The 72,089-nt window shown below is 40.8% G+C and overlaps 1 protein-coding gene across 1 annotated transcript; it reads right to left on the bottom strand.

Moving 5' to 3' along the window:
• Positions 1-17,307: 17,307 nt before the first annotated feature.
• Acer2 (alkaline ceramidase 2) lies at positions 17,308-56,134 on the bottom strand. The gene is made up of 6 exons (XM_015502567.2): positions 55,918-56,134; positions 46,014-46,128; positions 45,150-45,291; positions 37,409-37,546; positions 26,562-26,699; positions 17,308-21,557 (listed from the first exon to the last, which is right to left on the bottom strand). The coding sequence occupies exons 1-6, from the start codon at positions 56,023-56,025 to the stop codon at positions 21,371-21,373; spliced, it is 828 nt and encodes a 275-aa protein (XP_015358053.1). The 5' UTR covers positions 56,026-56,134; the 3' UTR covers positions 17,308-21,370.
• Positions 56,135-72,089: the final 15,955 nt, after the last annotated feature.

Here is a 72,089-nt window from a genome sequence, read left to right on the forward strand (position 1 = left end):
GAGAACATGGCCACTACACAGCAGGCAACTCCAGGAACTGGCCAGTTCCAGATTCCCAGGACAGAATGCTGATAGGCCCAACATGGGTCAGGATAATTCCTGATCCAGTCAGCCAGGGACATGGAGATGGACTATGGTGAAATGGCTGCTGAGCCTGAGAGTTGCTGTGTGTGAAGGGAACAGTTGAGAGAGGGATCATTTTAAGCTTCAAGAGACACTCCAAAAAGTGCTCAGAACAAGTTTTCAAGATATCACCTGGCCTTCATGTCTCCCTCTATACTGCTCCTTTCCTTCATCCCCATTCCATGTGCACAGATGAGAAAGGTCCCCATCAGGTAACACTCCTGAAGTCACTTTCCTGAAGGTTCTAGATAAGCAATGAGTTTCCCAACTTGGCAGCCAGAGCAGACTCATGTGACTGTATTGGAACTGATATAACCAGGCATAGTTGAGACTTTTAAAATAGATGGTGACTGACTCTCCACCACAGTGAGCCATGAGAATCACCTGAGATGCAACCACAGCCTTCCTAAGAGGTTTCAAAGAGAAGGAATCCGGAGAAGGGCAACCTAGGTATTGATGAAGCGTGCCCTGAAGAAGATGGCAGAATTCTGGTCATTGCTCATTACCAGCACTAGCTCAATGGCACCTGAAGAAGTTTTCCTCCAGCCCTATCACCATGGGAGGAGACTAGGACTGCTCTCCTGGATAGAAAGCAGAGAAACTGTCTCAACCTGCAGACCCCAAGGAAACACCGTCCTGAAAACAAAAGGGAAATCTCCTCTTTTTGCCTTTTTCATTCTGATAGCTCCTTTCAATAACTTTGAAGTTAGAATGCACTTCAGCTGATGGAGTACCTCTGAAAGGGAACATATTGGGAGACTCTAGGGGTCCCTGAATTCTAACCTGAAAACATGGACGTAACCAGAACATTCTGTCTGCCTGAAGGAGGCATTCTTAGAGACCCAAATATCTGTTCTCTTCTTAAAACACAATTGCTGCTGTATATTTGTAGGGGAAATAGAGGTGATTACCTGTGGAATGATAGGTCAGGGTCAGTTCTCCTCCCATTTAGGTTGGGCAATGAGACAGAGCAGAATGGTGGTTCTGAAACTGGATGCATCAGAATCCCCTACTGGGGACTCTGAGTTAAAACTCAGATTGGATTGCAGCGTCATATTTCTGGAAACTCCAGTTCATCTTCAGCAAATGTGGGCCATGGGATGAGGATGGGGAGCAATAATTTGAATCCTAATGAGTTTTCAGATAATGTTGATGCTGCTGGAGCCTCTGATGATGCTGACAGCCTCTGAAGCAGCAGACAATGCTAGTTGTTTTCCATTTCTGAAGCATGAAATGTTAGCAGTTTTTAGGTAGCAAGGCTAAAGCAACTAGATAACAAGACATTCTATCTGCTGTCTTTTGATATTTCCATCCTTTAGATATATATAGTCCTTTGGATTTCCATTCCTTTAACTTGATTCCAATGATCAATTGAACCTCATTTACCTTGACCAAAAAAAAACAAAAAAACAGGGGGCCTATAAGTCTAAAAGAAAAAGACAAATGGCCTAATAGAAAACCATGTAAAAAAAAATACAGGCAAGCTCTCCACAACAGAGGAAGCAGAAAGGACCAGCAACTTCTGAAAAGAGGTTCAGTCTCACTGGTGATCAGGAAGATGCAGATGAAGGGGAGTCTCTGAACTCGCCTTCCTTCACCCACAAAGATGACATCTGACTGTACTCTCATCTTGAGGAATGGGTGCCTGTCCTCTGTACTCTCACCCATTCCTAGGCTCCTCTGGAACTCTGAAGACAATAAAAAGATTAGTGATTGCAGGAGTTAGAGAGGAGGGAGGAATGAATAAGCAGAGGATCTTTAGGACTGTGAAACTACTATGTTAAAATGGTGTCGCATATTGTCATACATTTATCGAAACCCAGAGAATGTACAACAGCTAGAGTAAACACTAAAGCAAATGGCGGCCTGTGGTGGATAGTGATGTCCCACTGCTGGTTCATCCACTGTAACAAACACACCACTCCTAGTGGGGGAACCCCAACAATGGGGAGCCTCTGCGTATATATGGATGCATCTGGGATGTCTGTACCCTCAACTCAATCTTGCTGTGAAACTGAATCATCTCTAAAAAACAAAGTCCATTTAAGACAAAAACAGGTGGTAGTTTTCCAATATAGCTGGCCAATTCCTGCTCCAGAGTCACCTAAGGAAAGATTCCAATTGCCCTGCCAATTTAAGTCAAAATCTCTGAGGGTTGAAACAAAGCATCATTACTTTCTTTTCAAACCTCCTCCGAAATGTCTAAGATGTTCTAGGACGGAGAATTTTTGGACTGGGGTAAAATAAAAATGCAGGTTAACTGAGGGCTGACTGTTCTCACCCTTATTCTACACAGTCACCCACTTAAATTTCTTGGCTTGATGGGGTGAGTGCAAATCTCTCCATTTCACAGATGTGAACACTGAAACACATGGAGGTTTAAGTCCAAGGAGAGTCTACAGACGTGATGTAGGTCTTAGAGAATGCAGGAACTTCAGGTTAGGAACTTCAGGGCAGGACAGGAGAGGACAGCAGGTACAGTGGCCAGTGCTAACACTTGGTAGGGTATGACCCAAGGTGGTAAAGGGACTCTGGGGACACTCAGATGATTTCACCCTGGAGAGGTCAGGCAGCCTCGACGTGAGACCCCGTGAGGCAACCATGTGGGCAACTGAGAACAGGGAGTGAGGAAGTTGAGCTATTTTTAACTATAGCTGCAATGAAGAATTTAGGTTGGTAGAAACTACAAACCAGGGTTGGGCTCAGATGGCAGAGCTGATGTCCCAAGGAGAAAATTTGGGAGACTTGAAAGAACAGCAACAGCTAATAGGCTTTGGTGTTCTGGGCCATTCACAGAAAGAAACTCCTGGCCCTTCTCACGACTTTGAAACCTGTCCACTGAAAAGGGCTAGATACCAAGATGAGTCAGTCCAGTAGCAGTGAGTGTCCCTACGCCCAGACTTATACAATTTCTCACTAAAATAAAAAATAAACATACAAAAGGCCAATATGGAGACATGGCTGAGTCTAGATCTGGGCAAGAAATGGTGAGTCTGGAACACATGTCCTACCAAATTGCAAGAAGACTATTGAAAATAATTAGGATCACATCAGAAGGATCCCAGAACCAACAACTTGAAAAGACATCACCTTTTATTGGTTGCATGTGACCTCTGAAATTCATATGTTGAGGCCCTAACTCCTAGTTCTTCCAAAGATCATTGAAGATGTAATTAGTTACAATAAGGTCATACCAGAGTAGGGTTGACCCCTAATCCAATATGATTAGTGTCCTAATGAGAGGGAGAAATTTGGGCACAGATATGAAAATGAAAATAGAGATCAGGTGATGCTTCTATGTCCCAAGGGATGACATAGATTTCCAGCAACCATCCAACACAGGGAAAGGCACAGAAAAGAGTCTTCTTTACAGACATCAGAGGGAACCAGCCTTGCTAACACCCCAATCTTAAGACTTCTGACCCCCAGAACTGTAAGACAATCCATTTCTGCTATTGAAACCACCCAGCTGTGGTACTTATTACAACAACCCTAGGAAACAAACGGCACCCAAGATTTCTATCCCTGGACATCCACATTTTGTATGAGCCCCTCGGTCAGAACTTGTGAATGTGATGGATGTCACTCCTCAGCTGTGATGCTATATGGCAGAAAGGATTTTACAGATGCAATTAAGGTCCCTAATCAGTGGACTAATCACTCTTGGATAAAAAGGGATGATTGTCCTGGATTGACCTGACTGCCTCAGATGAGCCCTTGAAAAAGATTGACCCTTCCCTAAGAGATAAAGCATGAGAGAACAAGAGACTGTGGTGAAGGCCATGTGGCAAAGGTCAGAAAGTGACCTCCAAGTGAGAACGGTCCCTCAGTGACAGCCTGTGAGAAAACAGGAGCCTCAGTCCCACAACCATGAGAAACTGAGTCCTTCCAATAATGCTAATGTTCCTGGAAAGGAGCACAGAGCTCTGGGTGAGGAAGCAGCCTGTCCACACCTTGTTGGTGTCCTAAGGCCTAAGTAGAGGATCCAGCTGCACCCTGCCCAGACTTCTGACTACAGAAGTAGAAGATAATAAATAAGTGTTGCTTTATAGCCAGACATGGTAGCACATGCCTTCAATCCCAACAGCTCAGGAGGCTGACACGGGAGGATCGTGAGTTCAAAACCATCCTCAGCAACTTGGTGAGGCCCTAAGCAACTTAACGAGAACCTGTCTCAAAATAAAAAATATCAAAAATGGCTGGGGATGTGGCTCAGATGTTAAGTGCCCCTGGGTTTAATCCCTGGTACCAAATATTTATTTATACTATTTATTATAGGTGTCGTTTTAAATGGCTAGCTCATGGTATTTTGCTATGCTGCAATCGAAAGCTAATACATAAGCCAAGCTCCAAGCTGTGAGAATAATAATAAAGGTATTTTAAAATGACCTAAATGCAATATTGTGAGCTTTTTATTATAATGTTAATTATAAATAGGGGGAAAAGTCAACAGTAGCTAAGCACTCTAGCTTTCCAAAGTGCTGTAGGAACAAGAAAGTTTTCAAATATGCTAAAAATAATTCTACTAATTGCTATCAGTTGGTAAGAAGTACTCAGTTGAAAAGAGGACTCAAGTATCTGAAGAAATATAATGAATCCACCCCCACATCTTTCAGGCTCCAAATACATGAGTGGCTTAATAGAGACTGCTGATGAGAACAGGAGGAAGGAACTGTCTCCTTCTTCCCACTCTTACCCACCCAGAAACAATTAGTGACAGGGAACAAAGAAAGCCACATGCCTCTTGTTCCAAGGCTCAGGAGACTAGAGCCAGGTGAGGAAGAGAGGTGGCAAGTGTTTGCATCACAGGAATAATCTGACAGAAGTCAGGCAGTTCAAAGTGGGAAATATTGGCAGACTGACCAATGGATCTCCAGTTCCAGTTCTCCTTAGGTGTCTATTCAAAGCATGACCAAGAGACTTGGAAAGCTGGAGAACAAAGCAGCATTTATTGAACACTTACTAGAGACTTTTATACTGAACTTTCAGTTGATCCTATGGCCATCTGTATCAGTCAGGATTGTCCAGAGAAACAGAATCAATAGGGTTCATATGGAGAGAAAGATTATGAAGAATTGGCTCACATGGTTATGCAAGCTGGCAAGTCCGAAATCTGCAGTGTGGTCCAACAGGCTGGGGACCCAGAAGGGCCAATGTATGGTCATGGCCTATAGACTGGGTGCCCAGGAAAACTGGCATTTCAATGCAAGTACAAAGGCCTTCTGCTGGTATTACAAATGAAGCCTAAAGGCAGTCTGCTGGAGAATGTCTCTTGTCAGGAAAGGCCAGGATTTTGTTCTGTTTAGATCTTCAACTTATTGGACAAAGTCAGCCAACATCATGGAGGGGAATCTGCTTTCCTCAGAGTCCACAGATTTAAACATTGATCTCATCCAAACATCCCTTTACCTCACAGAAACACCCAGAATAATGTTTGATCAAATATCTGGGCATCTCTGGTCCAGCCAAGATAACATAAAATTAACTATCACCCACCTGGAAAGTAGATATTGTCTTAATTTTACATATGAGGAGATAGAGAGCAGAAGAAATCCTCATATCCAATTCAGCCTCTGATTGGAGGTCAGGCTACAATCAAACCAGAGTCTTTCTGACTCCAGAAAGTTGGGGGTGGGGCCAGTATCATTGAATCTCACTGGAAAGAAATCCAGTTCTCGCCTACCCACATTAATAACCCAAAATAGGTGTTGGATCAACTAGCAAGTATTTGAGCCCCTGCTATTCACTGAGCTGTCAGGGAACTAAACATCTCATCTTGGTCTCAAAAGCAAAAAATTGCAAAAATGTATAGGAGGCCTCTTTTTCTGTCCGGTAAGGTTTTTGGGTGAAGGTTGAGTCCCACAAGAAGTAGGTAGCAGTGCCAGGACGAGGACCCAGACCCTCTGCTTCTGCTTTGAGTTTGCTTTCCCTTCTCAGATGACCCGAAGTGACCACAGAGAAGATTAAGTGCTCAGACTCTGGGCTGTGTACTGACCTCAAATGATCTCCTTTCTTAGGAGGATTGCCACCAAGGTCCACTGAGGCAAGAGCGCTACTTCTTTCAGCAGGAGGTAAGTAGAAGTATTCTGCTGGACAAGCCAACAGGGAACATAGAAAAGTCACAGGGCGAAGGTCTCAGAGCCCCATCCTGCTTTCTCCTGCACATTCCCCACACAGAGCACTTAACCCAGTGCCTCTAATACAGTTTTGAGTCTGAGTGCCACCTCTCAGGAGGCAGACCACCCCTTCCACCCCCATCCCCCAGCTTTGTCCCTTGACCTGGACCTGATGGCTGCCTCTCACCTCCAGGGACTATGGGATCACTGGTGACACCTAGTAGTCAAGGCAGCTGCAGCAGGTGAAAGCCAGGATTTCTGGTTTCCTCTCCTGGAAGCAGAGTAAAGCACACTGACCTTGAACCCAGGGAGCACACAGAGAGCCTTTGAGATTTCCCAGGAGGGGCCCTGTGGGCCATTGAAGAGAGAGGCGGATAAGGGCACCAGGAACCCTCAAGTCTTATGGTTTGAATATCCAAAAACAGTGCCTCATTTGTCACTCTAAACTGTCGAAGGGCATCTATGATGAAAAGCATAGACAGACCTGCAGCCTTTTCATGATTCCAGCCAGGAAAAGGGCCACGGGGTTGGACCTTGTCTGGGGCCCCTTGACATCCACCTCCCTTGGCCATGTCTGTCACACTATCTGCTGTCTGCTGCATGCTATCACCACCAGTCAGGTGTAACTACTTAAATTAAAATCACACTAAAAACTCGGTTTTTCAGTTGTACCAGAGCTTAGGAGCCACTTGTGACCAGCAGTTTGTGGCAGGTCACAGAACTATTCCTCATTACAGAAAGTCACAGTGGACAGTGCTGAGTTATGAACTAGAAATTTTTTCATCTGGATATTAAAAACTCTTTTTAAAAAAAAAAATCAAGGTTTTGTTTGGATAGAAGAAAAAGCAGAAAACCAAATGGACCTGTCATCTTGTTAAACTTCATTAGCAAGGAAACAGACTGACATAAGTTTGGCTTGAACTGGGGTTTTCCAGATGCCACCTCATGGGGCCTCTCTCCCAGGAACACAAGCCCCATGGGCATGCGTGTGTTGGGGCCCCAAAGGCACTGGAAGTTCAGGCAAGTCATTCTTTCCCTTCTTGCTTTCTCTTCACAAGAAATAACTTTCCTTAAACAACAAAGAGATACTTGGCATAAACTCCTAGAACTCTGATTTGGGCTGTGAGAATGCAAGTTTGAGACACAAACTAGCCTAATTTTAAATTATGAAGTCCTGAGCCAGGGAGTCATTGGACAGGCCACCAAGATCTAATTATCCCATGGGGTCTTCAAATGCCCCTCATGTGCCAGGACTATTCTAAGCTAGAGGGAGAAGCTATGAGCCAAGGACCTTCCCTCAGTGCCTACATGGAAGGACCTGACCCACAGGGCAAATAATAATGTCCCTTCAGTATCCTAGATCCAAGGCAGCCATATAACGATAATTCATCGGCCAATCTCTTTTCCAATTCTGTAATCCCACCCACCCCTAAGTTCTCTGCTGTCAGTATATCCCAGTGACCACCACGGCAACCATATTAGATCTCAGATGTTGTCATTCTCTCTTCCATATGTGCAAACATTCTCAGAGAAGTAAAGCAAGTGGCACAAAATCATGCCACCGGTAGAGGATGAGCCAGCCTTCCAACCCTAGCATCATAGTCCATACGACGGGGGAAAGCACATGCTGTCAAATGTCCAGTGGTTCTAGGATTTTAGTGAGGACCTATAGCTCTGCAGATAGAGAAATGAACAAGACATAGACTCCTCCCCGTCGTAAAGACAAGTGCAGTTCAGTGTGCCCCATGGTGGGAAAATAGAATTTTCTATAGAAACATAGGAAGAGCACATGATGTGACTGTGGTGGTATCAGGGACAGCTTCCTGGAGGAAGTGATATGTGTTTGAAGTCCTGCATATTGAGTAGAAGTAATGGTGTTGACAATGGGGGTGAGGAGCCCTTCAGGATGCAGCTGAGTGGTATAGTACCCCTGGGTTCAATCCCAGTACCAAAAAAAAAAAAAAAAAAGCCCAGAGGCCTGGCTACTTGTCAAGTAACAATAATAATAACCAGAACTTTAAAACAAAGAATTAAGAGGAAAATTGCAATAAATACTATATTCAAAAGGCTAACTTCCTTATCAAAAGTTCTCCTAATGTAGGGGATGATAAAAACAGGACAAGACAGTAGAATGAATCAGACATCACTTTCCTATGTTCACAAATTAATATCTGATGAGAATAACTCCATATTATACACAACCACAAAAATGAGAAGTTATATTCCATGTATGTATGATATGTCACAATACATTCTGCTGTCATGTATAACTAAAAAGAAGAATGAAAGAAAAATTGTTAAGAAAATTAAAAAAAAAAAAAAAAAAAAGCAGGACAAGGGTGTACTCAGTGGCGAACGCCTGCCTGAGGCCCTGGACTCAATCCCCAGCACCAAAAAAAAAACAAAAAACAGAACCTAACAGCTGACCATTAAGGAAGAAACAGTCATGTTCATGTATGACCTCATCCTGTCTTCACATAACCTAAAGATCTGTGATGAACAGTGACTATGACAATGGAACCGACTTGTTCACATTTTGCAGCAAAGTCTGTAATGAACAATTTGCAATGGCCAGTTAATGTTTCGGTCCTGTTTCTTGATCTGTGGCACAATTCCTTTAGCTAAGTCATTGGCTCAGCAGACTGGAGGGAGCTGGCATAGATCCCTCAGTGCCAGTAAAATGAACTTCCATGCACTCCATTGCTTCTGATGATATCTACCAACCAAAGGGGAATGGCTTCCAAGGCCACCTATATGTCACTGTGTTCCCCTGCTCTGTGCAATGACGCATAGGCCTGCCAGCACACCAGGGCGGGAGGACTCAGGAGACCCAGGCTATGGAGGGCTTGCCATCTGCCTTAGCCCCAAGGACAGCTCATTCTGAAGAACCTGAACATGCCTTAGAAGCCTTGGGAGTCACCCAGGGCAGTTTGAAGGGGAACCAGGACTGGATGGATCTACAGTTCCATTGGCATCTGTTTTATATATTGGCTTCCATTTGAAGAACAGTTTCCATTGCTATAAACTGCTTGAAAACCTCAAGCTAATCCAGCCTTTCTCCATGATAGGAAAGAAAACCAAGCTGAAAGAGAAGAGCTGAAACTGAGATCCAGGTCTCCTGGTCCCAGGGATCTTTGTTGTGCCCAAGCAATTCCCTTTACTCTCTCCACATCCAGGTTGTAAGTTTTAGTTGGATGGTCTGTTCCCAGCCTTGAATAACCAAAATGTTTACTAGTGTGCTGACCACCAGGACAAGGTATGGCCAGGCAGGATGTCCAGTTCAGCTGTATGGATCAAAAAACCCAAAAGGACAGTCACTTAAACAAGATAAAGGTTTATTTCTCTATTATATAGGCAGCAGAGTGGTATGGCAGTTCCATACTAACATCTTAAAACTTTTAAGATCCCAAGCTCTTTCCAATCCCTCACTCAGCCATCTCAAAGACTCCTTTGATACCTTTGGGATGCAAGATGGCAACCAGAACTCCAGCCACCACATCCGTATTCCAGGAAGCAGACTAGAGGAGGGCAACAAATAAACAGAGCAAATGGAGATATTGTTGTTTAAAAGGAAATTTCCTGAAAACTGCTACATACCATCTCTACTCTATGTCTTCAAACAACTGGCTCCAAAAAGATGAAAAGAGAACATGTAGGCAGCCATCGTCCCAACTAAATATTTCAGCTTCTAGTTCAAAAAGAAGGGAGAACTGCTATTGGAGAACTTCTCTGCTGTGCTAGGATTATTTCATTAATCCTCCAACATTGTGAAGTAATTTCAGATGAGAAAACTGAGTCTTAAAGAAGATCTTTGATCAAGGTTGCATACTCAAAAGCCCTGGCCTCCACATTTTAGAAATATGTCTCAATATGTGATTCTCCACGGTCAGGAGCAAGTCTGCTGCCCATCCCCCACGCCCCGTCCTCCCCACCCCTGTCTCCAGGATACATGTGACAAAATGACGATGTGCGGAGATACCTGGGGATGTCGCAACTGGAGTGGACAGTGCTCCTGCCACCTATGTGGTTAGATCCTACAGTGCACAGGAAGATCCTCCACAATAAGGAATTATCCAGCCCAGAAACTCAACAGGGCTGAGGCTAAGAAAACTGATTGAAAGGAAGGTATTCCTTTAGGGCAAAGAACAGAGGCTCACAAAATAATGTTTTTTCCCAAAAATGACATAGGGCAAAGGGAACGATTCCTGAAGGAGAGATTTATAAATAGATCAAGGTCAGACTGCGCTGAGCACTCTCTAGCCGCCCCACCACACACACACACACACACACACACACACACACACACACACTCGCCTCTGGGTCTGCCGGTGTGTGCCTGGTTCTTGGAAGTCAATTTTGAGACCCTCAAGCCAGATACCAAACTGAAACTTGGAGCGGGACTGCTCAGAGGCCCAGCCGGGCTTCAGGGGAGCTGAAACACCCATTATTTTCGGGACATTTCTAAAAAAAAACAGAATCGAGGCTTTGGCGTGGCCCCTGCAAGTGAGGTTTGGTGTCATCAGCTTCAGGGTAAACCCATTCTCTGGAAGCCCAGCTATTAGGAAACCCGCGGAGCGCCGTGCTTTCGCCTTGGTCCGCACCTGGACTCAGCGGTGACAGCTCCACTGGAAACTCTCGGCACAGCGTCCGCTCCAACCAGCGCGGTCCTGGGCGCGCCACCGCTGGGCTCTGCGTTGGCTGCATCGCCCCCTGGTGGGCACCCGGGGCACCGCCGCCCGCTCCACTCGCAGTTGACTCCTGATACCGTACTCACCCTGTTCAGTACCCCACACCATCTACCTCCCCATCGTCAGCATTAGGGACGGACAGAAATACACCCGGTCCCAGACGGCTGGAGGCTTCTCTCCGATGTGGCAACCCGGCCCATTTATAATAATTATGTCTTGCAAATCATAACCCCTCTGATATTTTAAACTCCTGAACATGGCTCCTGTTGACATCTCTCACACTTCCCTTGCACAACAGAAACACACACAGTCACACGTAATCACCTGTACTCCTGATAGATCCAACAAGATGAGGTTGCCAGAGGCCATCATCCGAGCATTTTCCCCCAGCTCTGCTGAGGTCTTCACCTGGGGCTGTCCTCCCCACCCTGTACATCTGTTTGAAGATCACTTTCCTATCCAGGAAGACTTCTTTGCTCCTGCAAGGTGTTCCCACCATACCCTGAAGGTCTATGGTTCTATGAATTGACTGACTGATGAAATAATGTTTAGATGCAACCTCGAAAGCATTGATTGACAAATCAGGTCCTGGGCTTATCTCTAGGAATACACACTTGAGGAGGTATATGACGGTGGCTTTACCCTGGCAGATACCCCAATGTCCCAGAACAGAAGGGGTTTTTCTGGCAACTGAACCCCCAGGCAAGCTTCCTAAAACCCACTCTTTCCTAACTCAGGCTATAAACCTCTTCTTAATTATGCCACCCCTCACTTTGTTTCTCAAGGTATCCTTCCATAGCTGGTTGTGGATAGGAGCACACACTCCCCAACTCAGATTCAGAAGCATGAGCCAGGCACAGGGTTGAGCACCTGCAATCTTAGCTACTTGGGAGGTTGAGGCAGGAGGATCATGAGTTCAAGGCCAGCCTCAGCAACTTGCAAGACCCTGTCTCAAAATAAAATACAATTGTATCTTTAAAACTCCAGGAGCATGAAAAGTGATTGCAAAAACATTTCAATAGGGACCAGGGAAGAGAAAGAAGAAACCCTGAGTGTGCCATTATGTGTGAGCATGACTGTAGGTGTGTGTGTGTGTGTGTGTGTGTGTGTGCGCGCGCGCATGTATAATGAAGAGGCCAACTGAACTGGGACTAAATCAATTCTTGTTCCTTTAATAACTGTGAAGAAGGAATACCACATTCTGGGAAGATGCAGGAAACAACATTCAGGACAATGTAATGGGTCAAGGAGTGGTCTCCCCCACCCCACCCCCATTCACATTCACCTTGAATCTCAGAATGTGACTTTATTTGGAAATAAGGTCTTTGCAGATGTAACTAGTTAAGATGTCAAACTGGATTTGGATGGTCCCTAACCCAAAATGGCTGGCATCTTTATAAGACAAAGGAGAACGAGATTTAGGCACAGGGACACAGGGAATAAGCCATGTGATGAAGAAGGCAGAGACTGGAGCAATATATCTACAAAGCCAGAAACAAGGAGTGTCATCAAACCACCAGCAGCTAGGAGAGGGGCACAGAGTCATCTCACAAAGAGCCTCCAGGAGGGCTGAACCCCACAAACAACTTCATTTCAGGTTCCTGGCCTCCTGGACTATGAGAGAATAAACCTCTATTGTTTTGAGCCATGAAATTTTGGGGTTATTTGTTACACAGCAATGAACATCTAACGCCGATCCTAAGGCCATGTGAAAGATCACATGGAACTAAACAAAATTCTGAAAGACTCAGGTAAGAGGACAGGGGAAAAACTGAAAACAAGACTGGAGGAAGAGGAGGACAGACCATGCCCATCAGATTAAAGCTGTCAAATTAGGTGTCCCTGGTGCTGGGAACAATGGGAAGTCCTAGTGGTACTGAGGAGACAGGGATGTGGTCAGATTCCTCTTTAGAAAGACCACTCTGGTGCCATAGAGGATGGGTTTGAGGAATTGGGCAAGTGGAATATAGACTCCTGAGGGAGTTGGGGACCTCCCCTAGCAACTGAATACAAAGTGTACCACTCACTGAGAAGGCAGCCAAGGCACAGGGTTGTATAAGTAAATGTGTGGTGTCTATTGAGCATCCCAGTGGAGATGGCCAGGAAGTCCTTGAGATCACTTGGACTATGGGAACAGATCAAGAAGGAGTCTGAATGTACATAAACCCCCACCCCAGGAAGGTGCAGGATATGGGGTGTGGCTTCTCACTAAGGCCACAAACAGTACTGCCATCCAGGGCATATCATCCAGATAAGAGGTTATCTGGATTATTAGCTGCTGTTTACTGAGTATCTGCTGGATGCCAGCTGCTTCTGTAGATCTTAATTATTTGTATTAATAGGGCAGCTTTGAACCTGATAACCCCAGTGTGGTGCCCATCTATATAAAAAACTTTATCTCCTTTGCCATTTTGAAAATAAAATTAAATCCTTTGTGGAAAGAGAACTACACCTGCATTAAAAGAGAAAAAATTACGGCATTTGCAGGTAAATGGATGGAGTTGGAGAATACCATGCTAAGCGAAGTAAACCAATCCCCAAAAAGCAAAGGCCAAATGTTCTGATAAGTGGATGCTGATCCATAACGTGGAGGGGGGGAGCATGGGAAAAATGGAGGAATTTGGGCAAAGGGGAGGGAGGAGTGGGAGGGAGCAAAGGGTCAGGAAAGATGGTGGAATGAGATGGACATCATTACCCTAGGTACGTGTGTGATTGCACATATGGTGTGATGCTATATCGTATACAACCACAGAAATGTAAAGTTGTCCCGCAATTGTGTACAATGAATCAAAATGCATCCTGCTGCCGTCTATACCTAATTAAAATAAATAAATTAGGGGATGGGGATATAGCTCAGTTGGTAGCTGGGTTCAATCCCTAGCACCACCAAAAAAATTACTTAATTTTAAAAAGAGAGAGAGAGAGAGAGAGAGAGAGAGAGAACTACATCTAAGAGTCCAAAGCTTTGGATTCAGATCCTGGCTCTGCCACTTAATAGCTGTGGTCAAAATACATTTCTAAGCCTTGATTGTATCATATGCAAATATGGAACGATAACAATGATGACCTTACAAAGTAGCTCTGAGGAATAAATAGGGCAACCTAGATGAAATATAATTTATGTAATGGGTTCTCAAGTAAGATTTGCTTGTAAAAGAAAATAATACTCCTAGGAAGTCTATAAATTCTTTCATTGGGTTGAGGCTATGTATTATTAATGTGGCTCATGGACTATCAGTTAAAACCTAGAATTTTCAAATGCAACTCCTCTGAGTCTAACTACCACACTCTCCTTCCTGAATCCCCTCCTGCAAGAATTCAGATGAGTGACTCCTCCCCTCTATGCAGCCCTCTGTTGCTGGTGTGAAGCAAGCACATGCTAAGTGTTGATTTAAACTGTATTCAGTCTTGGCATGAAGGTGTAACTCAGAGTTGGAGCCCTGGGTTCAAATTCCCAGCACTGCAAAATAAGTAAGTAAACTAAATGCAGTTTCATAAGATTTGGGTCGTAACAGCACTTGACTGGAGCTACTAATCTCAAAAGTTAAATTTAGCTCCAGTGGGTTAAAAACTTCCTCTAGATCATATCTATGTGACATGCATGAATGTACTTACATTCACATTCAGCAGATTTTTAAAACTCTAAAATAATCAAATACCGAGGAGATGGAGAACAAGTTACTGAGGGAAAAGAAAAGAGGAATGTGGCAGCAGACTTGAAAAAGTCCAGGGAAACATCTCTGGACCCAGAAAGAATTCACATAACCTGTGGGAGTTTTTCAGACAATTATAGTGAGTTCTGGGAAGACTAGGAATTGGCCACCAATAGCAATACCCAAAATGACCACGAGATGGCAATATCACTCTGGGAGTGTCTCTAGGTCCCTCCCACCTCAGCAGCTTTGTTTGCTTTGCTCATAGGAATCCCTAATAAATATCATCAATACCACTGTGCATTTTCTGTCACTTTGTGCTCCTACCCTTACCTTCAACCACTTCCTCATCACTAGCCCTAATATAAAAATAAATTCTACTGACTCTACTGCTACTTGTTGTATTTTAAAATAGTGTTGTTGTCTCTGCTCTCAGTTGATCAATTGTAAAAACAAAAACCCATGTGAGGCTAATTTTTTTCCTTTTTTGTGAGTTGATACCAGAGAGAAGACTTCCTAGGTAAACCGGGTGTCATCAGCCTGGAAACTGTCAGAGACAGAAGTGCCACTTAAGACAAATATCTAGGGAGAAGGGCTGCTGGCCTGCATGAGTGAGGCACAGGCTAGGTGCAGTCACAGGTGCCTGTTGCCTCTCCTATTCCCAAGGCTGAGGCAGGAGCATCACTTGAGCCTGAATTTGAGGCAACATGGCAGACCCAGCCTCTTCAAAAAAATAAATAAATAAAAATAAGACAGGCCTGGAGTCGGAGCCCTGCCCAAAGATTGTAGAGAATAAAAACCCAAACTGTGTTTTTGAACTTTTTATTTTGGGAAAAAAAATGCAATAATACAGAAGTAGATAGAATAGTAGGAGAAACCAAAATCCTTAAGATAGCATTTGAAGGATTGTCTGTGACTATAAACTGCAAAGAGGCTTGGAGGAAGATTTGTTGAGGCCTCCTAAGATGTAAGTTACCAGCACCATGGGCCTGCCTCTCTCCGGTCCTTTAAAGAACAGTCCTTTAATGTAAAGTCTTTGAATGTTATGTATAGCCTTTTTTAAAATTGTCACATAATAATTGCACATATTTTGGGGGTACAATGTAATAATTCAATAAATATATATGCCATGTAATGATAAAAATCAGGATAGCCAGCATTTCCTTTCCTTAAACACTTAATAATTCTTTGTGTTGGGGGCCTGAGAACTCCTCTCTTCTATTTCCTTATAAAATATATAATACATTGTTGAAAACTGTGGTCACCCTACTGTGCCATGGGACACTAGAATTTATTTCTCTTATACAACTGTATTTTGGTACCCATTATCCAGCTTCCTCCCTCCCCATACTTCTAAGCCTCTAGTAACCCCTGTTCCACTCTATTTCCACAAGATCAGCTTTTTTAACTTTCATATTTGAAAACACACAATGTTTGTCTTTCTATGCCTGGCCTATTCCACTTGACATAATGTCCTCTAGTTCCATCAAATGACAGGATTTGGATCCTTTTATGGCTGAATAATATTTCGTGGTATATATGTACCATGTTTTCTTTATCCATTCATCTGTCAACAGACACCCTGGTTGATTCCATATCTGGGCTATTGTGAATGTTCTGTAAGAAATATGGAGATACGGAGTACAGGTATCTCTTTTTTATTTTTTAAATTCTAATTTGTTATATATGACAGCAGCAGGTATTTCTTTGATATACTGATTCCATTTCCTTTGGGTATATAACCATGTAGAGTCTTTTAATGTAAAATCCTCAAAAGAGAAGAGTCAGGGAGACTAGGGTCCCAGCTCTGGTCTTTCAGGGAATTTGGGAAAGGGGAGCTGAATAAAATGTATTCCCTTCGACCAGACCCAGGACAAGATGACACCCACAGGAAGGAGAAGACAGGATCAGACTGTAGGGGAAGGGAGTAGGTGTGTCCTGGAGTGATCTTTCCCACTGTTCCTGCAAACAGAGCCCTCAGGTTCCTCAGCCCCTGTCCCTGACCACAGCCCCAAAAAGAGAGTCAATCCTCAAGACTGAGAAACCAATTTCAGCACCAGTAAGGATTTGATTCCTTGCTTAATCCTGTCATGGGGAGATTTCAGCTGGGTGGGCTGCTAGGATACATCTGAACCCCCAGGAATCATCCATGAGTGTTGTCCTAGAGAGAAGACCCCGATTTCATCAGATGTCATAGGGCTCCCGGGCCACTATTATGTCCTTTCACCCTAGCCAGAAAAAAGTCTAAAGCACACCACTGTAATGACAGGTAATGCTTGTCCCATTCTTCTTTGATGGTCACATTATTGTTTTAAATCTGATGATCAATGAATCATTTAGTTAAAAAAAATAGAACTGTCACAAGAAATTAAGCAAAATATATAGGTGGATTCAGATTCTCCTGCTGAAATCATTAATGGTTGGTTTTGAAATGTCAAAAAAAAAATCACAAATGAATTATTACCTATGCTTGAGATTTTATATTCATATGACATAATTATAGAACTTCCAATAAATGTAAGGTATAGGTACTTTATGCTAGGGTTATTTAGATGTATTGATTTCACAGCACTGAGAAGATACCAACAATGAACTACATGTATTTTAAGTATGTTTAGTAACAAGGATACCCAAATCCATTAACAAATGAACTTGGGCAAATGTGCTTTGCTCTATAATCCATGAAATGCCTTTTCACCTCAGATACTTCAGAAACCACTCTAGAAATAGATAAAAACATATACATATTTATTCACAGAAAATGCCATTTACAGCTTTAATATTAAACATCATTATCAGAGACAGTTCACAAAAAGAGCCTAAAGTGCAAAAGCTCCATTTCAAAAAGCCTTAAATCGCTCCCAAAGCAATGGAGATTAAACGCTCCCCCGCCAGGAGGCAAGCCACGCTCCCAGCACACCCTCTATGAAGTAGAAAACAAGGGATGTATCTGAAAATACTGTATTTTCTCTGATTACATATTGCAGTTATAAAATAGTCTCTAAATCTGGTTTAACATGTAGGAAAAGATACAACACTGAAGCCTTTCAAGGGGGGACCGTATTTTTAAGTCTATAGGAGAATAATGTCTATAAAATCCACTAAGAATTCCAACCTGGCCCAGGAAGATTCTTTGACCAGCTGAAACTACAGCACCAGGATTAGCCTGGATAGCAAAGGTCTCAAGTTCAACTGAGGAGAAGAAGCTGAGGAAGGGGCCCTGGCCGGACAAGTTTCGCCCTCACCTGTCCCCCAGAGATGGTTCCATGGCCCCAAAAGACAGAGAACCAAGGAAGTTCCAAATCCCAGTCCCAGAGCCCCCAACATGGTCCTGGCTCACGGAAGCCTGAGGAACTGGAGAGAGAGGTTTTCACACACCTGAGAAATCCAATCAACGGAAGAGGTGGCAGTATTTCTACAAAACCTGGCTGGGATGACCATGAATCTTTGTTGCCAAAGAGAATCTTTGATCCATAATTAATGTTTCAGGCACTCTTCACTGGACAGGCACAGAGTTCCCCCAAAATGTAGCCCATGCTGACATCTCATCCCCACATAACTTCAATAGGTTCATTCAAGTGCTTGCTTTACAACATAACCATAGAGGGGTGCAAAGATTTCTTTTTCTAATAATCAATGACCAATCAAACAACTATAAAATAAGAATCACAGGGCAAAATGATCAATTGATAACATTAATGGGTTTTTCTATCCTAAATCCAGTTCCCGGATATAGAACTAGGATAAATTCTAACCAGAACAAAACCTGATCGCCATTCTGAGTAACTATCACCATGACCTAACTCCTAACTGTGAGGTCTATTGGACTGAGGGAGGGATGGAGACTCTTGATTGTACAACAATTAATGAAATAAGCTATTCATTTTTTAAAAAATCTGAACACATCAAAATCTATGAAGTTCCATAGTTAACAGCTGTTTTCTATGACACATCGATGGATTCAGGTGGGGGAAGTACATCAAAAAAACATAATTCAGTTCATCATCTCTTAGGCCCATTCATGTCAGGTTTGATTAAAACAGAAGATCCAGTGGAAAGTCTTAGAACCCAGTGACAGGCATTCCAGTGCTTAGCTAACTGGTGTATTCCACACCTGCTCTTCATGAAAAATAAACGATGGGCACTCACGTTCCATTCAAGCTACAGGATAAACCGTCAATGCTAAACGATATCTATTTACAACTACACCAGGGAAAAGCAGACAGAAAGAAAATAAGGAAATCTATTCAAATATCAAAATATTAACAATGGTTTTGGTTGGGCAATAAAGATATGGGTTATTTTCTTCTTCTACAATTTTTCTGTAGTTGCCCAATTTTCCTTAAAAAGCATGTAGTGCTTTGTTATAAATACAAATGATGTCCTAAACTCAACTGAAATATAAATGAGGATATTTCTACTCTCTTGCTTTATCATCCCATGCTGGCAAGCTGTAGTGATTTCTGTTCAAAAGTAGAGTTATGTTTTGTCCTCTCAAATATACTCCATTCTACTCACCCCCCGCCTTAGTTCTCATCTCTTTGGAACCAATCTCTAGATGGGCATACTGCTTTTCATAACAAAACCACTCCTGACATCTTCACTTAGTCATTTTTCTTGTAGAAGAGGGATAGAAATAGCTCAGTGAGTCAGGGTATGTATTTTCTTTTTCACAGGCCCATTCAAATATACCCATCCATGTAATATGTTATCCCTATTTCCAGGGTCTGGAGGTGGGAGTGTAGGCAGAGCCCCTAGGGAATATGTCCTTTCCTTGGTAAAGATAAATAGTCTCTCCTTGAATGTTAGGATAATCCTCCTGTTACTAGGGAACCTTCAGGACAAATTAAACTTATACTAAAAGAACCATTTCTTACAATCTGCCTCTCCTGCTCCCGGATTCCATACTAAGACACCTGGGCTTTAAATATGCCAAACCCTCTAGTTAACAGAATTTTTATCCTGTAAAATAGATGAGACAATAATTCATGCCTGGTAAGGTCAACCTGAAATGAGAATGGTCTGATATTTCTCTTTTTAAAATTCTAGACTTGAAACCCAAAGGACTTCACAGCAGTTCTAGTCTACCAATCAGCAGGATTTAGAGAATCACATTAGGGGTTCTGCAGATATTCAATTTAAAATGATTTAAAATATATTTTAAAATTATAATAAAGTACAATGTACATGCATTCAATACAAGATTTTTCTGCCTTGGAAAGCACCAATTTGTTAATTTGTATTTTCATTGCCTGGATATGTTATTAAGTAAATGCTATCAATTTAAACTTAATATTTAAGTTCATAAAATAGAATTTATTTCATGCATTGCGTTTCATAAATATTTCTTATTACAGGAAGAAACAGGAAATAATCCAGTGAGTTACATGTAAAATTTGAAAACCACCCAAGTGGAATGCAATTATTCTTTTTAAACTCTGAACTCAGTTACATACTGGCCTTTCACTTCGAATCCTATGCAAACTCTTAACTAGAGGAAGAGTTCCTAGACATGCCAAACACTGCTGCTCCCAAAACTTAGACCTTCAACACAGTGACATGACTCCTACCCATAGGAAAAGGACAGAATGGCCTATCTGTCCTGCCTTCTCCCAACCAGGAATGTTACTAAGCAGAGGATGCCTGAGTTAAAATGAGAGTCCCTGAGGTTGGTAATGCCCATCTGCTGCCCTGAAGACAGTCCTGGTGTCATTGGAGCACAGTGACTCATTGCAGCCAGGTGAGAAAAACCCGGAAGGCAAGATTTGCCCCCCTGCACCAGCCAATCAGTGTGTGATTATTGCCAATATCTGAGAAAAGTGAGCCAATGCTCTGATAAAACCACAGGAAGCACCGTGTACTGTGAGAGTGTGGAGCATAATTCCCACAGGATTTATCCGAGAAAGTCAGAGGTGAGAACTTTAAAGGTAATTTCCAAAACAGTATAGTATACTGGAGACTTTAAATGAGAAAGTTTGAAAAAACTTCATGGAGCCCTTTTGGTAATCAAACGGTAGGGAGGGTGGGCTGTGTATGGAATCTTAACACCATAGCTATTCTTCTCTGTGTATTTGAAGCCACTGGGCTGGAGGAGGCGGGCAGAAACGATGTCAACATTTATAAGTTGTGCTCATCTTCAAGAACAGCTTAAAGTGGAGTGCAGTTTTTGGCATAGAGAGTTAGTCATTAGCTTCACCCTCTCTGAAGTTAAGTCTCCATCTCTCAGCAGAGGTAGTAGTAAAAGGACTCACAGTACATGTGCAACCAGGGTTAGTTGAGAGGTGTAAGTGAAAAACTAGCCTCTGGAGCCACAGCCCTGTGTGTGTTTTGTTTGGTTTGGTTGAAAGACAGTTTCCCCAAATGAACATCTCTGGCACCTTCCATTAGAGAGTCGGAGAGTCGGTCTGTCAAGAGTCCACTCCAAGAGTGCCTGGGAGGGTGGCGTCTGGAGCAGGCCAGCTTTCTCCAGAAAGAAGCACTGGGTAGCCCTGGATCCCCCAAGGGACTGCTCTGCCACCACCATGAAGAATGAAGCCCAACACACCAGTGCATCTGGAAGTGATGCTGAGAAAGTTCACCTAGTGTCCCTATGCCCTCTGCTTTCCGTCTTCTCCCGGGGCACAGTGGGACCCTAGCAGTCCAGACACATACTAGTTAGAGCCCAAGGGAACAGAATTTTTAAAAGATACACCCTACACCAATTCTTAGAACCCTCTTGGCTGCCCTTGCTAGCAAACGAAGCCCAGTGTGTGAAGGAAAACAAGCAGAGAAGACAGCCACTGCCTTGACATCACGTGATCTTGACTGGTGACTTCTTGCTGGCACACAGGAGGGACACATAGGGGACGCCGATGAAGGCCCATTTCTCACTGGGCCAGAACTTGATGACCGGCCCTTGCTCAGGGATCTCTGAGGCGGCATCGAAGTAGGCGAAGCACACACAACCCAGATAGGCAGCAAGGCAGATGAGGATGTGCCTGCAAAAGGAGACAGGGGTGAGAACCTGACAGGCCAAGCAAGCTCCACTGCAGGCAGCTCTACTGCCCTTCCCTCAGGGAACTCATCTTTCCTGTGGGAATTATAGTCATGATTAAGTCAGGAAGGGATGAGGGTGTCCAACAATCCCATAATGGCAAGGATGATAGTCTTGAGCAATTTAAGCCCCATCTTAGAATGTTCTAAAATATTCCCACCTGATAATTAGAACAAACTTGCAAATGTTTTTGGAGCTCTACCAAGACTGAGGCCCACAGACTTAAACTAGATTGCCAAGATGGAGACAAATCAGTCTAGACCCCATCTTCTCAGTGTAATGACTGGTCATGGATCATCTATGCTCCTCGTCAGGAATTAGCTTATGTTGATGAAAGTGTGTTTGCAGTTTTGTGGATGAATCCTTTTTGTTTTTAATCTAAATTTGTGTGCCTACAAAAGTTTCAATATTAATCTTGAGCAAGCAATAGATCATTTGAAGACTTGCAATCCTTCCTTATATCCTTTACTGAAGCTTAATTCCAGATTAATTAAATACTTAAAATATATATGTAAAATATATTTTTAAATATGTGTTTTTATAAATTTTGGTGTGAGAAGCCTTTCTGAATGACACAAATTCCAGAATCCTAAAGAAAAGACTGACAGATGTGACAACACAAAAATTTAAGGCAGTGTGACAAATATACCATCAACATACTGAAAGACAAACAGAAAGCTGGAAGGGAAATAATTGCACCTTATGATAAAAGTTTTAAAAATCCCTGTATTACAAAGAACACTAAAAAAGTTTGTTGTTTCAAAATTATGGCATTTGCCAGTAAATTGATGGAACTGGAGAACATCATGTATTATGGTTTAGATATGAGGTATCTACCAAAAACTCAAGTGTGAAAGAAAGTTTAGAGGCAAGATGATTGATTATGAGAGCCTTGTAATCAGTGCATTGATTCCCTGATAGGAATTAACTCAGGAGTAACTGTAAGCAGGTAGGGTGTGGCTGGAGGAGGTGGGCCATTGTAGGTGTGTGCCTTTGGGATATATATTTTGTCTTTGAACAGTAGAGTGCATTCTTTCTCTTTCTCTCTCTCTCTCTCTCTCTCTCTCTCTCTCTCTCTCTCTATCTGAGTGTCTTTCCTCTGCCACACTCTTCCATCATAATGGCCTCACCTCAGGCCCAGAGCAATGGAGCTGGCTATCTATGGACTGAAACCTCTGAGTCCATAAACCCCAAATAAATTTTCTTCCTCTAAAATTGTTCTTGTCAGGTCTTTTGGTCACAGCAGTGAAACAGCTAACTAAAACACCATGCTAAATGAAGTAATCCAACTCAGAAAGTCAAGGGTTGAATGTTTTCTCTCATATGTGGAAATTAGAGCAAACTAAGGGATTAAAAAAAAAGTGTGTAGAGGCTGTCGATATAAAGATGGAAGACGAGTGGAGCAGAAGGAGACTGAAGGAGAGGAGGAACAGGAAAGGGGAAGAAAAGGAGAATGAATATGTTAAAATTATGCTGTGGACATGTATAAAACACCACAGGGAATTCCATCTTTATGTATATCTGTAAAGCACCAATTAAAATAAGTAAATAAGTAAACAGAAGACCAGGAGAGTAGAGGAAGGGAAATATGGGGAGAGGAAGAGGAGAGAGAAAGGGGAGGCCACAGGGACTGCAATGGAGGAATTAAATTCCATGCATGTGTGATTATGTCAAAATGAAACCAACTATCCCATATAACTACAATGCCCTAATAGAAGCATTTTTTAGAAAAAAGTTAGTTATTTCACAAGATGTCTGGAATGTGCTTGAAAATAATCCGGGGTGGGGATGAGGAATGGGTGAGGGCGTTAGGAGCAAGATCTGGCCTCATGTTGCTTATTATGGGAATCTAATTGTTTGGCTACATGGGGCTCAATGTGCTATTCTTTGGGCTTTTGAAAAATATTGGGAATTTACATAATAAATGGCACATAGTTGTGTAGACAGTAACATAAAAGGCAATGGGTGCTGGATATAAATTTTTAAAAATAAAAACAACGAAGACAAAGAAAATGAAAAGGCACACCTCAAAAGAGGAAATACACATAGCATTTTTTTAAATTTTTTTTTTTTAGTTGTCAATGGACCTTTATTTTATTTATTTTATGCAGAGCTGAGAATCGAACCCAGTGCCTCACACATGGTAGGCAAGTGTCCTACCACTGAGAGACCACTCAGCCCCATACACATAGCAATTTTACATTTGAAAAGATGTCCAACAATACCAAGTTGTTTTAAAGATGTGAAAATAAAAAATAAAATTTTTATTCAATCTTTTAGATCTTTTTATAGATATTTTGTTAATAATTTGTTAATAATAAAATAATTGTTAATAATTTGTTAATAAAATTTGTCAGTAATTTCTATATGCAAAAGGATGAGTAAAAGGCATTCTTTATAGACTTTAGTAAAAAAGTATTAATTGGTACCATCTTTCTAGATTTGTCAATACAGACTATAACTTAACCTATGGAAATATTCAGGAATTAGAATCACTATAGATGTTTATTATAGATTGATTGCAAAAGTGAAAAATTACAAACAAAATATCCATTAAGAGACAGCTTGGGCCAGGCATGGTGCAGCAGGCCATTTGACTTTTAAAAAATGACAAGTTTGGGCTGGGGTTATGGCTCAGTGGTAGAGCGTCTGTCTGGTATGTGTGAGGCACTGGGTTCAATCCTCAGTACCATATAATAAATAAATAAAGTAATCAAAAACAATGAAAAAGAAAATGTCTTTTTAAAAAATGACAAGTTTCTATCTGTTTACAGAATGATTCTATCCTTGTTTTTAAAAAGCAGAATGAGCCAAGCTTAGTGGAACACACCAGGAGGCTGAGGAAGAAGGATCATAAATTCAAAGCCTGCAACTTAGCAAGGCCCTAAACAACTCAGTAAGAACTTATCTCTAAATAAAATATAAAAAGGGCTGGGGATTGCTCAGTGGTTAAGGACCTCTGGGTTCAATCCTCAGTACAAAAAAAAAAAAAATGCAGAATGATTAACAGGCACAAGGGTACAGTTGCATAGGATGAAACATCTGTAATGTTCTTTGGTACTGTAGGATAACTATGGTTGACAACAACTAATATTTCAAAATAGCTAGTAGAGAGGATTCTGAATGTTACCAACACAAAGAAATAATAAATATCTGAGGTGATGGCAGTTACTCTGCTCTAATCATTACACATTGTATACATGTACTGAAATGTCACATGTACTTCATAAATGTGTAAAATTATTATGTATCAATTAAAATAAAATGATTTTAAAAATAAAAAAGTAGGAGAGAAATATAATGTATATACATATATACATTACACTAGAAAATCTGAAATGATACACTTCAGACTTTAACAATTATCTTTTTGAGGAGGTAGAATTATGAGAGCCACTTTCTATACTTCCATGTTGTTTAAATTTGTCACAAAATACATAACACTTTCTAACTGGGAAGAAAAGATGGCTAAAAATTGAAAAGCAAAGCAGAAAGTATAACAAATTCAGAAATTCAGACGCAAACTAAGTTTTGCCACAGTTATCAAATAATCTAAATTTGTACTTTGATAAAAATGTACAAATCTTGAATGAGGTCATAAATTTATAAAGCTGTGCATATTTAATCAATGTATGCACTTAAAATCTGTGCATTTTATTATCTGTGAATTCTAACTCAACAAATATATTGTATTTTTAGTTGTACAAATTCACTAGTATGAGTTGAAGTTAAACCTCAGAAATTTCAGGCAACTAATCCTAAAACCAAAAACCCCAACCTGTGCTGTTTATGATCTTTTTTTTTTTTTTTTTTTTATTTGTAGTTGGACACAATACCTTTATTTCACTTATTTATTTTTACATGGTGCTGAGGATCGAACCCAGGGTCTCACACGTGCGAGGCGAGTGCCCTACCGCTGAGCCACACCCAAGCCCCTATGTTCTTTTTTTTTTTTTTTCCGCAAACAGATCTGGAAGTCCCCCCAAGACTTAGCACAGGATGGGTCTCATGATAAATACATACAAGTTCAAATTCATCTGAGCAAGGGAATTTTAGCCAAGTCTTTCAAACTGAGTATCTTTATGCCACTTCTAAAGAGAGATCAAGCTTCTGGATCTGACTTCAAAGCCTCCAAATCTTTAGCACTAGGTTTCATCTCTCAATGCTCTCAATATACAAGAGACTGGAGACAGCGGATTTCTCCTGCTCCTTGTACAGTTAGAAGTCTTGGAGGGCAGAGAAGGAAAGATTACCCTGGGTTTAGACAGAAACACTTCCTTGGAAGAAAGTCACTCCGCTTTCCCCTTAGCTTGGAGTGTAGGATTCTGCAAGTTGTTCTGTGACCTGTATTTTTTACTTCTTTAATGTAGTAGTAGATAAGCATCCCAAAATACAGATGTTCCAATTTGCTATTATTCAACTCTGAGGTTGTTTTTATATAAACCGGTGGGTGATGTTGAACAATTCACTTGGTTATCTGGTCTTCAAACTCTACCTGTTCAGGAACAGGTGAGACTGTCCCTAGGTGCCCTATGATGTCCATGCTCTCCCCTGGTGACTCAGGCCCTAAAGGTGTGGTCCCTACTGAGGACCAACCCAGGCTTCATTCACATCACCTCTCTCCCAAGCTCTCTCACCCCGCCCCCATCTAGCCAGAGCTCAGGTTGCAGATTCAGTTTTCGGGCTCCTTTGTGTGCTATTAATGGAGCTAGAGGTGAGAGAATGCAGCCTTGCAGCCTAACAATTCGGTCTTTTTGTTCTGCTTAAGCCTTGCTCCCTGGAGCCAATTTCACTTTTTGCAATACTTTCTGATGCTTCTGAAATGTCTGGCAATGTTATATGAGGAGAGATGCAGCTGGGCTCTGCGCCCACCTGGTGCTCCTCGCACCGAGCCCAACAGCAAGTACAGACACCTGTCTCAGCCAACTCCCCATCAGGAGGGGCTTACCACACGCAGTGCAGATAGGGGAAGTGGAAGGATGATAACAGCTCACAGAAGGCCCGGTCACTGATCCAGCAGAAGAGGGCGAGGGTCCACCACAGGCCCGAGAAGAGGCCCAGCTTAAACACACGTACATTGTCACACCTACAGGGGAGAGACACAGAGCAACCCACTGTCAGTCCTGGTTTCTTCCTACCTGGCAGCCCCCTCTCCTCTGTCTCCTTCACTGGCTTCTCTCATTTCACCCAAGCCGTTGGCACTGGAGTCCTACCCAACATAGACGTCACTCAATCATCTCCTGGATGTAAACACCATGTATATACACAAGGCTCACAAAGGCCCTCTTCCCTCCCAAACGCCTAATCTTTCCCCTGCCCCAATCCTATTCTTCTCTAGTTCTTCTCTTTCTCACTTACCCTACATCCAGGGCCTCAGCTCTACCTTCAAAATTCATCCCCATCTCTTCCCACCTCCACCTGAGTCCCTGTCACCAGCGTCTCCTCTATGGTCTACTCCCACCCTCCCCCTACAGTCAACTCTAAGTACTCTGCTCAGAGTCTCCAATGTCTTCCCCTTTAATCAGAGGGAAAATCAAAGTACCCACTGTGGCCATAAGGCCTCACATGTGGACTTCCACCTTCCTCTTTACCTCTGTCCTCTACCTACACCCTCCGGAACTCATGCTGTTCCTCAAACGTCCCAGGCCTTAGCCTGAATAGGTCCTGCAGGGCCTTAGCACATGCTGTTCCCCCAAATATCCACATGGCTCCATTGTCAAGTCTTTGCTCAAACATCACTCGGTAAGCCCTTTCCTGACCACTGTCTCCACCTCCCAAGTGAACCTCCCCTCCCACCACTTTTCCTCCTTTAATTTTCCCTGTAGCAGTTATAATCCCTCTGATATCCTCCGTGTCACTTTTGATTTGTTCAGTCTGTGTCCTCCTCACATACACTGCTGTGTCCCCAGCATCTGGACAGTGCCAGGCACAGGGAAGGCTCTCAATGTTTGTTGAGTGAAGGAATGCATTCTTACACACACACTGGGACAAAAATGTTCTCCTAAAACAATTCTTAATGGCTCACAGGAAATTTCAGTGGCTTGTTTTCTTTCCTCATCATGGAACTGCTTATCAAATGGGAGATTTCCATTCCTGGGGAGGAGAGTTGGTAGCCCAGAGGGAGTTAGTGGCCAAGGGTCCTTCTAAACCCTTCCCTCGGGGTCTCTTTCCCCTCAGTGGAGCAGTCCTAGGTCAGTCAAGTTCTCTTAGGGCACCCAGATTCCAGTACCACATCTGCAACCAAGAAGCCTAGTTCATCCTTTTCATCAAACAGGTGGGTGTCAGAAGCCTGTCTTGCTCTACCTCTCCCAGTGGTCTCATAGGAACATGAGCAAAAGCATCAATTAAAAGGGCTAGTCAGAAAGAACTGCTCAGAAAGCAAACCAAAAGACTCCTTTGCAGGAGGGCTAAACGCATCCTTTGAAAATTGGTTTGAAAGAATTAATAAAGGCTCACGACATGAAGAGACCCCCAATTCTACTCTGACTAAAATGAGAAAATGGAAATATCCATTTTCCCCTGCTCCCTTTTTCCAAACCCTACTTCAAATAACTCATCTTCAGACCTCTCTCCCAAAGAGCTGTCTCCCCTGGGGCTGACTGCTCTTCTTCAGGTATGTTTCCATGCTTCCTGAATCAGCTTCTCTGACACCCAGCACGCTCCAATGGCAGTCTCCCCCCACTGCATTCTCTCAGGACCCCCTGCCATTTTCCTTCATTAACATATCACAAATTAAAATCATGTTTGTATTTATGTAACTATTTGCTTAGTGTCTAGAAGACCACAGTAGGAACTATATATATTTTATCTTCACAAATGTACACCCAGTGCCTAGGAACAGTTGCTGGTCCAGAAGAGGTGTCAAATAAATGTTTGCTGAATGAGTGCCAAAATTATGAAGTATAAGGCCATTTTACTTGGATTCTAGAACATTTTAGGCAGAACATTTGTTTGAGGTTTTTTTGTTTGTTTGTTATTTTAAGTAACTCTATTAAGCTCAGAGCAGTGGCACACACCTCTAATCCCAGCAACCCTGGAGGCTGAGGCGGGAGGATCACAAGAGTTCAAGGCAAGCCTCAGCAACTTAATGAGGGCCTAAGCAACTAAGTGAGACCCTGCCTCAAAATAAAAAAATAAAAAGGGACAGAGATGTGACTCAGTGATTAAGCACCCTGGGTTCAATCCCTAGAACCAAAAAATAAAAATTTAAAAAAGAGTAACCCTATTGATCAGGTCCCAAATTCTCAGAGTCCATGCTAGGCACTGTAGAAGACAAAATAAAAAGGTCTCTTGCCTTACAATTTAAAAGGTAAAAGAAAAACTGACACCAACACATATCAACAAATGCATGTACAATTGGTCTGTTACAAGAGGTTCCATGAACATCCAATGCAGTTAAATGTAGAAACTTTAGCTTAAGGAGCTCACTTAAGTCCTTCCTCTATGTCTTCTGAGCAAAGGGAGTGCAATAAGAAATATTTGACTTAGACATTATGGATATTGCTGAGGTCAAGAGAACAGAGAGCAATGTCCTGGAGATAAAGTACGTGGGGGGCATCAACAAAGAGCCGAAGGTCAGGCTATTAGTCATCATGAGGCCCACGCCAGATAAGGGCAGGGCAGATGCCCACAGACAGGGCGAAGGCAGTACAGAATAAGGGGGCCAGGGCAGTCCGTTGCTGTTCTTCCTCTAAAGAGAAAGCAGGTCCTGCTAGAAGCTACTGACTAGGCTGACTTGCATTTGATCCAAACCTGGGCCCCCTTAGGATTTTGTCTCATTTTTAAGGCTTTTATCAAAATATCAATGTGAGGTTAAGTCAAAAAAAAAAAAAAAAAAAAAAAAAGCAAGGCAAAAATCATACATATAACAGGACCCTATTTAGGGACTAAAAAAGTCTTAGGGAAATGTCTACTATTTCTTTTCTTATTGAACCTTATTGTATTCCAGAGGTTTTTCTTAAGAATAATATCACTCTTATCATCAGAAAATAGTATATTTTAAAATGTCCTAAATGCAGCCAAGTCTCTTGGCAATGTGCCTTAACACCACAAATTTCAATAAGTGTGAGGTCATGACCCCAAATCAGAAATAAACTTCTGTATTCTCACAGTATGAAGAAGGTTCAGAAAGGACAACAAAATATGAAAAGACCAGTCACAAGCTTTCAGAGTGAAGGCTAAAGAGAAAAAGAAAGCTAAAAAGTCCTTCCTCTCTATCTTCTGAGCAAAGGGAGTACAATAAGAAACATTTGACTTAGACATTATGGATCACGCTGAGGACAAACAGGGAAGATGCTAGAAAGAAATGCAGAGTGCCCTCGTGTCCCAGAATTTTATCAAAGCAGGGAAACAATTATCTTTTCTTTTCCTTGCTGGGACTAGGGGTGGTAACTGGGACACAGCAGGAAACAAAGAGACCTCATCCCTGCCCAATGGAACCCATGTCAAGCAGAGGGACAGACACTGAATAAAAAATTAACACAAATAATTGTCTAATTATGGTGGGAATGAGTACCACAAAGAAGTTCAGGGTGGTAACAGAACACATAGACAGTTGAGCCCCAAACTGAAGGATGAGTTAGTCATGGAAGAATGTCAGGAGAGAGGCAAGAATGAGAGCCTGGGGCTGGAAGGAGCTGAGCCCACAGGAAGACACAGGAGTCAGAATGGTGAGGACAGATGTAAAGGGGAGTCTCATCTTGGGGAGGTCAGCCTTCAAGGCAGGCAGGGACTTTTGAAGATTCTTAACTTTATCTTACAATGTCAACTAATAGGAAAACGACTGTGACCATGTGGGATGTTCAGGGAAGGAAGATGGAGCCAAGTTTCTGACTTGAGCAACTAGATAAATGGTGCTCCCATCTACTATGGCCGGAAATAATTGTGAAGAGAACTAGAAGTGGGAGAGGCAGATCAGGAACCTATCTTTGGATAAGTTGACTTCTAGATGCCTGTTTATACGGAATTAGAGAGGTGAGGTAGGCAGCCAGATACATAATGGCAGAGTTAAAAATGGACTAGATTGGAAATGTAAGTTTCAGGAGTTATCCACATATATACAGTAATTAAAGCCACAGAGGTAGATGAGATCTTTCAAGGAGAGGTATAGAAGGAGAAAAGAATGCCTTAGTCCATTAGTGCTGCTATAACAAAACACCATAGCCTGGGTTGCTTATAAACAAGCACTTATTTCTTTCCATTCAAAAAGCTAGGAAGTCTAAGATCAAGGCACCAGCAGATTCAGTGTCTGGTGAGTGTCCATTCCTCATAGATGGTGCCCTCCCACTCTGTCCTAACCTGGTAGAAGGAGTAAGGAAGTTCTCTGGGGCTTCTTTTGTAAGGACACTAATCCCATTGATGAGGGCTCTGCCTTCAGGACATAATCTCTTCCTTCAAGTCCCCATTTCTTAATACCATCTCCTTGGTGATTAGTTTCCAACACATGAATTTGAGGTTGCACAAGTACTCAGACCATAGCAAACAGAGAGCCCAGGATGTGCCTGAAGAAATTCCTTAATGCAAAGCTGTACAGAAAAGGAGTCTATGGGGCTGGGGTTGTGGCTCAGCGATAGAGCGCTCACCTAGCATGGGCGAGGCCCTGGGTTCAATCCTCAGCACCACATAAAAATAAATAAAATAAAAATAAGGGTACTGTGTCCAACTACAACTAAATAAACATTAAAAAAAAAAAAGATAAAAAAGAAAATGGAGTCTATGTGAGAGACAGGAAAGCAGTTACGCAGAGTCAGTAACAAAACCAGGAGGACATGGTACCACAGGAGCCATGGGAAAGAACATTTCAAGGACGGCTACCGTGCATACACCCAAGAGAACAACACATAGGTTACAGGAGGGCAGAGAAATGATCACGGGATAGGCAACATACCAAGAGGGGGTTGAGTTTTGCAGTGGGGGAAGAAGCCAATTTGGATTGCATTGAAGAGTAAACGAAAGACTGTTAGAGAAGTTTGGCTCTGGAGCATGGGGGTCGGGTAGAGAGCAGTGATGGAGCAGATATGAACTGAGTGCAAGTTGGTTGACTGGGGGAGATGCTAATGTGTCCATGGCTGACAGGAAGGACCTGTACAGAGGGAGGGATGACACAGCAGACAATGTATAGCAGCAAAATGGGTATAGAAGAGTGGAGGGAACAAAGCGGAGACACAAAGACTGCTCCCGGATGGAAAGGAGGGCACTTCCCACAGTGCTGTCACTGTTAATGGGACGATGATGTCCAGTTGGCTACGGCAATGGCTAGCGTTTCCATGGAAGATGTTAAGCATGCAACAGAAACTGTTTCCTTTGTGACTGCTTACAAAGATTAGGGTACGAAAGGCAAGTGTCTCTCCCTGCTCAAAGATTACAACTGTGAAACAAAATTTATAACAGTCTGCCCTAATCACTTGTCTCCCCATTGGCTCAATTAGATACTATGAACTTAAAATATTTTCCTTTGTCTTAAGCTATTTTTAGTAAAACTATAGGCTAAAACATACTGTGAAGACTCAAAAGTTAAAATGAAACTATGTTGAGATGAATTCTCAAGACACACAGCTAAATCCAAAACATTCTATTCACTTTGGGTCCCATATAAGCCAGCACTACTGGGCCAAACAGTACAAATGAAAATCCACTTCAAACGTCTTCACTAACAATTTTTTTTTAAGAAAGAGAGAGAGTGAGAGAGAAGAGAAAAAGAGAGAGAGAGAATTTTAATATTTATTTTTTTTTTAGTTATTGGCGGACACAACATCTTTGTTTGTATGTGGTGCTGAAGATCGAAACCGGGCCGCACGCATGCCAGGCGAGCGCGCTACCGCTTGAGCCACATCCCCAGCCCTTCACTAGCAATTTAATCACATGTTTTCAAGATCCGTTCATATCCAAGGCTGGCTAGAGGAAGGTACCTCAGGAGCCAGTTTACTCATAGTCCACCATCATTATACAGAAAAGTCACTTCACTAACATCTCTACCCCAGGGACAGTAGGGAGAATTCCTTAATAATAAAAATAGGATTTCTAAAAGATCCTAATAAATAAGAAGAGAAGGACATTTCTCTTTAAGTTAATTGAGCTCCCCTTGCTGAAACAAACAGCCAAGCAAAAGAAAAGGCAACTAGTGTTTGTTAAGTAACTACCATGTTACAGATATTAGACTAAATAGGCTTATTTAGGTCTCACTGAGACCTAAGCATTATTATCCTCCATATCAACAGTGCCAGTATGACCAAAGTACGTGAAGTAAATGCCCAGAATTTCCAGAACCGAGACTCAAACTAAGCTCTCTAGCCCCCAAACTCATGTTCCTTCTGTACTTTCCACTGAAGGGATGAATTCTGTAATGAGAAGTTAATGCTTCCTAGCAAGCTAAAATGCAATCTTTAAAATTTTCAGAGTAATGGGCACTCTGGAAAATTCACAGAGTTACAAAGCATGATTTCTGCCTTGGGACAACACAATATCAGAGAGGAAGAAGAGAAGGAAAGTTGGAGACACAAATCTACATTCAAGGGAGAATATTCTAAATACTATATAAAAGCACCAAGAGTTTAGGAAGAGAACAATCACATCTGGCTGAGGAGAGAAGTCCAGAGAGGCCTCAGGAAGGAGCTGGCTGCAGGGTAGGAGGCTCTGCATAGTAGTAGGGGGGAAGGGCATTCCAGAGGGAGAATAGGGCTGGGATTGTGGCTCAGCGGTAGGGGGCTCGCCTAGCATAGGCAGGACCGGGTTCGATCCACCACATACAAGTAAAGGCATTGTGTTGTGTCCATCTACACCTAAAAAATAAAAAATATATTTAAAAAAAACAGAGGGAGAAGAAAATATGAGGGGGAATCTAAAGGCAAGAAAGCAAGGAACCTATTCAGACTGGTTGGCCATGGGGCATATATAAGGAGCCAGAGGCAGAATAGGCCCTAAGGGAAACTTGGACAATACAAAGCCATTGAAGACTTTTGTACCAAGGAGAGAGAGTACCATGAAAAAGACCCCTCTTAAGATAGAGAACTGGAGGAAGAAAAGAGCTATTACAACACAAATGCAGTGGCCACTGGAGAGGTGGGAGGGTGGGACAATAGGAATGGCAGGGAGGGGACTGACAGATGAGACACTGAAGAAGATTCCATCAAGTTTAGTGGTTTGAGGTGGCAGGAGACTAAGGAACCCAATTTTCAAGTCTACAGGACTGGAAAATAGTGAGCATTAAAATAATTCGGGGAACTTTTAAATGGGATTTGGGAAGGGTAAATGTTATGGCTTGAATGAGGTGCTCCTCCAAAGCTCCTGTGTTGATGCAGGAATATTCAGAGTTGAAATTATGTATTCTGAGACCTGTAACCAAATCAGTCCATCCTAGTTTGAATGTCTGACTGGGTGGTAACAGTAGGCAGGTGGGGCATGGCTGGAGGAGGTGGGTGGGTCACTCAGGTGTGCCCTTGAAGGATATCTCTTCCCTGTGGCCCCTCCCACCCCTGGCTTCTTGGCCACCTTGAGCCTAGCAGCACTCCTCCACCACACCCTTCCACCATGAGGCTCTGCCTCACCTCAGGCTCCGAGCAATGGAGCTGACCCACCAAATCAGACTAAATCTCTAAAACCGTGGTCCAAAATAAACGCCTCTAAGTTGTTCTTGTTGGGTATTTTAGTCACAGTGATGAAAAGCTAACTAATATTGGTAACAAGAAGCATAGTGAGGAGATAGGCAGAGCAGACAGGGCACAGTGCCAAGCAATGATCATGAAAAGCAGTGCAGGAAACAGGAGTCTAACTGAGGCTACCCAGCAGGTAGCTGGAATCAGGAGAAAGGACTCCAGAAAAAAACAGATGAAGATGGACTGCAGAGAATCACGCAGAAATGACAGCTGAACACAGAGGGATTTACATCCCCATCCCTTTTTATTTTGAATCCAGGATCTAAGTTGCCCAGGCTGACCTGGAACTTGTGATCCTCCTGCTTTAGCCTCTTGAGTAGCTGTGAATATAAGCCTGTGCTACTGTGCCCAGGTACATTTTTTTTTTAAGACAGATAAGATGGCAAAGAATAAAAAAGCTGGAAGAGCATACAACAAAAGCTAACAGTCATTATCACCAAATGACAGGTTTAGCCATGTTTATTTAGTGCTATGCACCAAGCATTGTTGGAAGTACTACAATATATTAATTTTACATTTCAGACTCAAATAGGGAGAGAGCCAGGTGTGGTGGTGCTCACCTGTAATCCCAGCGGCTCAGTTCAGGAGGCTGAGGCAGGAGGATTGTGAGTTCAAAGCCAGCCTCAGCACCAGCAAGGCGCTAAGCAACTCAGTGAGACCCTGTCTCTAAATACGATACAAAATAGGGCTAGGGATGTAGCTCAGTGGTTGAGTGCCCCTGAGTTCAGTCCCTGATTACCCACCTCCCCAAAAAAAAAAAAAAAAGAAAAGGAAGACATATTACAAGACACTTGAAAATGAGTAGCTAAGAAGGAGGGGCCATGGAGATAGAGACACTCTTTAAAAACAGGGAAGAAAGTCATTTTGTCCCACAGCTACAGCAAGTAACCTGGATCTCAGCCAGTCATCAAGGCCACTGGGCAGATATGCTCAGCTCTAGGCAAACGCACAACAGTGGCAAAAGGGCTTCCAAACAAAGGCCTCAGTGATGATACCTGAAAGGGTGAGAGAGCTTCACTGAAAACTTCCTGCATGAGAAGAAACACGGCTTGATGGTATTCTGTTACTTCAGACTTACTCAGCATTACATTTGTTGGTAAGATGGCCAGTTATTTACTGACGACCACAAATTCCTCCTCTTTATGTTTCTTTATGATCTGATCCCAGTGTGCCACCCAGAAGTGGGGAAAGTGCTGTCTCCAGAAGGCTAAACACCCTCTTCCTGAAACGTGCAGCTCAGATCAGTCTGAAGTAGATACCACACAGAATCACAGGGCACATTCTGGAGAGCGTCTGTTTGTTTGTTTGTTTGTTTTTTATTTTTGTCCATGGCTTTACTCAGCCATGTTTCCCATACTATAAAATTCACCCATTTAAAGTATATAGTTCACTTTTCATTTATTCAGAGTTTTTTGACAATCATCACAACCTAATTTAATGATTTATGTCTAACATTCTAAAAAGAAACACTTTGCTTATTAGCAGTCATACTAATAGTAGCTGAGACCTTCCCCGACTACCTCCTTACATGCGGAGGCCACTCCTACCCTCACCCAAGCCCCAGCTGACCAGGTTTCTGAGCTTTTTAATCTACAGATAACAGCCCCCACCCTGACCTCCCAAATCAAAACCAATGCATGAGCAGAGCTAGTATCTGTACTTGGCAAATGTACTGCCTGAATGGTTCCCACGACTTTCCTGTCAAGAACCATGACAGCTGACACTTATTTAGGACTCAAACAACTGTAGAGTGAGTATACGGAATAAGCAGAGTTGAGGTTGCTAAGAACCCTTCTATTTCTAATAAGCAATATTACACTAATGAAATAGAAAGTTGATTATTTATTCATTGATTTAATTTATTTTTGGTGCTGGGGATCAACCCAGGGCCTTGCATACACTAAGCACACACTTACCACTGAGCTATACCCCCAGTCAGAAAGGGGACTTTTAAAATTAAGGTTATTAGGATGTAGGGACTAAATCCTTTGTAATTTACTCAATTATCTGTTTTTTCACTCATAGCACTCACTACCATAGTTATTCTTCTAGAATCAACTTGCAGCCTGCTTCTGAAATGAGTCTCTTACATCGCCAGTCCTTGAAGGCAACTCAAAGAAGCCAACTAGAGATCTGACAGCATTCTTTACCTGCCAGGCAGCAAGTTCAAATCCCTCATCAGCCAACTAAGGCCCTGAGTTATTGCTGCCCATCAAAGCAAACCCTGGAGGCAGGAAATTGGAAAGCAATGTATATAACTCCTCTCTAAGCAAGGACAGAAAGCTGACTAAACACATTGCACAGAGCAACTAGTGCGCAGAGGGAGATAGATTGAGACTTCGGTTAACAAACTCAATGTCTACAACAATGAGCAAAGTGTGAATTAAGGTGTATTTTTTTAAAGTGGCTGCAAAGAAAAAGAAATGTTCCAACAAATATTAAAGTAAGGGCAGTGATTACTTGTACTTTAGATGAGGCGAGAAGAAAAGTCATGTACACACAAGTGCTAAACTAAATGTTTTTAGATATCCACCTGCGCCCTGGATTTTACAACTTCCCAAAGGAAAATGCTTATGCAAATAATGAGCCTGAGCCTTGGAGACACTAAGCCTGAGAAAGTATCTCAGCCCATTCACCAAGTTTATGTTTCCTTGTATACACAGAGTCACTTTCCCTCCCCCTTCCTATTCTTCCTGTGTATGTGAACACAATGACCCCTACTTCTCTTTTCTCCTTAAACCTGTCATATGGACTAATGTACTCTTCTTTCTACAGAATTAAGTCAACAGCTTGGTCTTGGCACTTAATCTTATTTTTTTTTTTTTTGTCTTTTTTGGAACTGGGGGTCAAAGCCAGGGCTTTGCCAATGCAAGGCAGACGCTTTGCCACTGAGCTACATCCCAGCCCTGATAAGCTAGCTTTTGATCATTAGGATGTATGACACCACTAAACAGCCACTCCCCTCTTTCTGAAAATGAGATCATTCACATTTTGTACCAAAGCATCAAACCTGTTCCAATCAGTCAGGAACTAATTCTTCATACAGAACATTTTTCTTCCAAGCCGGAGGAAACAAAGGAACACAGAGCTAAATGTTCCCATTACAGGGACAGCCCAAGGGGTGAGCAGGAATAGTGGCACTCACCTCTTCAGCTCTGCGATGAGCAGCGCAGTACAAGGAACCCCCAGAGTCATCAGAGAGATGTTGTTGATGGCGGGCTTGACAAACGCCAGGCATGTTGTAACCACAGACAGGACACAGACCACCGCCTTGAATCTGCCCCTAAATCCATGGAAGCAAAACCAAATCTGTTAGCAAAAGAGTTCTTGATCATTTTGTTTGATTAATGTTGGCCAGGTACAGCCACTGCTATTCATGTGAGCTAAAATGAACTTGTGTTCAAAGTACCCATGTGTGCAAGCCATTCACACTCACTGGATCAGCAAACCCATTTCTAGGGATTTATTCTTGGGAAATAATCAGAGCTTCTCAAAATTGTTAGCCATGACAATGGTAAAGCTAGAATCAACCTCAGTCTCTGGGGGTGAGATATGGATAATCATTCTCCTGGTGTGAATTTCCTATAAGTTTTCAGATGTTCTGCATCAGGGTTTGACAAATGTTCTCTGTAAAGGTTCAGATAGTAAGTATTTTTGATTTTACATGCCATGAGTTCTCAGCCACAACTATTCAACTCTGCTACAATAGAAGGTAAGTGTGTTTTGTGCCACTATGACCAAAATATCTGTCAAGTACAAGTTAAAGGAGGAAAAGTTTATTTAGGGCTTACAGTTTCAGAGGTTCAGTCCATGTTTGGCTGACTCCATCGCTCTAGACCTGGTGAGGCAGAACATTGTGGCAGAGGAAAACTACTCAGCCCATGACAGCCAGGAAACAGGGTGATTGAAATACCAGGAACAAAATATAAACCCCAAAGGCACACTCCAAGTGATCCACTTCCTCCAGCTACCCCCACCTCCCTACAGTTACCACCCAGTAATCTATTCAAAACATTAAGCCATGAAATGCAATAATCCACTGATTAAGTTATGGCTCTCATAGTCTAATCCTTTCACCTCCTATATTAACACAGGAGTTTTTTTTTCATATCCAAACCATAAGTAAATTAATGGCCATTTCTGTGTGCCAATAAAATTTGACTTGCAAAAGGAAGACCCATCTGGTCTACAGGACATAGCTCACCAACCTCTGTCCCACCAAGTGAACATGTAGGACTTTTATGAGAAAAAGCAGAGACTGTTAATAAACCATAAAGCTTCTTAGTTTAAGATGAAAAAAAAAAGTCTACATATCTAGCACACAAAACTGAAAATTCTAAAAATATATGTATCTACTGACAACCTGCACATCTGGTAGGCACTAGAATTTGTCTTGACAGGCTCTTAACATGACAAATCTTGGAAAAGTCATTGATACTCTCCTCACACCCCTCAGTAGAGGTCACTCCAGTGGAAAAGAGTCAGAAGTGGCGACGTGATCCTGCACATGCTGCTTCCTCCCTCCTGGGGACCCCATTTCCTGATCTATAAAATGGAAATGCTGGACCAGACGATCTCCAAGGCCTCATCTGTGACTTAAATTGAGGAGCACATGATTTTCCTGAAATTTCTGTTATTCCCCATTAGCAGAATTTGCTTTGGCCAAAAGCCTTAGAAGAGGTCACGGTTAGGAAATTAATTGGAATGAAATTCTATTATAAAGAAATCAGAGGGCATTGAACATTCAAAATACAAATTTATCTCTTAAATAGGAAAACCATTTATCATCAAGGCACGGGAAATCATTGATCAAGCTGCCAACTTTCTGACTGGAATGAACACGCCTTATAGCCCTGAACTTTTACCAGAGGAAAAAATACATATTGGAAAAGATCCAGGCAGCAAATCCTCAGAAGAATTATGTTTTTCTCCTGGCCTTAGCTGGGTTCTTCTGCAACTGGATGAAAAGCTGCCTTCTGTAGCACCAGGGTCAGCCATCATGTGCCTGACCCTGGGGACACAAAACAGACTCATTCACTGGGTTTGAGGTTCTGACATGTCATCCTATTTGGCCTTGTGGGTTTTTGTTTTTTTTGTTTTTTTTTTTTTTTGGTTCTGCTCCATTCTTTCTCCTCTCCTTCTGGGATGCTCCTTACATGTATTTATTTACCTTCTCACTACATTGCCTGAATCCCTTACATTTTCCTACACATTTTCCACCTTTTTGTCTCTTTGGGTTTTTCTGAAATTTTTTCTTTACTTTTTTTTAATATTTTTTTGATTGGATAAACACATAATCAGAAATTTTCAAAATGTATCAAGTCAATGTACCTAATGATTAGGACTCAGTTACAGGTAAGACTGGGGAATAGGGTGATTAAAAACATAGGTGTTAGACTGGGGTCGTGGCTTAGTGGTAGAGCACATTGTCTAACATGTGTGAGGCACTGAGTTTGATTCTCAGCACCACATATAAATAAATAAAATAAAGATCTATATATAACTAATATATATATGTATATATATTTTTTTAAAAGGCAAGGTGTTTCAGCTAGACATTTGGGTGTTCAAATCCTGCCCTAATCACTTAGTAGCTGTGGAGCCTTTAGAAAGTAACAATTTTTCAAGTCTGTTTTTTTTTTTTTAGTTGCAGATGAACATAATATCTTTATTTTTATTTATTCATGTTTATGTGGTGCTGAGGATCGAACCCAGTGCCTCACACATGCTAAGCAAGTGCTCCACCACTGAGCTACAACTACAGCCCACAACTCTTCAAATCTTTCCCATGTAAAAACATGAAAGCACCAGTACCCATGATATTCTTGTAAGCATGAAAGCACATAACAGTGCCTGGTACATGTTATGTATTAAGAAAACAACTATTACCATTCTCTTTATCATCATTTTGAGGACAAGTACTGTTTAAAAAATATTATTCTTGTTGATAATATCACACTCTCAGGAAGAATCTGGCAGAGCCTGTGCTGCAATCCCCAGGGTCTCTGTATAACATTGCCAAATTGTTCAAAGGCTTGGGCTTGATGAAACATGTTTTTAAGGAGACTATCCACAGACATCTCCCCACATCAGGTCCAGAGAGTGTGGAGGAATGTTCTGGCCAATGAGGACATCCCGTGAACACACAATTCTGCAACCAGCAAAAGTAAACAGAGGTCATGTGGCCAACAGAAAGCCAGATAGCCCAGCAGACCCAAGTTATCAGAGGTCCCTGGGACAACAGATTTCAACAACTCTAGAAATTTCCAGAGAAGAGGGGCCTGACAGGGTGTTTTCTAAACTGTAAAACAGTATTTCGTCCTGTTTTCAGTTTTCCAGCCCATAGGATCTCATACTGGAACACAAGTTCAGGGAACCCATGGTACTCTTCTTCCTTTTTTCTCCAAACCAAAATCTGGCTACCCAGTGCCATTATCATAATATTATAATAACAAATATGTGACTAAAATCATTAGCTACCCTTAATCCAGTGGTTTTCAACCCTATCAAACCCTGTCATACTCCTTTTTTATATTAAATATTTGGTAGTGTCCCTTTAACTCTTCTGAAATAATATGGAATTTATGGATGATAAAACCTGCTATCATTGTGACCACCAAATACATGTCCACAAACTTCCCAAATGTCCCTTAAGAGAAGGAAATATTCCTGGTTAGGATCCACTAACTGTTAGGAATAGAGCATAACCTATTTATAATAGAAAGCCTTGATATTTACAGTAGTACAGCATTTGACCCTAGAAGAGATCTCAGAAAAAAGTGCAACCCTGTCATTTCAAAATCAATGAGGAAAGGCCCAGAGAGTTTAAGATTCCGGCCCCAGGATGTCTGGCAACTGAACTAGAAGGACAGGTAGATCTCAGCCTATTCCCTTGCTATACGATTCAGAAATGAAGTGGGTTATAAAGTGAGAGTTTTTCCTGGATTCTGTGGAGGCAAATAATAAAAAGCACATATCAAGATAAATTATTTTTGTTTTTTCTCAAAACAAAAATATATAAAATTATTAATAACCATTAACAGCTGAGTGTATATACTAAAGATGCTAAGCAAGATAAAAGAAAGCCTTTCTTTTAATCCACCAATCTTATTGACAAAATGAATGTTAATAATTTACCTATTTAATCTAAACATGCTTATTTCCCACTTATTCAGCCATTTGTAATGGCTAATAAGTGTTCGTACTTATTGAGTTCTTATTCGTATGAGGCACCACTATACTATACACATCATTTCATTTTCTCATTTATTTCTGATCCCATGAAGTAGCTAATTTTACTACCTCTACTTTACAGTGAGCAAAATAAGGTACCAGAGTTTTACAGGGAAAAATGGATTATGATTCAAAGCCATATCTGTCTATGTGATCCAAACTCATTTAGCCACGGTACTCTACTTCCTCTTCTCTAAAAATCTCACACTGGAACTACTTTTTTTTTTTTTTCCCTCAGTACTGGAATTGAATCTAGGGGCACTTTACCACTAAGCTACATCCCCAACCCTTTTATGCTTTTTCTTCTACGACAGAATCTTGTTAAGTTGCCCAGGCTTGCCTCAAACTTGGGATCCTTCTGCCTCAGCCTCCCATGTAGCTGGATTTACATGCTTACACCATTACATCCAGCTGGAACTACTCTTTACATGTGTTAGGAATATTCCAGCAAAGTCTAGAAAAAAAATGAGGCAGGTAAATAAATATTAACTATCTAGTAAGTTAAGGCAGCCAACCCAGGCAATCCTGGTCTACAGAAATCCTGCTTTTGATATGAATTCTTTTTATGGCCTGACACTTAATTCTACTGCAGAACATCCACCTGTCCCTGCCATGGGCAGGGAAGCCCATGCAAAAAGGTCTGACCATCACTGGCAAAGTGAAGACAGACAAATTGATCTGAAATCCTTATTTTTTCCCTTAACATACACCATTTTTTCTTTGTTCATAAAAATTCTCCATGGCAATTCTCTTCCTGCATTTGTGCACATATCTCAAAAATCCTAGACTGAACTCTCTTCTCTGTTCACCACTGGCAGCATTATGAGCTAATTTGAGTACTGGCCATGTCACTTAGTACTGTACAGAGTGCTCTTCAGGATCATCTCAAAGAACCCTGAGGTAAGTACTATTTATTACCTACAATTACAGATGAAAAAGCAGAGTCAAGACTAGATATATAGTTTGTAAGCAGTAAGGCTGACATTCAAATCTGAATGGTACCCAGAGCCATGGACTCATACATATGTGGTATTCAGCATCTTAAAAGGACCCTCCCCATATGAGGACAGAGCAGTCATATCTTTACCTCTTCCCCAGAGAAATGCCACATAGTGATAGAAAAATCCCACATGGCCACAGACATCTCTGCCTCGTAGTATGTTTTCATTATTAAAGTTAGGAAGCTTTAATTACCAATGCATTACCCCATTTTCTTTTCCTGTTCATAACAACATGCCGCTAATCCTACCTCTAAGAAACAAAAAGAAACTTTTTTTATATAATTAACGCAATTAAAGCTGTCACTTGGGTTTTGTGTGTGTGGGTGGGTGTGGGTGTGTGGGGGTGTATGTTGTGTGTTGCTGAGGATTGAACCCAAGGCTTCACACTGGGCATGAGGAAAGCACTCTACCACTGAGCTACATCCCCAACCCCTGTCACTAGGAATCTCAACCCAAGTCTCCAGAATGCAACATAAATAAAACCCTTATTTCCATTTCTTCAGTTCCTCACTTGGGTCCCCAGACTTGAGGTGAGTTCTGAAGGAAAAGTAGTTTTTTGATATGAATTCTTTTTCTGGCCTACCTCTTAAATCTACTGCAGAATGCACTAGGCTCCAGGAAAGGACACTGGGACTGGCAAGGCACCTTGGGAGAGAGTAAGAAGGGCCAAAAGGCAAATGGTTTGCTTTTTAGGCAGTCACAAAGTTCCTGCCTACGAAAATACCTTCTGACCCTGCCTGCTGCTCACACCCACTCCCCTGCCCTTACTAGGTTTCTCCTAAAGCTGAACAAAGAAACCAAAGAACAAGGAACAGGAGATAGCTGAAACCAACATTTTAAAGCAACTTTCTGGGGCTGGAGCTGTAGCTCAGTGGTTAAATAGATGCTCAGCATGTGCAAGGCATGTACATGCGTTCTATTCTTAGCACACACATACATACACACACACACACAAAAAAAAAAAAAAAAAACTTAAGCATCCTTTCTCTGCTAACTAGAAAGCCTCAGCAAGATAGAGACCACATTTAATTCAAAACCAGGAATTTCTCTCCTTCTCATTTTTTTTTTTTTTTTGTTAAGTAAACTTCTTGAGGGTATTTCTATCTGTTAGATGATACTCAAAGATAACACTATGTAATTCAAGTCCTACTTCCCAGGATAAAGGCTTTACAGCTAATCCACTTAAAGTGTGTTTTCTCCCTACATCATTTAAAAAGAAAATTTTAGTGTTAAAATTAACATGTGCTCCTTGTTTAAAAAAAAAATCCAAGCCAGTTCAAACTAAAGATAAAAGTGCAAGTTGAAGCTCTTCTCTGCCACAATGCTCAAGAATAGCCAATGGCAGGAGCACGGCATCCCCATCCTCCCAGACATGTTTGTGCACATAGAAAAACATACTCAAGAAGAATTTAATCATTCATTCTAAAATTAGGATATCTGACACACAATTCTAGAATGTGCTCTTTGCAGCCAGTATTTCCATAGACACTCCTCCACCTCAGCCCACTGGAGCAGCCTCAGTCTTCAACCGCTGCATAGCTCCTGCTCCTTTTCAGAGTTCCAGAAAAACTATAATGAATTATTTTGTTCTCCTGGCATAACTCTTCCCTGCTTGCTTCATTAATCCATATTTTATTCATCCATAGACTGCATGTATTTCAATAAACCACCACGTTCTGCAGAGTAATATGTGGGTGATGTGTTTGGGGGACATTTCTCATCTTTATTAGCCTGCCTCTCCTCTGCCTGCAAATGGTAACAAACCTCACACAACTCCTCAGCAGAGCTCTCTCTGACCAGACTCGAAGTCAGCACCCCAAGCCACCGCTACATCCTTCCCACCCTCGTTTTTTCAACATAGCCCTTCTCACGCTCTAACATGACATTATTTGTTTGTTGATTTATAGACTCTCAACTTCAGTACAAGCTCTTTAGAAGCAGAAACCCTGTCATTTTGTTTACTCCTACCTCCCAGTACTTAGAAAAGTGCATGGTATAAAATAAGTGTTTAAATATATTTACTATTTATTATTAAATAATAAATATTTACTATTTATTATTATAAAGCCTTAATACAATGGATATTAAAAGGCATCTCTTCCTGATATTCTTGGGTTTCCTGCTTGGAAATATGTGTGTGTGTGTGTGTGTGTGCATGCATGCCTGTGTGTATGTGTGTGTGTGTGTTTGTGTGTGTATGTGTGTGATCAGAAGCCAAAAAAAAAAAAACAATGCAATTTGAAAACCAGCTCTATAGCTCCAAGAATCAGATCATCAGCGTGGATTCTACTTTGTATGTATAGCACTGCTGGAGTTGGATTGCATTCAAAGAAAAGTTCTAGCAGGAAATCAAAGGTGTTTGAGCTACTATCCCAAAATTTCTCTCCCACTGAATGTCTTTCCACTGTTGCTTGTATCAGACAAGTATTAGATATTTGACTTTTTGTCTCTACCATTTTATAAATTCTTTCCCAAGTGTTATGAACTCGTCTTCTTTTATCTGTCAGTTTAATTGTACTGTCAGATCATAAAAATCAATGGACATTAAACAAATATATGATTTTTATCACTAGGTTAAGCTCAATCATCAGCTATTTTTCTTGATGTGCATACACACTGTGCAAAGAGCAAAAGTGTTCAACATAAGCTTACCTGTCATTCCTAAAGATCTTTGGCAGATACCTTCGGGGGAACCACATGGCCAGAGCACACATCAGAACCCAAAGGATTGCAAGCTCATCGAGCATCTGACCCAGGAAACTTAGGGTTGCATGGAAATAGACAGATCCAATTCCTATAGCAAATTATAACAAAAAAAAAAAAAAGTCACCACAGAAGAACAGACTACAAATTCAATTCACTGCCTAAGAAAGCCCTTCCCTAACTGTTATCAGAATCGCCAGATCTCTTAAGAAACTCACACCACCAACACATGCAGACTTCACTCAAGCCTAGCAAGAGGATTTCAAATACAGCCCAAATACCAGCACATCAGAACAGTAATAATTGCACAGTTAAGTACAATGTTTTCATCCACAGAGCCTTTGTGGGAACAGGCAGTAAATAAAAGTCAACATTGTTTCACTGTTAAGAATTCCCAACCTGCCTAGGAGAGGAAATGGAAATTGCACAAGAATTTCACAAAACAATGAGGGACACAATGTCTAGTTTTTTTGTTTTTGTTTTTTGTTTTTCAATTTAAGTGCATTGGAAACCACAGTCTCACCAGAATTCAATTGTTTCACACAACTTTCTTCAGAGAATTGCACTGGCACAACATGAATGGCTAATTCACAAAGAAGTCTCAAACACAGCCAGGAGATAACGACAGCCAGCCTTGTTATCAAGCCTGCATTCGAGACTCCTGACTCTTACTTTTGCTGCCAAGCAAGTGAAAGAGTTTACTAAGACGTCACAGTGGCTTTGGTTTATAAAACACTGTGTTCAAAGGGGACAGGAAAAGTGCAGAATCCCATTTCCTCCCTTTCAGTTCACGTTCCCACATGATCCACTTACCAACTACTACTAGGAGAGTCCATATTAAATAGATTCCACTGTTGAAGCATGTGGCATACTGACGAAACAAGCACATGCAGATGGGCGGTAAAATGAAAAACAAGACGTTGCTGATCTGGAGGAAAAATAAATTGCAAAACAAAAAGATGTTTTTGTGCACAGATTAATTACGAAGCATTCTTACTTGTAATTATCTTTTTAAAGATAAGGTCTATACTAAATAATGATTTTTTTTTTCGTACCAGAGATTGAACCTAGGGTCACTTAACCTCTGAGCCACATCCCCAGCCCATTTTTTATTTTGAGACAGGCTCTCACTAAGTTGCTTAAGGCTTCGCTAAATTGCTGAGGCTGGCTTTGAACTTGTAATCCTCCGGCCTTAGCCTTCCAAGTAGCTGGGATTACAGACAGGCATGTGCTACCACATCCAGCTGCTCCCAACAATCTTCTGCCAACGAGACCAGCCCTTTTTCCCAGGCTCACAATACATCAGATCTCTAAGTTTCTCCTTAGTCACCCTTTTTCAGCTTTCTCTTCTTAAACATATCTTTAGTAAAGATCAAATTTGTAATTTTCTTCCCAACTTTCAAATGAGATCATTATAGGGGCTGGTGATGTAGCTCAGTGGCAGAGTACCTGCCTAGTATGCATGAGGCCCTGGGTTCAATCCTGGCACTGAAGGGGAAAAAAAAAAAAAAGATAAACTGAGCATTCCGTTCTTTAATTTAATAGTGTGTCTTATTGGACGCAATATATTCCAAATATTATAGTTTGAATATGCAATCAGTATTAAAATATCATCAGCCAGGCTTAGCAGCACATGTCAACAATCCCAGCTACTCTGGTGGTTGAGGTAGGAGAGAGGATTTCAAGTTTGAGACCATTGGCAATTTAGGGAGACACTGTCTCAAAAAAATTATTTTTAAATTAAAAATAAATAAATATAAATATTATAAATAAATATAAATATTGATGAGAATCTTTACATTCTTTTGTTCTCACTAAGGATTCAAACTCTAGTGTACACTTTGCACATACAGCAACCCTCAGTTTGGGCTAGCCTCGCTTCTGTGATAATGGCCACATGTGGTCACAGTCTGCCACATTGAAAAGCATAACTCTAGAACTTCACCTCTCATTTTTAATTTATTGGTTTTTTTGTTTTGTTTTGTATTTTGGTTTTGGGTGTTTTGGTGGTTTTTTTGTGTTTTTGTTTTGTTTTGTTTTGTTTTGTTTTTTTCCAGGAACTCACAGCCAGCTTTTATTTCAAGAATTTTTAAAATTGAAGCAAAATTCACATACCATAAAAACAACCATTTTAAAGTATACAGTTCAGTGGAACTTAGCACATTCATATTGTCAGCCATTACCTCTACCTAATTCTAAAATGTATTTATTACCCAGAAAGAAATCCTGGGTTGCCACTCTCCATTCCCCTCTCCCAGCACCCCTAGCAACCACTAATCTGCTTTTGTTCTGTGGATTTACTTATTCCAGATATTTCAGATTTATGGAATTACACACTATATGACCTTTTGTGTCTGGATTCTTTCACTTAGCATGATGTTTTTAAGGCCAAAGTCATGAGAGCAGAGCCTCTGGAATAGGATTAGCACTCTTAGAAAAGAGGTGCCCAGGAGTTGCCCACCCCTTCCACCACATGAGGACTGCAGGAAGTCACATCCATGAAGCAGAGAACCCTTTCCAGACAACAAATCTGTTGGTATCCTGATCTTGGACTTCCCAGCCTCCAGGACTGTGAGAAATAAATTTCTGTTGCTATAAATTATCCAGTTTAAGATATTTTGTGATAACAGCAAGAACAGACCCAGGCACTGAGTAATTCTATGTTCAATTGATTACGGAATTACAAAACTATTTCCTCCAGCAGGTGGGTTTTGTTTTTGTGTGAGTGGTTCTGTTGTGTTTTGCTTTGTTTTTTACCTTCCCACCAGCAATGCACAAGGGCCTACCTAGCCTTGCCTAACACTTGTTATACTCTGGTTTTTGTTTTTAAACTAAGGCCATCCTGGAAGGTGAGCAGAGGTAGGAATTTTCAGTGATTGAAGCTCATCTAACTGCAGAATGAGGAGGGCCTTGCCTGGGACTCTGCCCACAAAAGTGCATACGGGGGTGAAGACAACAGCTGAGTCAAAATAAGCATTATTGATGGGGATGGAGTAGGAGGGTTCATGGAACAATATTTTAAGAAAAAAGGTTTCAGAGATGGGCAGATGAAGTCTGGGAAGCACAGGCACAAAGGCTTTCAGAAGAAAGGAGTAGTCATCCATGTTGGATGATACAGGAAAGCCATTAGAGGACACCTCAAAGGAACCATGAGGGTGGGCTCCTAGCCTGAGCTGTAGGGGCAGGGCAGGCAGAGGGTGTTCCTGGGGGTGGGGAATCACAATGGTGCACAACTAAGTTAAATGTTTCAGCAAACCCCAGAACTCAGAAGCCAACACCTTCTGTGAGTGACACAGTATTTAGAAAGGAAAGAAAGACAGAGTAGAAGAGAAATAAAACAAGCGAAGAGAAATACAAAATCCTTTGTCAGGGCAGGATAGGGTCAGGGCTACTGCCTGTAGTTAAAATCTAGGACTGAGGGGTGGGTGTAGCTCAGTGGTCCAGCAGTTGCCTGGCACAGACAAGGCCCTAGGTTTGATTCCCAACACGGAGACTTTCAGTCTTGGAAATAAGCCAGTTTTAATTTGCCAATAAGGAAGGAAGGAAGAATCAGGGCAAAGGTTGACATACTGTATACACAGTACATTTGCTTTCATTGTTGCGATCATAATCTTTAATTTTCAATGGAACCATTTAAAAGAGCAGAGATATTTGTGGGTAAAATGAAGGGACTTCAAAGCCACCCCTTGCTTTAAAAGGGGATACAACTGAGGCCCAGAAAGGCTCCAAGAGTGATCAAGGTCAGAGAGACAATCACCCAAAGCTGGGGCAGCCATCTGGCTCCTCCCATTGCATCACCCTGACTTCCACCTTCAACCCACCCATCCACATTCTGAACTCCTAGCCTTCTCTTTTCAATTGATACCTTTTTTTTTTAACATGGTGTCATTTTTTAAACACCTTTATTTTGTTTATTTTTTATTTATTTTTATATGGTGCTAGGGATCAAACTCAGTGCCTCATGCATGCTAGGCAAGTGCTCTACCACTGAACCACAACCCCAGCCCTCAACGGATATCTTAACATTGCAAATTGCATCATACAATCTGCACATATGACCCATTACATGATTTAAAGCAAGGCTTTCTTTTGCTAAACATAGAAATAGAAGGAAGAAAAGGAGACAAGGGGAGAAAAAGATGGGGACAGAGAGAAAAGGATGGGGGCAAAGAGAAAAAGATGGGAGCAGAGACAAAAAGGGAAAAGAAAACTGGAATTATTATACCATAGGTAACAATATTTCTCCCTTCCTATGCATGAATGAGTTCTCCTTTTGAGAAAAAATATAAAAATAAAAAAATATGTTACAGACCAGAAGTCTCGTTTCTACTCTGCTCCCCAGAGGTAACCAATGTTCTAGATTCATAGTCTTCAAGTCATTTTTTTTTGTATTTACATGAGTATATATATATATATATATATATATATATATATATATATATATTTATTTATTCTAACATTATCATTCTGCGGCATTATTTTCTCATTCGACAATATGCCTTGCAAACCTTTTCATCTTAGTAAATGCAGATTTAGCTCACTTATTCCAAGTCCTGCAGATGGCTACAGTTTATTTAGCCATTTTCCAGAGGAAGGAGCACCAACTTGCAGTCCCACCTACAATGTTGGAAAATATATTTTTACTTTAACCCCAGTATATCTTCATTGCTTCAATCTCCTTTGTTTCAAGTAAGGATAGATATCTACTGCCAACTTGTCGCCCAAATGACTCTACCAATTTATATTACCACCAGCAATTCATACATTAATCACTTTTAAATATATGTATATAGTATTCAAGAAGGCATGAAGTCATTTACTATATCTGCAGTATAATAAGTATAATCTGCAGTATAATTGTTGAAGTATAACACTTCAACAATTTTTTCCCCCGGTACTAGGTATTGAACCCAGTGTCACTCTATCACTGAGTTACATCTCAGGTCCTTTTTATTTTTTATTTTGAGACAGGATCTCACAAAGTTGCTGAGGCTGGCCTAGAACTTGCAATCCTCCTGCCTTAGCCTCCTGAGTAAACTGGAATTAAAGGCATGCGCCATCGTCCTCAGCACTTCAACATCATTTTGGGGAGGTAGGTACCGGGGATTGAATTCAGAGGCACTTGACCACTGAGCCACATCCCTAACCCTCTTTTGTATTTTATTTAGAGACAGGGTCTCACTGAGTTACTTAGTGCCTCATTTTTGCTGAGGCTGGCTTTGAACTCGTGATTCTCCTGCCTCAGCCGCCGGAGCCGCTGGGATTACAGGCATGCACTACCTTACCTAGCTTTAACATCATTTTTAAATGCACATATTATAGCTCCATTCAGAGCACTAGTCTAATATATTGAAATCACACCATTGCTTCTGCAAAGCCCATCTACCAAGGCCTGCTGCTGCCACTGTCCCTCTTGAAGACAGCAATGTTTGTAAAGGAAAAGCCCAAATTCAAGAGAGATTCTCCTCAAAACAAAGAGAGGAAGGAACGCTAAATGAAATATAGAAAAGTAAATGAGTCATAGTTAAAAGAGACTCAGTGGCTCCATCTCTACTGAGAAATGAACTTTCCTTCAAAACTCTGCAGGTCACTGAAGCTGTAGAATATTTCGGTCAGGGCACATTTTTAAAGCTTATTACTGGATTATCCTTTGGGGAACTGGTTTGTTTAATGCTTGCAGATTTTTTTTTTAATTAAAGGAAAAGCACAACTTCAAAATGTATTAATTATTTCCTTTAAAAATTCCTCATTCTATGAATTCCAACATAACATGTACTCCAAAATAATCTCAAGAACACACTGCAATCTCATCCTGAGACATCAAAATGTGCACTTTCCCAGAAAAAGGGTACATACTAGCAAAACCACAGGGTGGAAACTTTCTGAACAGTAGTTTCATAAACAGCTAAGGACTTTTTCCCTGCTTGAGTAAATTGTGCATCGTGATTGTATGTCGATCACTAACTCTCCATTCTACTATCCCACTCCTGCTTCTGGTGTGACCAACTGTCCTAGTTTGCCTGACATTGAAAGGGGTTCCCAGGGCATAGGACTTTCAGTTTTAAAATCAGGAAAATTTCAAACAAAACTCAGGATGAGTTTGGTCACCCAACTCAGAAGGCTTCTTGCAAAAACCTTCTACCCCAGCCCACTAGTGCTAACCCCATGCAGAGTGCTAACAACACCCTCAAAAAACTGCACACATCACTGTTATGTTATGGCCCTCACTACCCAGATGACATTTTCCAGATCTGGTCTCTGTGACAGGCCCATATTAGTGTGCCCATCTAAATGCTAAATAGTATCTAAATGCTTAGATAAACAGACAGGCAGACAGGTTCTACCCTACAGATGGTGGGTCATGGACTTGGGCATGTAAAGAAAGCATATACTTTGTTGAAGATTTTGGGGGACTGAAGGGATAGGTAAGAGATCATGGGCTGATTTTATGCATGAGCCTATATGCTGTGAGACTTTTTCAGCACTAGTTAAGTTCCTGAGTTGCCTGAGTTTCTCCCCAAAAGAGTCTCCAAAGGGCAAGTCCAGTGGTTAAAAGACAGACTCCACCTTTCTCCAAAGTGGTTCATCTATGTGAGTGGGGCCTTAAAGCTCAAAACATAAAAAGAAACTCAATTCAATAAAATGTGTATGTGGAGGGCTGGGCTATGGCTCAGTGATAGAGCACTCGCCTAGCACATGTGAGGCACTGGGTTCGATCCTCAGCACATAAAAATGAAATAAAGATATTGTGTCCACCTACAACTAAAAAATAAATATTAAAAAATATCTGTATGTGGAAAAAAAACAGTTCAAAGGTGAATAAGTAAAATGCTATGAAAGGAAATGATGTGTTCTTGGAAGAGATATTCTTTCTTGGCTGAAGCAAAGGATAATGAAAAGATCTGAGGCAATAGTCAAACACTGTTTGTGGAAGTTACATCAATGGAGTCTCTTTAGTGGGCCATTTAGCAACAATAATCAGTATTTAAAGTGAACGATCTCCTTCACACAACAACTCAACTAAAATTAGGACTTTAAAAAGTGCATCCAGATGCAGATATGAGGATATTCACTGCATGACTCTTCAAAAACCAAAATGAAAACAATAAAACAAACAAACTGCTCTAAATGTTCATTGATATGGGGTTGACTGGTTAAATGACTTATGGCCAATCCATTAAATGGGAAAATATGCAGATGTTGTAAGAGGAAGGCATCTCTATCTGAGTTGATATGGAACCATCCCCAAGACATATTTAGTGCAATAAGCAAGATGTAGAAGGTTTTGGATAGTGTAATCTTGATTGGGTTGAAAAAAAAAAGTTTTGAGTGTTTGAGAATGCACTATACATACATATTTTACATAAACACACAAATACCTGTAGTTCTACATGCCTAAGAAATGTCTGGAAAGATACAGGAGAGAAGGAATTTTTTACTTTAGAGCTCAGTACTCCAGTTTGTTTGTTTGTTTGTTTTTTACCATGTATTGTGTTATTACTTTTATAATAAACAACAATACCAAAAACTATTTTAAACGATTTTTTTTTCACATCATGAGTTTTATCTATGGACAAGATGGTCCCAGTACAGGAGTTTTAAGTTAAAGAATAACTGAATAATAAATATCTATAGTATGACAAAAGGTACTTACAGTGGCATTTATACTTTAAGAGAACTCTCTAGGTAGACAGTCCATATGACCAAGTTCTAACTCTACCTCTTCCATTTTCTTGGCTTCATCAACCTACATAAGTTGTGTATGCCCTAATGTCCTCCTCTATCAAGTGAATATAAAAAGTAGCACCCACTGCCTAGAGTGAGTATAGAGTACATAGCAGAGCTTCAACACATGGCAAATAACTCACAGTAGCCAGTAGTAACTGAAGTTGTACAAGTGTCATGATACCCTTAAGACCCATTAAGAAGGTTCTAAATCCCTTTCCCAGTCTTCTCCTGATTTGACATCAATTCCTTTAACTTTTTCTCAAAATTGGTAATGATTAGTTTCTTATAAAATAAATAATTAGACCTGTTTTCTTATTATTAGAATTGAAGGAGATGTTTATCAACAAGTTATTTATCAAACAAAGTGTTTATCACAATATAAGAGTAAGATAAGCTCAGGTGTGTCCTGTGATAGCATCAGAAGATAAGTAGAGCCCTGGGAGCACAGAGGAAGAGAGTTTTTGCTAAATTCTTCAAATCTACATTCAATAGTCAGGTGATCAATTTCTTTTCTGAGAATAGAATATTCTCCACATTGCCAGAGCAAATTTTGTGGTTTATAAATATTCTAAAAAATAAGGTTGCCATGTGTAGTGGCACTTGCCTGCAATCTCAATGACTCAGGAAGCGAGGCAGGAGGATTGCAAGTTCAAAGCCAGCCTCAGCAACTTAGCAAAACCCTAAGCAACTTCGTGAGACCCTGTCTCAAAATAAAAAATAAAAAGGGCTGAAGATTTGTCTCAGTGGTTAAGTTCCCCAGTACCAAAAATAAAATAAAATAAAGAATAGGTCTATCATATGTATCTGCTGGCCTAATCAGCCACATACACTGTATTTGAACATCAACGGTTCATTTCTTTAAAAAAAGCCTTCAAGGGCTGGGGTTGTGGCTCAGTGGCAGAGTGCTTGCCTAGCATGTGTGAGGCACTGGGTTTGATTCTCAGCACTATGTTTCAATAAATAAAATAAAGGTCCATTGACAACTAAAAAAAATATTTTAAAAAAAGAAAAAGAAAAAAAGAAAAGCTTTTGACACTCACTACGTAGTAACAGCTCTAACAGGAATAGGTTAAAAGACAAGACAAGATGTCCTCTCATCCAGTAGTCTTGGGCTGGGTTGTTCAAGGTGGGCTCAGCACACTTATGCATTAACTTTTTTTGGCCTAAATAGCCAGGCTTGACACTCTCTGAAGACCTCAGACTCCACAGATAATTACCATGCAGGATGTGTAAAAACCTATTATCCATCTGTCATTTCTTCCTTAATCCTGGTGAAATCCTTAGTATTTCCCAGTATTTTTCACTTAAAATTGGAGACATCAGTTACTACTGGTGTTTTTCCTTGTTGAAAATGTCCAGACCTACTCCAGCCCATCCTCTGTGAGCACCTGTATATACCTGATAGCATGTTCCACCCGGTTTTACAATAGGGATAGTGTGGCTTCTTCCACTAACTGCATTTTTTCATGGTATCTCTGAACAACAGAGGGCCTAGTTTTCTTGAGCAACTCACCTGGTCATATAAATAGAAGGGGGCTGGGTACCATGCATGCCTGTAACCCCAGCTACTTGGGAGGCTAAGGTAGGACAACTGCAAGTTTCAGGCCAGTCTGGACAACTTAGGCAGACCTTGTCTCAAAAGAACTTTTTGCTCAGTTCAATCCAAAGAACTGGAAGGAGGAAGAGTTGGTGGTGGAGGAGGAGGAGATGAAGGAGATGGAGGAGGAGGAGGAGAAGATGGAGGAGATGGAGGAAATGGAGAAGATGGAGGAGATGGAGGAGGAGGAGGAAGAGGAAGAAGAGGAGGAGGAGGAGGAGAAGGAGGAAGAAGAGCTGGTGTGGAAGGCTGCCATGAATTTCAGTACTGAAGGGAGAGTCAAGACATACCACAATGTGGGGATGACAGCTCTCTCAAGAGCCTGTTTTTCTGGTCTTAGGAATAAAAAGACACGGACTAGAGAATTGTCCAGACAATAAGCACCTGACTCCTGCCAAGGACATTTTCTATGGCAAATCCAAGGGGAAAAATCCTAAATAACAACCTCAAATTCACAATGACTCAAATCCACAGTTCCTGTTTTTTGTGTTCGGGCAGTGAAAAGATAAGCCACACAAATGACCGAGCAAAGTCCTACATTTGGTACCAGAATCATGAGCCACAGGGACAGAGAAAAACAGAGGCATTTCCTCTTCCAGAGACAACTTTTCACTCCCACAACGACTGAAATCCCAGGATTCTGCATTGGAGAAGTTTCTGTTTGCCCATATCTAGGGACCCAGGCAAGTCCAGAAAATCCGCATGCTATCATTTCCAAACTTCTCTTTGACACCTAGACTTAAGAACTGGAAAAAGCACAGGCCTGAGGGAGATGAATTTGGAGCTGGCACAAGAGTAGGAATATTAAAGGGAAGAAAAAAGAACTTGTAGTAATTAACCTGATTCTGGACAAAAATAAAATCGACCATGATTGCCATATTCTTGGGGGCGGGACAAATCAGCGTGGTGGGAGAGTCCAGCCCCTAAGACCTGCCGGGGACTTCCCCCTTTCCCAGTGCTCCGAAAGCAGGTATTCAGGGCAAAAACGCACAATGCGACCCAAGTGCGTCACGCCACAGAGATCCCTAGGGGAGGAAGGGAGTTGTCCCAGGGGATTCACCGCCCCCAACTGACCCAAACTGGGAGAATGGACGGACAAGGACTCCAGGCTCCGGGACGTATGGAGACCAAACAAGACAATAGAGCCATCAGAAGGAAATGACAGAAGCAGGAGGAGGAGGAGGATCCCAGATGTCCAGATTAGGGACAGAAGAGGTGTACAGACCAAGAACTGGAAGGAGCGCTCAAAGGAGGGGGCGTGGATCAACTCTGGCCCTGGAACGAGAATGGCTCCTATACACACAGCGAACGTCCAGCTTCCAGGCGCGGCGGCGCATGGGGACAGCCCCCTCCCGCCGGCCCTCCTGCCATCCCCTCTCCCGCGACCCGCACCGTATTGTAGAACTCGGCGATGGCAGGCACGATGGTGTAGTTGTCCTCGCACCAGTCCACCTCCGAGCTACCAGCCTGCAGCTGGTCCCACCAGTGCGGGGCGCCCATGGCCGCTCTGGGGCATTGGAGCAGCCGCTCCTGTAGCGGAGAATAGCCCAGATCTGCTTTCGGAGGCAAACTGCCGCGGCCGCGGCTTTATGCAGTACCCAGCACCTCCGGATGTGGCGCCTCCCCCGCCGGCCTCCAGGCGCTCGGCTCCGCCCGCTGGACGAGACCCTCTCACAGACCCCTCCCCCGGCTCCGCCCTCTGGGGAGGAGCCCTCGGGTGCTCGGCGGTCACGCCCACTAGGGGCGGGGTCCACGTGGAAGGAGGGGCCTAGGAGGGGTGAGCAAAGGCAGCGACCTACTTCCTGCAGACACCTGCCGGCACCAGTGCTCACCTCTGGTGGTAAAGGACTTAGTTGTCCGTCCCTTGCGCACCCTGGCTCAGACTCACAGGCGCCCATGTGTTTTGCAAAAGAAAACCAAAGCCCTCCCTGGCAAAAATTAAAATGAGAAACACAGGATGACCCAGACCCCTTTGAACTCTAAGGGAGTTTGCAGCGATTTGGCTTGGTCCTGCGTGAGACTGCAGTGCTACCGCCTAAGAATTGCCCTTGGTCTCCCTGAAACCCTAGCGACTTGCTACAGTCGCTGGGACAGGAAGATCTTCCAAGCTTCAGGAAGGCTTAATGACCGTCCAACGCAGCCTGGGCCGCCCACTCCCCAGTGGAGAACGTCTGCAATTTCCATTTTGTTCCTATCCTTGATCTCTAAGGCTCCAGCGTTAGACTTTGATCCATTTTGTCCCATCCTCGCAGATGTCTGACACCTATAAAAACTTAAATTGAGCAACAAATATACCACTTAATAGTAACTTTAAAATGACAATTTTATTTTTAGAGGCCTATTTTGAGAAAAGTAATAGATGAATGATTAAAGCAATTGAAAATATTTTTAAATTCATTGTAAAAATGGCATAAACTTGGCGCAAAAGTTACTTCTAAATGTTCAACTGAACAAAATATTACATAACTTATGTGTAATATTTAAGAAGTGCATCCATGAAAGTATAATCTAGGACTAGGTTGTCATTTTATTTTGAGGAAGCACTGTAATTTCAAATTATCAATGGTGGAAAATAGATGTCCTATAAATGGGACAATTTATATTGTATAGTAATGTGCAGTGTACTCCCTGAATGTTGTGGGCAGCAGAAATGACACCTGCCCTCATTATTTTCTGTACATCAAAATTAATCTTTGCCCCTCTCAACCCTGCCTTGAGATTTAAGAGACTGATCTCTAAAGGCTTTGTTTTCCCTCTAGTTTCATGTTGGACTTGCCCAATGGAAGGCACTGGCAGAAATGAGAGAAGAGGTCAGGGTATTTATTCTCCATAAGCCTGTGTAACAGGCTGCGGATTGGCTAAGGCCAAATCTCTATCCAGAGCCACAGCTTCTTCTGCTTGGCACTCACTTTGTAAAAGTTCCTTCTTTCATTCCCTTGAAACACCCCTTGTATGCCGTTATTTTTCTGCTGAGGCCCTGGCTAGTACACTGACTTTGAGAAATAGTCTCAAGCCAGATATATAAACAATATTTTTGTGCTATGCTGTAACCAAAAGTACAATGGATGCATAGATGGATATTTCTAGTTGTCTACTCACATCCATTTTCTTTTTCTTCCTTATGTGGAGTGTACTGCACTGCTTCCTGCTAAACTCCAATATGTTGCTACTTGTGGCTATTTGTTGACAAGTTGTAACCTGTGTTTTCATGTTTTTTCTAAAGAGTTCTTGTACTCATTATTGTGCACTCATCAAAAGCAGATGAGACTGTGGAACAGATTCTTTGAAGATTGTAATAAAGTGTCATATAAATAATTATGACCATAATATATAGTATTTATTTGTATTCTAGAAATACACAGAAAAATGTGATATGATTTGAATGAATATTTTTGAGGATCATTAGATTATTTTTTGTTTAGTTCATCTTGCTGCAGATGTCAAGAAAACATGTTCAAGCACTAATCCCAGAAGAAATTGAGAGTCTGTTGGATGAATGTTCTGAAGACGGAAATATTGAAGCAGCTGACATAATTATCCCACCGGACATAAAAAATATAACGGATAATGGTAAAACCGACGACAAATCCACTGACTCAATAGTGAAAGATGTTTCAGGTCCTCTGGAATTACATTTTGAAACATCTAACCAAAATGCAGAAATAGAAAGTATGAATGAGAGGGAAGATGTTGATGTTTTCACTACTGATATTCCTATCTATTCTCAGGGGCGGTGGACAGAAAACAAGGCAGACATCACTAGATAAGAAGCTAGAAGTTTGTGATTCCATAACCATTTGAAGAGCAACAGCTCCAAAATACTCTAGAGATATTCAAGAAAACATTTATTCTGAGGGCTTGAGAAAAATGGAAATTACCTGCCATTTTCAAATCCAGTGGAGATATATATATATTAGTTATAGGTGGACACAATGTCTTTTTATTTTATATTTATGTGGTTCTGAGGATTGAACCCAGTGCCTCACACATGGTAGGCAAGCGTTCTCTGAGCCACAACCCCAGCCCAGTGGAGATTTTTAAAGAAATATTGACACCTGAAACATATTATCATATTGTAAAAGAAACTGTTTTTTTCTGAAGAAAGTAAGAATACATCTGAGTACTCAGTGTAGATGAGTTAAAAACATTTTTTTGGAATTCTTACATTTCCAGGTTATCATAAACTACCTTCCATAAGAAACTAAAGGTTAAATGATGAAGATTTGGATATGTCATCAAAAATGTAATGTCCAGAAATAATTTTCAGGAGCTAAAAATATCATACATTTTTATAACGATAATGAATAGCAAGAGGCCATTGAAGCCTGGCACAATGGCACATGCCTGTAATCCTGGCAACTCGAAGCCAGTCTCAACAATTTAGCAAGGCCCTAAGCAACCTAGAGAATCCTTGTCTCAAAATAAAAAATAAAAAAGGGCTGGGGACTTAGCTCAGTGGTAAAGCGCCCCTGGATTCAATCCCCAGTACTAAAAAAGAGAGATTATTGAAGATAAAGTTTTTAAAAGTCATTGTCTAATAAATATGATTCAAAAGTCAGACATGAATTTGGTATATTTGAAGAATGTGTGACAATATATGAAGTGATTTTGATTATCAGCTATTATAGCCACAATCCACTGAAACAATTTATAAGCGGGAAAGCCATAAAATTTGGTTATAAATTCTGGGCAATATGCAGAGAATTGGGATATTGCTATGACTCTAACTTGTTTTGTGGGAAAAGTACTCAAGAAGGATCCAACAATGATCTTTAGCTGGGCAACAATGCTTGAAGTGGTAGAGAATTCACAATCTTACACTGCTTTTTTTCAACAATCTATTCACGGTTAATTTACTTGTCAGTAAACCTTTGAAATATTGGATTCAAAGCTATAGGTATAATGAGGAAAAAATGGACTAAAAAAAATGTCCTCTGAAACTGACAACATGGATGTAAAAGCAAACGAGATTCCTATGATTGCAGGTTTGATACAAATAATGAAATTCTCATTGTAAAATGGTTAGATAGTAAATGTGTTGGAATGAATGATGAGACAGTGGAATCACTTGGCAAAGTTCAACAATAGAAAAAAGAAAGAGTAAGGTCAATGTGTCTCAACCAAAAATAATGGGTGCCTAAAACAACTCGGTGGTGTAGAGAAACAAAATAGTTTGGTTTTCAAATATCCCACTTCCATTAGAGTAAAATTTGTTCATAATTGTTATGTGTATCATAAATGCATGGATTATTCACAAACTTGTGAACAAAAACAAAAAAAAAAAATCTCATAAATTTGCTGGAAAGAGACATCTGTTTAGCATTCCTAAAACAATGCAGTAAGGACCCATCAGGAGGAAGAACACTTAGTACTCCCAGACTGTCAGCTGTCCCAGATACTATAAAATTTTGTTTTCAGTACTAGGGATTGAACCAAGGGGTGCTCTGCCGGATTTCTGTTCTTGCGACTAAAAGGCTCAGGGGTCACTCTAGTTAAACTGGGCTAACTGGGCTACACGAAATAACCACACAAGAGACACAAATACCTTTTTCTTTGAGGTCGATGTGACGGCTCCTCTGACCTTAAGGGTCCGCAGAAAGGGAGAGAGCTCGAGAGCACTGACCCCTTTTATTGAGGAGAAGCTATTCAAATGAGGCAAGGGGTCAGGTTTCAGGGGGCTGAGTCTATCTTCATGATGTCCACTGTCAGCAGGTTGACTGACACCTGGGTAGGCCACACCCAAGGGCACAGTAAGAGGAGGGGACCCACACAAGGCACTTCCATGGAAGATTCTATCCTAAACAGGGCAAGGGATTATATTACAAAGGAACAGGTGAGCATAGCTTCACCCATGGGGCTGTAGCAAGGCACACCCATTTCTGTGACTGAGCGCCTCAGCACCCAGCTGGGGAGTGTAACTCAGTCACCCGTAAGGTTGGCCTCCCACAGTGCTCTACCACCAACCCACACCCCCAAGCTCTTTTTTGTGAGACAGGGTCTCACTAAGTTGCCTAGGCTAATATTATCTGTGATTCTGCCTCAGATAAGAGGCCATATTCTTAAACAATGATGATAATGTAAAATCAAGCCATATCATGGGAAAATTGCTATCATGACATGACAACATACTGTCTAAAATCTAATGTAACCTTTTATTTGAAGGTTTTGCTCCTTCTCACCAAAAATAATTGTTGAGGGTCAAAAAAGTCACTTTTCAATATGTCAAAATGCATTCTATTGTCATATACAACTGACTAGAACAAATTTTAAAAAAAAAATAGAAGGAAGACCAATAGGAGAGAAGAAGGAGATCAAGAGTAGGGAGGAGAGAGAAAGGGGAGGTACTGGGGGAATTTAAATTGATCAAATTATACTGCTTTATTGTGTGCACATATGAATATACTATAACATCCCACTGTTATGTATAATCAGAATATGCCCAATAAAAAGGAAAACAATTTAAGTTAGAAAAAAAAGAAAATCAATTTTTTTAAATTCTCTCTCTTTTTTTTAAGAGAGAGAGAGAATATTTATTTTTTAGTTTTTTTCGGCAGACACAACATCTTTGTATGTGGTGCTGAGGATCGAACCTGGGCCGCACGCATGCCAGGCGAGCGCGCTACCGCTTGAACCACATCCCCAGCCCCAGAAAATCACTTTTTGTACATTATGTAATGTGTGCCCAGTGTCCTATTTATAGGATAGCTTGTATGTGTGTAAAAGATAATACGTTGTCCCAGCATCTCATTTATATGAATACTTGTAATTTTTCTGATAATAAAGGATATATAAGTTGCAGATTTCCAACCTATTTTAATGCATCATGTTATTAAAATATTTGAAGAATTGAACACTTGAGACTTAATAGGTCTTTGGTATGGATACTTAGAGTCAAACTTCAGTCACAGAGGATACAGTGTGGGACAGGCATGAGGTCTCTAGCATAGACTAGATGCAATGGATAATGATTGATATGTGTGTGTGTGTGTGTGAGTGTATGTGTGTGTGTGTGTATTTCCATGTACATGGGGAATCTTCACAAGAGAGTGATGTTTGAAGAAATGACCAAAGCATGATGCATCTATACTTTTTAAACAAAGAACAATAACTTTGTGAAGGAATGATAAGACAGATATATATTTCTGGATGAGAGAAGTAAATTCTAGGGTTATTATGGGGGTGGGAGGATGTAGAATCTAATGGAAGAAGGGCTTCTCAAAGAGTTTGTTTATTCAGGTGTACTGAAACCCAAGCACCAGTCTTTGGTGACCAAGATTATTTTTCAGCCTTGGTATGTGAAAGACAGCCCTCCCCAAAAAATCTATCTATCTATCTATCTATCTATCTATTTATGTATTTATGTATTTAATTTCTGTGATGCAGGGGATCAAACCCAGAGCCTCACGCAGGCTAGGCAAGCACTTTATCACTGAGCTATTTCCCAGCCCATCCCCCAAGCAATCTGTATGCTAGCTGCATCTAGGGAAAGACAGGCCTAATGGCCCTTTCTGAAGTTACTGTTCTTCAAGTGATTTCAGTGTGAAATAACCATATATATATATATATCCACGTGCTGATCCAGATTCATGGGACAACCAGTTTAGAGAATGGCCCTTGCAAGGAAGTGAGAATGCCCATATATTCTACTTCTTGTACATAGTGTATAACAATGTTTATTTGGTCTGAGTAAATATCTGATGGTAAATATCTAGTTCAACTTGTTCCACAAATGGAAATTATCAAGTCACAAAGTCATTGGGGAAAAAAATGCAGGCACCTGAGTAAATGAAGCAAGACATGCCTGATTGAGGATGAAATTTTCTGTATTTTCCTGTTTGGGGTTTTACACCGAGGTCTTGCTTGACTGTTTAGATTAATGATTTCTAAGGCCAGACCATCAGGATCAGCATCACTGAGGAACTTTAAAAAATTTCAGTCATCCAGTACTTACCTTAGACTACTAAATCATAAACTGGGGTGGAGTTCACAATCTGATTTAATAAGCTCTCAGGTGATTCTGACTCTTATTTAAGTCTGAGAACTATTGTGTGAAAAGGTACGATTTCATGATACACTGTACGGTTTGCTTCCTCAGAACTTCAAATCCAAGTCAAGACTGTTGCTTGATGATGGGAGGATGAATTACATGTCCAAAATTACTGATAAGGGCCAGGTGTGGTGACACACACCTGTAATCCCAGAGACCTGGAGGTTGAGGCAGGAGGATTGCAAGTTTGAAGCCAAGGAATAGAGGAAGAAGGAACCCAGAGAGAAAGTCATCTTTTTCATCTTTTATCCCTAGGGGCTCAGAGTCTGACCCCACCCCTTCAACTAGGAGGGAAATAATAAAATATTGAGGGTGTGTTTGTTCATTTTTTAAAATCTGAGTCTCCAGGCTAAGAATTGAAGGAGAGGCTAGAGTTATAGCTCAGTAGTAAAGTGTGTGCATACAGAAAGCCTTGGGTTCCATCACCAACCCCAAAAAGAAAAGAATTCAAGGAGAGAACTGTGGGAAGCAGGACATTTCCAGGGAAACCCACTGCAGCCACAACAGGAAGGTGCCCATGTTTGCTGGGTCAGGTCCCCTCTACTTGTTTACTGACAGGTCCTTAGGCACCATTTTTCTGCTGTTGTCAGTGGGCCCCTATTCAGAAGTGCCTCTCTCCTTTTTTCTAATCTGCACAGGAAAACCACAAACAATGTCAGGACTGGTGTATAATAAATGTAATTAGATTCTAATGGGAAACCTGAAGCTTTGCCTATGCCTAATGGGCACGGGATTTGTTTCTGTGTATTTTTCTGCTGTTTCTAGATAGAGAAGGCATGATTTTGTCAACTAACATAGCTTGCAAATGTGTAACGAGCAATTTCTGAGAATCTGTTTTGTGCATGTCTCCATCATAAATACTAAATAACATAAAGACCAACCAAATATTGTTCTCCGCCTTGAGGGGCTTAGTCTAATAGAGGCACACAAACAAACCATTAGAATATAACATGATTACTAAAATGGAGGTATATACAATGTGGAAGCAGAGGGCTGGGGACTAAGTCATGGGAGGCTCAGCAGAGGACTTAGTCTGGGAGCTGAGATTTAGAAGACGAATGGAATTCTAACAGGCCAGAGCTCTGGGAAAGGTGGGAGGAATTCTACAGAGGGAACAGCATGTGCAAAAGGACAGAAATGTGAGAAAGCACATACATTCAGGAAACTTCATGCAGAAGGCTGACCTGGAAGAGTAACAAACGATATAAAAAGAATAAGTCATTAAGCCAGGTGCCTTGGCACCTTCCTGTAATACCAGTGATTCAGGATGCTGAAGCAGGAGGATCGAAAGTTGGAGGCCAGCCTCAGAAACTTTGAGAGCACCTGCCTCAATGTAAAAAAGGGCTAGGGGTGTAGTTCAGTGTCAAAGCACCTCTGGGTTTAATACCCAGTGCGAGTGCGTGCGCGCGTGCACACACACACACACACATACAGTAAGTCATTAAGAGGGAACCCCTTGATGATGGGAGGATGAATTACATGTCCAAAATTATGATAAGATCCAGGTGTGGTGGCACACACCTGTAATCCCAGAGACCCTCGAGGTTGAGGCAGGAGGATTGCAAGTTTGAAGCCAGCATCAGCAATTTAGCAAGGCTCTAAGCAACTTAGTGAGACTCTGTCTCAAAATAAAAAATAATATGGGGATGTGGCTATGTGGTAAAGTGCCTCTGGGTTCAATACAAAAAAAGAAAACCAACAATAAAAGAACCCTACTGATATGGTCTTTCAGTAATCCCAGGTGAAGGATAATAATGGGCATCTAAAGCACTCATTCATTCATTTACATATAATTATTGAATACTTGCTGTATGACAGACAATTTTCTAGATGCCAAGGATAAAATGTTGAACAAAACAGATACTGTCTTGCCCTCAAAGAACTTGCAGTCTAGGGGGAAATTCAGAAATTAAAAGAGCACAAATAAGTACAACTGTATCACATGTCCTGAAGGAAAAGTACCATGACAGCTGAGTGCCCTAGATGTGACTCTCATCTGAGGATATCAGGGAAAACTTTCTGAGGAAGGATATTCTAAGCCAAGAGAAGTGAAGTTTAAGGCAGTAGTAAAGAGACTTGAAATAAGAGATGCAACTGAGATACAAAGCAGGAGTTGTGACATATTGTACTATTGATTCCAGATATTTGAGCCCATTTTCTCTGCCCATTGGCATAGAACTTGGCCTCATCATTTGCTCTGGCCAATGAAATGTACATGGAATTGATTCGCATCATGAGAGAGGAAGCTTTGAAAACTACCTCCAGCTTTGCCATTCCTTTTTTCCTCTGCCATATCTCAAATTGGGATGTTCTTTTGTCTGGACCCTAAAATGAAGAAAACCTATGAAACAGATCAGAGGTCTGGTCGACTCACAGCTGACATATAACATAAACAAAAAAATAACAATTTATATTTTAAAACACTGAGATCAGGGGTCCTTATTTCTCACCCCAGCATGACTTAATACTGGCTGACAAATACAGGAGAATTAATAAAGCTAAACTACTAATTAGAAGGTAGAACATGAAAGAGTGGGAAAAAATAGAAGACAACTTCAAATAGTCTAGCCTGAGTTATCAAAAAATAGGTTACCACTGGAAATGGTGGCCCACGCTTGTAATCCCAGCAGTTCAGGAGGCTGAGGCAGGAGGATTACAAGTTCAAAACCAGCCTCAGCAAAAGCAAGGCACTTAGCAACTCAGTGAGACCCTGTCTCTAAATAAAGTACAAAATAGGGCTGGGGATGTGGCTCAGTCTGTGCCCTGAGTTCAATCCCTGACACCCTCCCCACCAAAAAAAAATAGGTTACCAAACTCAAAGGGAAGATAGGGAAAATAGTGGTTTAAGTTTGATTTGTTGATTTCCAAGCATAGAATGAATATTTGAGAAGAGATATTCTCTTGGCAACTAAAAAGATAAGTTAGGAGAATAAAGACAGGCCAGAATTAAAGAGATTTGTGAATCATGAGGACCAATGAGATACTTGAAAGCAATAGTAGGAAAGGAAAAGGGAACTGGGGACAGCTGGCATCTCTTTGGACATGTTGACATCTGCAGAGGCCTGAGCTACAAGGAGGCCCAGGTTCTGGCTAATGAGAAGCAGAGAGATGAGCCAGTAAGCACAGCTAAGAAACAAGGAGTACAGCAACCCCAGCAGGCTTGCAAAAACAAAACAAAAAACAAAAATGAAAAATAAATCACATCAAAATTCAATCTCCTGCTACCATTTATAGGAGCAGAATCATACAATTCTGGTCCAACTTGTACTTGTTACCTTTCTGCTTCATTCCAGAGAGCAATCCTGAAAAACCAGAGCTGCAAAGAGCAAACACCCCTGAGAATGCACCACCCACTCTACAGGAAAAGGCCCTGGAACCTGGGAAGCTTTAATAAACAAGGTGGTTATCAGCAGCCTGGGTGGGGTCCAGGTGGCTCAGTAGCCACAGACTCTCTGGAACCAGGACACTAGAAAGGCTAGGGATAGGTCAGTGTGCCACCATCTAAAATCCAGGGGGTCTCCTGTGGTTGGGCTGTAAGGGGTTTGGCACCATCACATCAGAGACTGTCATACCTCCTGGGCTGCATCACAGTGGCCTACAAACATCTTGCTTCCTTCACCCTGCCTTCTTTCTTCAAAGACCAAGAAATACCTCAGGGAAATGGAGGGGGCCATGAACAAGGACATGAAGAGGAATGAGGGCAGATTGAGGTAAAACATGACTAAGGGGCCAATGACATTTATTTGGAAGAAAAAGAAGGTATACAGATTGGGTAGGAGCTTGAAGAAGGGCTATGGGACGTCCCTTAGATATAGGAGAGTTCTGAGCAAATTTGAGCTCAAAGAAAAATAACTTGAGTAGAAACAGATTTAAAATGTGAAAAAAAAAGAGGGGTAGTTAATGAAACTAAGTCCTAAAGAAGATGGGAAGAGATGGATTTAAAATTTTTTTTCAATTTGCCCAGAGAGAAGGGATGACATGTAATGAATGTTCTGTCCATTCTGGCATTCCCCATCCCCACCCTTTTCTGAAATCATCTCCTTCTTCAATGGGAACTGCCCACCTCCCACCTTCCCTGAACCCCTAACCACATCCAGGTGGCTACCATAGAAACAATCGTGTAATTCACTGTGATCCAACTCAAGCTAGAATCATTGGTTCAGGAGTGGGTCCTGACCCAAGCTGGCTAATCACAATGCACTAAGCGGAAATTGGAAACAATTGAGCTCTTCTAGTTCTATCCAGTTGTATAATGAAATGGAGATGTGAACTTGGGTGCTACAGGTGGTCTGTTCTACAGATGAAATGGAGTAGACAGTACTGATGAAGAAGAGAGCATAATGAAGCAGTTTCAAAATAAAGCCATGTAGTCAAGGGACATTTCAGGTAGGAAAGAAGTCCCCGGTTCCAGCTGTGCCCAGGGATGCAGCCTCATACAAATGTGCCTTTCTAGTAAAGTCACATTTTTCCTTAAGATAGTTTGAGTTTCTGTGACTTAAAATCAAATCTCTTAACGGAATTCTGTGCTAAGAAAGAGGGGAATATAGAACATATCTACGAACCCTTGGACATATTTTGAAAATGAGAAGATGAAGCAGTTCACACTTTCAAAAGAAGTAGTAGAAAATATTTTCTACTGAAAATGTGAGTCATAATCATGATATTGGGGCCTTGAAAACAAATGGAAAAGATTGTGACCAGTAAAAAGATCATCCTTTTGTACTAAATTCTTTAGTCACACTAAAGAATGGTGGCACATTCCTGCAATCCCAGCAACTTGGGAGGCTGAGGCAGGAGGATCACAAGTTCAAAGCCAGCCTTAGCAATTTAGTAAGACCCTAAGTAACTTAGCAAGGCCCTATCTCAAAATAAATGAAAGGACTATTTAAAAAAAAAAAAAAAGAAAGAAAAAAAAAGGATGCAGCTCAGTGGTAAAGCATACGTGGATTCAATCCCCAGTATCACCTCCCCACAAAAAAAAAAAAAATCTCTAGTCATGACAGTTAGAGACACGGATCTTAAATGCAGTTAGTATATTCAGGTGGGGGGCAGTGATTGCAAGGAAAGGTCAAGATTATCCAAGAAGAAACAAAAAGCTTTAATCTTTCTCATCAGCAATGCAGTCTAAGGGAACAGACTGTATTATAAATTATACAGTAAACTATATAGAGTAGAGTTTACTCTCTTCTGAATTGTAAAAATTTAAAGAAATCTCATCCTAGAAATATTTGATGGTTTTCAAAATGGACATATCACAAGGACTTAGATTTCCCTCCACATGAGAAAGTTACTAATGTATTAAGACAATTAGAATAAATATTTGGTAGGATTATTATGATATTTCTAGGGAATAATTTGGTCATCTCCTTGCAAAGGCAAACTAATTATAAAAGAGTCATGGATTTTCAGAATGCTCACTTTTCTGACCAATTAGGAACAAGAAGTGGATGGGGCCCTGTTGTCTCTGAGCGTCACTTTTCTCTGCCCTACTTTGCACCTGGCTTCTGTGTAGGTTCTTGCAAGGAGACAAGCTCAACCAGATTAAATCCCACTCACAGCTTCACTTGTATAAAGAATCTGCTGAAACCCCAGGACCAATTACTGCTAAAATTATAATCTGATTGTCAGGCCCCAAAGGGTCTTACCTTAATAGTAGTAGCCTTAATTCTCTCAAGAGGATCAGACAATTTGCATGATTAAGATGTCTATAATTTTGTCATTTCTTATGTGTTATATTAACAGAATCATATAGACTAGACTACAACCTTTGGGAGTTAGCTTTCGTCACTAAGCATATTCTCTGGACATTTATTCTGGTCATTATATTTATCACTATTTTTCCTTTTTGTTGCTGAATAAGTATTACTTGATATGAATGTACCACTGTTTTTTTATCCATTCATCCACTGAAAAGAACATGTGGGTTGTTTTTTTCCCCAGAGTTTGACTATTACAAATAAAGCTGATATCAATGTTCATGTACAGGTTTTTATGTAAACATAAGTCATCATTCTCTAAGATAAATGCCCAGGTGTGCAATTGTTGGTTCACATGGTAATTCCATGTTTAGTTTTTTAAGGTACAAAGTTTCCAGAGTGGCTATCCCATTTTACATTTCTACCAGCAGTGAATGGGTGAGCTGGTTTCTCCATATTCTCACCGATTTTTGGTGTTAAAAAAAAAAATTGTTGTTTTAGCATCCTGATAGTTGTGTAGTAATATCTCATTATGTTTCAAAGATACTTTTTCAGTCACTAATGTTGTTGAATATGTTTTCATGTACTTATCTACCTTCTAGATATTTCCTTCAGTGAAAATGTCTCTTCATAACTTTTGTTCATGTTCTAATTTTAAGCAAAAGAAAAAAATTATTTTGCTTTCATTTATTATTTATGTAATCTTTTTCTTTTATGTGAAAATGAGTTTCTGATCTATATACTTTTCTTTCTCTCTGAAGAATTTAACATTTCTTTTAAAATAGGTATACTGAAAAATTCCCTCAGTTTAAAATTAAAAAGTCTGTATTTTTTCACTTTTTGAAGGATAATTTTGCTAAATACAGAACTCTAAGTTGGTATGTTTTACTTTCAACAATTTAAATGTTAGAGTAATTCTCTTCTTGAGAATCATGTCTGATATGATGATTCTTACTTCCTTTATAGGTAAGATTACTGTTACCTTTTTTTTGTATGTACAATCTAGAAACTAGTCCTTTATTGGATATATGCTTTGCAAATATTTTCTCCCACTTTATAGCTTGTCTGTGCATTCTTTTAACAAGTCTTTTATGAGTAAAAAATGTTAATTTTTATGAGATTCAATGTATCAGTTTTTCCTTTTATAATGCACACTTTTAAAATCAAGAAAAAAACTCTTTTCCTACCCCTATATCTAGAGTTTTCTCCCATGCTTTTTCTAAGTTTAGGTAGCCTTAGTAAAGAAGTAAATTTTTAAGTTTAACTTTAAGTTTGTGACCCATTTTGACTTAATTTTTGTATAATGTGTAAGATGTGTGAGGCTTAGTTTGAAGTTCAGCCCTCTCTCTAGCTCACTGTCTCTCTCTCTCTCTCTCTCTCTCTCTCTCTCTCTCTCTCTCTCTCTCTCTCTTTTGACCTATGAATGCCCAGTTACTCTAGCATCATTTATTGAAAGACTATCTTTCCTCCATTGAATTGCTTTGCAGCTTATAAAACATGAGGTGGACATATTCATCTGGAGCTTTTTCTGGGTTATTTTTATCCATTTACTTAAGTATTTGTCTCTCTCTCTACCAGTAACAGTCTTTATTACTGAAGCTATAATAAGGTCTTGTTTTGCTTTGTTTTTTTATGTACTGGGAATTGAACCATGGATACTCTATCACTGATATACATCTCCAGTCCTTTTACTTTTTGAGACAGGATCTCACTAAATTGCAGAGGCTGGCCTCAAACTTGGCAATCCTCTTGCCTCAGCCTTGTGTATAGCTGGGATTACATCCATGTACCACCACACTAGTTTAAGCCTTTTTTTTTTTTTTGTACCAGGGATTGAAACCAGAAGAGCTTAACCTTTGGGCCACATCCCAACCCTTTTTATTTGGAGATAGGGTCTCACTAAGTTGCTTACAACCTCACTAAATTCCTGAAGCTGACTTCCAATTTGTGATCCTTCTGCCTCAGCCTCCAGAGCCACTAGAATTACAGACATGCACCACAGTGTCTACCTAGATTGATTCTTCCTATTTTATTCTTTTTTTTTTTTATAATTATAAGCTATTAGTTTTTTTACCTTTCCATATAAATTTTAGAAAAATATTTTCTAGGGGCTGGGGATGTGGCTCAAGCGGTAGCACGCTCGCCTGGGATGCGTGTGGCCTGGGTTCGATCCTCAGCACCACATACAAAGATGCTGTGTCCGCTGATAACTAAAAAATAAATATTAAAAATTTCTCTCTCTCTCTCTAAAAAAAAAGAAAAATATTTTCTACATCTATAAACAAATCTTTCTGGGATTTTACTATAAATTAGAGAAAACTGACATCTACCAGTTTTTTTTGTGTGTGTGTGTGTGGTGCTAGGGATTGAATCCAGTGCCTCATGCATACTAGCTCTACCACTGAGTTGTAGCTCCACCTTGAAAATTTACATCTTTACTAAAGCTACCTAAGATTAGGCTTTCAGTCTATGAATTTAGATTTTTTATTTCTTTTGTTAACATTGCATGATTTTTAAAATTTAAGTATTGTACATATTTTATTAGATTTAATTTTATTTTTCTTGAGTAACTACGATACTACATTTTTAGTTTCAGTGTTCACATTTATTACCAATACATAAAAATACAATTGAGTTTTATATTTTACTTTGTATTTTGTGATCTTCTTGAATTAATTCATATGTTATTTATAAAAGTTTGGAAATGTTGTATTTTGTGGTCTTCCTGAATTAATTCACTTATTATTTATGGGAGTTTGTAAATGTCTTGAAATTTTCATAGTAGATGATCGTGAGTGGTGACAGAAGACACTGTGGCCTTGTTCCTGATCTTAGGTAGAAAGTATTCAGTAAGCATAATATTAAGAAGGTCCCCCACCATTCCTATTTTTCTGAAAATTTTTATCATGAATAGGTAGTTTAACTGTGAAATGTTTTGTCTGCATTGAGTGACACGATTTTTCTTCTTTAACCTGTTAACATAATGGATTACATTCACTGGCTTAAAAATATTAAAACAGCTTTTCATCCCTGAAATAAAACCTATCTAGTCATGGTATATAATTATTTACATATATTGCTCACTTATATATGTTAATATTTTGTTAAAGTTTTCTGTGTCTTCCTGATGTTCCAAGATTCATTCTTTTATCATTTACTTACATTCTGTTTAGGGAAAAACTTCATTAGCCATTTTTTTTAGAGTAGATCTATTAGCAATAAATTATTTTAATTTTTCTTCATCTGATAATATAATAGTTTTCCCTTCAAACACAAGGATGTTTTCATTGAGTATTGGATCCTGGAGTTCTTTTTTTGTTTGTTTTGTTTTGTTTTTTCAGCACTTGAAAAAATACCATGCTACTTCCTTGTAGTTTCCATGTTTGCTGACCAAAAAACTATTCTTCCTGGGCATAGTGGCACATGCCTGTAATCCCAGCAACTGGGGAGACTAAGGCAAGAGAATCACCAGGTTCAAAGCTAGCCTCAGCAATTTAGCAAGGCCCTAAGCAACTTAGCAAGACCTAGTCTCAAAATAAAATAAAAAAGGGCAGGGGATGTGGTTCAGTGGTTAAGCATTCCTGGCTCAATCCCCAGTACCAAAAAATAAAAATCTATTGTATTTGAAATTGCCTTCCCTTTCTATTTATTTATTTATTTTTATTTTTTTATTTTTATCTTTGTATATCTTTTTATTATTATTATTAGTTGTTCAAAACATTACAAAGCTCTTGACATATCATATTTCATACAGTTGATTCAAGCAGATTATGAACTCCCATTTTTACCCCATATACATATTGCAGATTCACATCGGTTCC

The sequence above is a fragment of the Marmota marmota genome, unplaced genomic scaffold (genome assembly GCF_001458135.2).
Source record: "Marmota marmota marmota unplaced genomic scaffold, marMar, whole genome shotgun sequence".
NCBI classification, from domain to species: Eukaryota; Metazoa; Chordata; class Mammalia; order Rodentia; family Sciuridae; genus Marmota; species Marmota marmota.

Bases quoted from the DNA above. Each gene is read 5' to 3' on its own strand.
- Acer2 (XM_015502567.2), bottom strand. From the start codon at position 56,025: ATGGGCGCCCCGCACTGGTGGGACCAGCTGCAGGCTGGTAGCTCGGAG. The intron at 37,547-45,149 runs GTAAGCTTATGT...CCATGGATTTAG, and splicing joins AAGATCTTTAGGAATGACAG to GGGCAGATTCAAGGCGGTGG. The intron at 21,558-26,561 runs GTAAGCCCCTCC...CTCCTTTTGCAG, and splicing joins CCCTATCTGCACTGCGTGTG to GCACATCCTCATCTGCCTTG.